This window comes from Dermacentor albipictus, chromosome 9 (genome assembly GCF_038994185.2).
Source record: "Dermacentor albipictus isolate Rhodes 1998 colony chromosome 9, USDA_Dalb.pri_finalv2, whole genome shotgun sequence".
NCBI lineage: Eukaryota > Metazoa > Arthropoda > Arachnida > Ixodida > Ixodidae > Dermacentor > Dermacentor albipictus.
The window spans coordinates 89,673,612-89,745,700 of record NC_091829.1 but is presented as its reverse complement, the minus strand read 5'-3'; the positions used below and the strand labels follow the sequence as shown (position 1 = coordinate 89,745,700).

Genomic DNA, 72,089 nt, shown 5'->3' with positions numbered 1-72,089 from the left:
TTATTTATTCAGTACTGCAAACATTCTCCAGGTTCAAGCAGGATGAGCGAAAAGATAAACAAAGCAAATGTAAGCATGGTTAAGTTTACAAGTATCAAGGTGTTACGAACGGCAATAAAGAATCATTCCAATCAGTTACAGTACGAGGAAAAAATGATAACTTGAATAAATCTGTTCCTACAAAATACGGTGTCAGCGCATTGGGATGATGGTGGCGAGTACGCCTTGATGTTGAAGATGATAGATAGGGTGATGGGTTAATTGCTAGGTCCCCATTCGAAAGCAAGCAAAGAAATTGACTCATATTGCTAAAGCAATTAAAAAAAAAGCTGAACACGAAACCCGTAAGTCTAACTAGGAACTATCTTGCACTAGAACCTAATTATTCGAAGTGTAAACTAAAAAGATGCGTAAGATACTTACTGTGCAGATCCTTCCCAACTTTAAGGAAAATGCTCCAAATAAATTTTAGAAATATCTGAATAAAAGAAAAATGACGAGCACACACATTTCTCTGAAGAAAAAAAAGCATTTGCAAACTCCTTTAACGATTACTTCCAATCAGTTTTTACCCTTGATGATGGAAACATACCCTCCATGGAACCTGCCGAACGCACACAAATAAAGCTACTAATAGTTACTGAGCAAGGAGTGCTTAAACTTTTAAGAACATTGACACAAGGAAGAACACGGGTCCTCAGAGCTTGCCAGACATCTTTCTTAAGGTTTAAGGCTATCTGAAGAGGTATGCGGAATAGGTGGCTAAATACTTACGCATAATATTTAATAAACCACTATGAAATGTGAATTACTATGAAACCATCGAAGATTTTTCCACTGTTCTCACAAAGTGGTAAACCGCGAAAATAATACCCATACATAAACCAGGCAACAAGAACGTGGTCTTAAATTACAGGTCAATATCACTAACTAGCCTTACGCGAAAAAAACTAGAGCACGTAATAATAAAACACATAGATATACGTCTGGAAGAACAACATATATTGTCTCCGGCATAGCATGGTTTCCGTAAGGGCCGCTCATCAGTTACGCAAGTGATGGCCACAAACAAGTTGATCTTATTTTTTAGACTTTCTGAACGGTTCGACCGCGTTTAACATAAATAAAGTAAAAAGGAGTTAGAGAAAACAGTTGGAGATGAAGTCGAGGCGCGTCACACTGTAAGCACCACTGCCATTGTGGTGTCTTGGTACCTAAGGCATAAGCAGAAGTCCGGTATCGGCGTCCAATAAGTCATAGCGTCCATCTAAGCTGTACTCTAAAAAATACAGCTCTGACTTTTGCACAACACTACCACGGATGGTACACGCACATTATACTATAACAGCTCTACGCGGACGGCAGAGTGGTTCGCCTATGTACTTGAGAAAAAATATTGTTCGCAAGTTTTGAAGGACTATGTAGCCGCATGCCTTTTGTAAAATCAGTTAATGGTGCGCAGTTAATTATGGTACCATGCATGTCCTATTACTAAGTTGTAACGGCTCCGAATCGCTGAAGTAAGGAGGAGTTCTGCACGATTTGAAATATTTTCGTGGGTACCCTACGCAGCGTTCTTACCAGACATACATAACATGGCACTAACCATTTTAATGCGAAGCCCATATTGTATTGCGATAATCTCCCGGCGGAGTCGGCGTGACTGAAATATGGTACAAGAAATCGCCGAGAGCGCAAATAGTGATAACACGTCAGAACATGCCCGCATTGGCGTCAGATTTTTTGGGAAGGTTCCTATAAAAAAGACAATAGTGCCCTTGAAAAGAAAATTTAGTAACTTTATGTTTTGGTGGGAACCGAACCTGGGCCTCTGGGGTGCGAGACGGCAACCCTTCCTCAAGTCAGGGCGGCTCCACAGTTGTCCTTGTCTAACGGCTTGTCTAGAGCACACGTTATTGCACACGTGATAGCAAGTCACTCCTTAGTAGGAGACGCCACGTCATGAGCGTAAAAATGAGTGTATAAAATAAAGAAAGTCAGTGCCATTCCCCTGTGTGAAAGTGCATGACCAATGAAGCTGTATATGTGATGACCCTTAATGCCGAACTCTCCATTGCCGTGCTAAAAATAATGATTCATATCGTTGTATATATGTATCGCCATAAAAAATACTAGTCAATGTCGGACCAGTGTGTTGTGATAAGAATGATGTAGGCTAGTCACTTTGTCCAAAGCACTTAGCCAATCAGTAGGATAACTCTGTGCACAGATAAATTCGCGTAGGATAATACAGTCCTTCGCGATCAACAAGATCATATACGCAACACGGTACCTTAAACTAAAAAGGACCGAGAAAAACAAAATAGAAATCCTCATTAGGAAAGCCATTAAACAATCCCTAAACCTGCCACCATGCACATCTACGCACAGGATACTAAACATGGGCATTTCAAACACCCTAGAAGAGCTGATCGAAGCCGCACTAGGCTCCCAGCAACAGAGACAACTGAGAAGCAGAGGTGGTCTGAGAATTCTAGAGGAACTAGTATACAAAACTAACAACAAAGTAAGAAACACGGGAGGCATTCCGTCACAAATCAGAGACAGGATACGCATACCACCACTCCCGAAGAATATACATCCCCCTCGCCCCCAGGATAGGAGGAAAAAATGGTTAAATCATTAGAAAAATCACTATATAAAAAGCAAGGGGATGCAGCAGAATATGAACGCGGATGCAGCACGGATGCAGCACGGATGCTATACAGATGCAGGAGAATGTGAAAGCAGACCAGGTTTTGTCTCAGTGACGACACAGGCTAACGGTGAGGACTCAATTAGCTGCAGTACCCCGCAAAACAGAGTGGAGGTAGCAGAGGAGGTGGCGATAGCCCTATCTTTGACTCAAAAAGGGGTCAAAATCATACTCTGAGACTCCAAAACAGCTATTAGGAATTATAGTGCAGGGAGAATCTCCAAAGAGGCGCTCAACATATTGGAGAAAGAACCAATTCCAGAAGAATTAGTAAACTTTATATGGACTCCTACCCACGAAAGCTTGCCCGGTAACGAGAAAGCGCCCGCATTGGCCCGTGAGCTTATTTATCGGTACACCAATGCAGCCTCTCCAGCCAGCCAGCCCCTACAAAAAGAAGAAGGCATAAGCACTTACAGCTAAATTCTTGCTGAATGTAGAATGGGAAGGAAAAGATGGTCAGAGGCGCATAAGAAACTAAGTAAGCAAGAAGAGATAACATGAAGGCAACTCCAAGCACGGGTGATCTGCAACCCCTACGTTGTGAAGAGATGGCACGATAACATTGAGAACATGAATTGAAAAAACTGAGGGGCAAAGACAGACATGCTCTAGATAACATATACAAGATAGGGATAGACCATCCTGGGAGACTTTAATGACCAGCTCTAAGGAAGATGATCAAAGAGAAGTCATCCGCACGGCCCTGGACACCGCTGAGCTCGAAGGAGCACCAGCCAGCTGAAAAGGGAGCAGCAAGATGAAGAGACAGGACGACTCTTGGCTCCTCAGGGCTCTTTTTGCGGGTGCAAATAAACATTATTTTTCTCTCTCTTCTCTCTCGCGCATCTATAGCACACTTTCAATGAAGTATTCATGTGCTGAGGCCTGAACAATGCGCTCATGTCTAATATCCCTACGCGTTCGCCACACGCTGTGCATGCACAGAAGCATTAGCAGATCGACAGGCTGGTTCCGCGCATGGCAGGAAGCGTATCCCGAAAGCACTTAACGTCAATTCCTTTTTAAAGCTGCGTTTCAGAATATCCCACAAAAACAGTGCATCATGACAGTCCAAAAATATATATGCTCGATTGTCTCCGTTATTTTTTCTTGCATATAAAGCAATTCACAAACCAAGGTAACAAAATGCCTTTGCTTTGCTACCATGGTTTCACTGGGAGAGTGTCTGTACGTAGTTGAAAAAAGAAAGGTTTTACAGAAGCTCTTAGCGGCATTCGTTTAACTCTCTGAAGAACATCTCGTTCGGAACCTAAAACAAATATTGTACGTTACAACGGTACAAGCAAGAAAACATTAAGATCTTTATACAGCTTCTTCCTAGTAACAGCGGCCAGATATTCACTAGAAAGTCTTGCTTTTAGTATTTGGAAAGACGCGACCACTTCACGCAAAAAAGCACCTAAATGCATTGGCCCCGTATAGATGGACGACAGTACATAATCAGGCAACGAGTCGCGTAATCGAGCTTGAATCATTGTTCTCAGAAACGCATCCTTTTGCTCACGCAAAAAATAAACCTGCTTACAATCTGTTTGAGGAACAAATGTGACAATCCAAGCCCACCATTCAACACTCTACGGAACGGATTACTACAACTTGTACGTTCCCATGTTGAAGCCCAAATAAACGTCGCAAATACTCTATGCAGCGTTTGCACAGACATCCTCGTCAGACATAACGCTTGCATCACGTAAAAGATTTTAGCGACTAAAAACAAATTACACATGGTGGCTCTTGCAAACATTGAAAATTTATGCCCTCCCCATTTGCCTGTCTGGGTTTTCACTCACACTACTTCATTGTCCCATCATTCTTTTCTATCACGATAATGATCAAGGCACACACCTAGGTAGGTGCCTGGTATTACCGCCCTTTGCATGTTACAAAACGTTTCAGGCTTGTATTGTCAATTCCCATGCCCAAAACCAAGTCACTTGTTCCAGTTAATAGCACTTCCACTTGCAGTACAAAATTTTACAGCATCTTGTACAACTGCTTTAACACTGTCATGGTCCGTACAAAACACTGCTACATCATCAGTATATGCTAAGATTCGAACTTCAGTTTTATGAAAAGTGTAACGCCGGATGTTTGGGCTCTTCAGCAGCCGCAAACAAAATGGCTCGAGGTAGAGAGCAAAAATCAGGGGAGATAAATGCCAGGCTTGTCTCACAGACGACTGCAGAGGAATACCATCACTTAACTGCCTATTAATCATCAGCTTCGCTATGCAACCATTGTACATCATTTTAACACCTTCTGTAATAACTATTCCAACAATGACGTGGTCTAGCGTCGAGAACAAAACTTCTTGTACGACTTTATCCAACGCATTGTGCAGATCTAATTGTAACATAGCCACGCGCCCATACATTCCATCACAGCATTCAAAGACAGTTCTAGCTGTGTGAACATTGGTAAAGATTGCCCTCCCTTCAATGCCGCAGGTCTGATGTTGCCTTACTAGTGACTTAATAACGCTTTGAAGGCGTCTCAGCTCAAACCTTCACGGATATCTTATAGTCCACGTTTATTAGACTGATGGGATGGTGTGATTCAACAGACTGTAACTTAATCGGATAATTCGTTTTAGGAATTTGTACTACATGCGACGCTCGAAAGGATGGAGGAGTTGCTTTCATTTCATAGAATTCGCTAATCAGCCTTTCAAGTGCGACTGCCATTTCTCTTCTAAAGGCTTAATATAGAGATTCACCGAGCCCGTCTGGCCCAGGAAACTTGTTTGAACTAAGCTACACAATCGCTGATTCAATTTCCTCAGCCCTAATACTGGCTTCTAGAGCCTGCACAAGGTCGTCCTCTAACCTTTCTTTTTATTGTTGTGTTTCACGGATTCTCTCCGTGTAGGTGGCAGAGGTAAAGGCAAAATGCCTGAGAGAGCCTCTGCGCCCCTACAGTTCTGAATTCTGTTCTGAAGTAGCCAGTATTCGGTGTATAAAGGCTGAATATATCTGTGTAATATTCGACGAACGCCCGCTTGATTATTTCTTTTCGATTCGTGATTTCATTTTGATAGCATATTTCAGTTACCGCTTTCGACAGAGCGTGCCTTTTTTCAGCACTGAGCGCACGTTTGGTGGGCGTCTCTCCGGACCACAGTTTTTCGTTACGCGCCCTTATCACTGCGCCACGGTAAATATTTTCGTCTATTGCCTCGAGCAAACTTTTAGTCCCTTTAATTTCTTTTGTCAACAATCCGGCTCGTAGCACCCCATACTTAGCATAAAATCTAGGGCACTGTGCAGCTCTTTAACTCGTTGTTTTTCTTTTCGCCGAAGCGCGCCTGATCTGTCAATAGCAGCTATTTTAATATCGCATTTAAACTGGTCCCATACTTGCATAAAACATCCGGAGTTCCTTCACAGCATGTTCGCTATATAATTGTTGACTTTAGTCACGTACTCTTTATCTTCCACTAATGTATCATTAAACTTCCACAAGTCTGAAATAAATTTCGCAGCTATTCTCTGCGTACCGATTGAAAACATTCGATGGTGCAAAGCGCGACAAAAGCACCTCTAATGAATGCGGTGTTGCCTTAGAAACGTGCCGTGTAAAGGTATACTGTGGTGTACAAAGTTAATTATGAGCATGTAAATTACAGAAGTCGCTGTTAAACAAGTAGCGAAGTACGTCTCCGCTACATTTCTTCTGCGCTTGGCGCACTCGCAAAGCCATCTTTCGGCAAACAAAGAAGACCGCCTCCTCGCAATGTGCAGCGCTGCCCCGAAAGTGGCGCGCCACTCACCCGCTTCTCCCTTTCGTCTTGTTTGAGCGCATTGGCATCCCGAGGGGACCGGTGCGAGGATGCCCCAAAGTGATGCTGCGGACTTAGAAGTGTTGTATATGAAAACTATGTCTTTGTGTGACTCAAGAGCATGCGCAAAAGCAATGAGTGGGTGGTGCGAACGGGGTGCGATAACGCTATCGCGTTCCACTCTTGAAGACGAAGCTTAAGCGTCCTCCAATTTTTTTTAAATAACAGAATTAAACCATTTGATTTTCTTCTGGGGCCAACATCGGAGTCGCACACGTGAATTGTAAATGGTTATCTCTAAATTACGATGCCGTATTCCACCATTCAATCTTTATTCAGACAGGTCTGGTCTGGTGCTGTCCCGGCTATGTCATATCTGCAAAGAACATGGAACAATTTATCAATTTATATTAGGCGATTGGTGAGTTTGAGTCCAGAGAAAAATGTGCCTAAATTACACTTCAAAATTTAGGCATTGCTGTAAGCACTAAAATATTCAAGCCTTCTGACATAGAGTTTCTCACTATAACACCTAGAGTGAAATCTGGCGCCACCGTCTATGGGAGTGTCCTGAGGGGCGCTGTGGTATATGCAGTGACGGTATATGTGTCTGCGAGGCTTGTGTTGGCTGGCGTTATTAGAGGCTTCGTCTAATACGTGGATATGGCTACACAAATAACGCGTTCTTAAAGTAATATTTAATTAACTGTTTTCATTCATGCATATTACATCTTCCAGTGAAGTTTACTAACCTGCAATGCATGACCAAGCGAAAAAGAGCAAGAACAGACGACAAAGTGATCCAAAGCGAGCGCTAATCTTGTCGCCTGTCCTCCAACTTTAGCGGCTCGCTGATACTTTTTACGTTTTTTATAATAGTACATGCATAAGCAAGTTCTCATAGTTAACTAAAACATGGTTTTGTGTAATAATAAGGCTGAAGCAGCATTTTACGTGCCCTTTTCGTTGAAAATCAATCATTGTAAGAGACAGAACGGTGATTCCCAGGCGCGTCTTGAAGGAGTCCTGGCTCTCCGAGGACGATGCCACTCCGAAGTCGCAACATACCTGCATTTCCATGCATACCAAAGCGCAGCAGCGTCAGATTTCCCTCTAGGTAATATAGTGAGAAACTTTATGCCGTTTGGGGGTCTACATTAGGTTTCAGCCACAAGAACGCATGCATGGCTTTCTGTGTGTTACTTTGTAGCACGATGAGAAGAGCTGAATAACTTACTGGCTCATTAAATATTGCTACGGCACAATATGTGCGATCACGAAAGGCCAGCAGTGTGAAGACGACGACGACGATTAGATGCTAGCGCGGGCTGTTGCCTCTTGGCCTAGCACAGCGTATTTTCCTTGTAAATATATTTGTACATAGCTTTTCGTCTGCGTCATCCTACGTAACATATCTGGTGGAGGTGGACGTTCCCTGTACCTCGTCACGGAGCTTCGCAGTGGACGCTACGTCGAGCCTTCCTTCATGGCTCCCGGCGACGACAACCCGACTCCGCCGGCTCCGACACCTGCTGCCCCTTCGACGACCTACATCACTCTCCCCGCTACCCGTGATCCTGGCGTATTCTCGGGCCACGATGGGGAAGACGTCGATGACTGGATCAGCCTCTATGAACACGTCAGCCGCAATAACCGGTGGGACCCTACTATTATGCTCGCCAACGTAGTCTTTTACCTCGGTGGCACACCTCGAGTTTGGTATCGCACGCACGAAGATGAGCTCACCAGTTGAAATTCACTTAAGACACAGCTTCGAGACTTGTTCGGCAACCCCTACGGTCAAAAACTTGCCGCGCAGAAGGCGCTTTCCGGCCGTGTGCAGACGTCAACAGAGCCCTATGTCACGTACATTCAGGACGTCTTGGCTCTGTGCCGCAAAGTTGACACCCACATGCCTGAGTCAGACAAGGTTTCCCACATCCTCAAAGGCATTGCCGATGACGCCTTCAACTTGCTCGTTTGCAACAACGTAGCCACGGTGGATGCTGTTATAAAAGAGTGCCGCCGCCTGGAACTCGCCAAAAGCCGACGTATTGACCAGCAGTTTGCCCGTCTGCCCAACACCCCCGCGACATCTTCCTGTGCCGACGCTCCTCGTCCCAACAACACTGCGGATGTTACCAGGATCGTCCGGCGTGAGATCGAGGCCGCCTATCCGGCTGCCTTCGACTCCAGTCCCACCAACACATCTGCCGTCACGGTCTCACTGATCCAGGCAGTTGTCCGCCAGGAGTTTGAAAACATGGGTCTTCACACCATCTGCTCGGCCCATCGCCCTGATACCCGCCCGGCTTCTTCGATTTCGCCCCGTCCCGCATCTTCTTACCCCCCACGTTTCCGCAACCCATCTGAGTGGCGCACTGCTGACGACAGGCCTATTTGTTTCCACTGCCATCGAATCGGGCACATTTCTCGGCACTGTCGTAGTCGCTGGAGTTCCCCGCTCCGGTCTACTTATACTGCCTACGCTCACCCCTCAGGTGGCCCTTCTCGTCCCTATGCCGCACGCTCCGATAATGCCGCCACTGATTCTCCTGCAACGTACCGCCCCTATTCTCGTTCGCCTTCGCCCCAACGACGACAATCTCGCTCTCCCCAGCCCCGTCGCTCCTATTCGCCGACTCCCTTCGGGCGCCGCTCCCAGCCGGAAAACTAGACGATGCAGCGCCTCGAGGTGACGCTGCATTGCTCCCTACGCCGCCAAATCCTCTACTGACTTTGCCCACTCATCTGAACCTTCTTGACGTGCACGTCGACGGTGTTTCCGTGTCTGCTCTCATCGGAACCCGCGCGGTTCGTCCACACCGTTATATCGTCGGCATAGAACGCGTGGTCCACGCCCTCGATCTGATTGAGTAGTTCGGGCAGGGGCAGGAGTGCTAGGTTGAAAAGCAGAGGCGACAGGACAGACCCCTGTGGGGTACCCCTGTCTCCGAGCTCCACAGGCTCTGAGCGTTCATTTCCTATCCGGATAGTTGTTGCTCTATTGGTTAGGAAATCTTTGATATAACCGTAGGTCTTGCGGCCACACCCCGTCTTGCGCAGGTTCTCGAGCACGCTGGCGTGGGACACGTTGTCAAAGGCCCCTTTGAGGTCCAAAGCCAGTATACCCCGGGGCGCGTGCCTCGTTGCTTTTTTAATCACCAATTCGTGTAATTGGATCAACACGTCTTGGGTGCTCAGGTGCTGGCGGAATCCATACATGGTCGCCGGCATCTGATTTGTCTCGTCCAGGTGTGCTTGAAGTCTTCTGAGAACCATGCGTTCCATGACCTTGCCCACACAGGACGTGAGCGAGATGGGGCGCATGTTCTCGATGGTCAGAGGTTTGCCGGGTTTAGGTATGAACCGTACCTCGGCCTCTTTCCATTCTGCGGGCAACTTCGAGCTTTCCCAGGTTCTGTTGATGTGACCCAGGAGCCCACGTGCCGCCGCATCACTCATGTTATTGAGCAGCTTGTATGTAATGGCGTCCATTCCTGGTGCGCTCGCCTTATTACTCTCGTCTATGGCTGTTAACAACTCCGTGATGGTGAACGGTTCATCCAATGCCGGATTTTCCGGTCCCCCGTACTCCTCCGGTATCGGAAATCGCCCTCTCTCCGTCTTGAGGTAGATCGCCTTGAGGTCTTCAATGAGCCTTTGGCCGTTGCCATCGTAAGCGTTCAGAACTTTGGTGAGGTTGCGGTTGGTTGCGGTCTTGCTGCTCAACGGGTCGATCAGGTGTCTGAGCAGGCACCAGGTCTTGCGCGCCGACAGCGTTCCCTGCAGCCCGTCGCACGTACTCATCCAGTTCTCTCGGCACAGCTTGGTTGCGTATTCAGCGATCTGTTTGTTGAGGAGCGCGATGCGTTTGACGAGCTTCTTGTTTCGTCGTTGACGCTTCCATCTTCGCGTGAGCGAGTGCCGCGCCTCCCACATGTGTGCTAGTTTGGCGTCGACGAAGGGCGTCTGCATCGTTGTCACAACTTCTTGAGTAAATCTGTCGAGCGCGATCTTTTGTTCTCGCGACCATTCTGCGTACGTTTGATGTCTGCCCTCCTCCGCGTTTTCTCCGGAGGTCTCGTTTTCTTCGTCCGTGTGCTTGCGCATTCGGTCCCAGTCGGTGATCCGGGCTTTGCCGAGGGCTGCCCGGTACCTTGGACCTTGGTACCTTGGAGGAAGCCCTGCAGAGAGCAGCAACGACCGTCCACGAGTATGCCAGGACCTGTGGCCTGAGCTGCGCTCCACAGAAATCGGAGCTGCTCATGGTACAGCCCGGAAGACCGAAGAAAGAGCCGCCGCCAAACATAATCATCACCATCGACGGCACAGAGATCAAACCAACGCAGCAGATCCGGATACTGGGCCTGCTGTTGTGCAGCGACGGCAAGGCGCACGCAGCCGTCAACAAAATCAAGACCACATCCGAGCAAGTCCTCAGCATGATCCGGAGAGTCACCAACCGGAACAGAGGAATCAAAGAAGAAGACGCACTGCGCCTGGTGCAGGCATTCGTCGTGTCACGCGTAACGTACTCCGCCCCGTACCTCCAGCTTGCGAAGGTGAACCGCGAAACGCTGAACACGACGATAAGGAAAGCAGTAAAACTCGCCATGGGCATCCCAGTCTACTCGTCAACGCAGAAGCTGCTGGAAATGGGTGCCCACAACACGGTGGAAGAGCTGGTGGAAGCACACCTATCCCACCAGAGGGTAAGGCTGAGCCGGACAGAGCACGGTCGGGCCGTCCTACGCAAGATAGGATGGCAAATTGAACAGCTACCGACAACGGAGCCGCTCCCCACAACGTGGAGAGACATTATTAAGACCAAGCCCCTCCCCCGGAACATGCAGCCGGGGAGGAACAACGAGAGACGCTCTGCGCGGGCCAAGGCACTGGCTCGACAGCTGGAAGAGGACTCCGAGGTCCTCTACGCGGACGCCTCACTTCCCAAGGACGGAACCAGAGCAACGGCGGTCGTCACCACCATAGATAAACTTGTCACAGGCGCGTCGATACGGACGACGAATACAGCCGAAGCAGAAGAAGTGGCCGTGGCCCTCGCACTCGCACAACCGGGAGTGAGGACCGTTGTCACAGACTCCCAGACCGCCTATGCAAGCTACCGCAAGGGGAACATCTCTTCCGTGGCACTAGCGATCCTCAACAAATGCAAATCACCGGGGCGGGCCGTTGAGCTCGTGTGGGTCCCGGCTCACTCGCAAGTGGAAGGCAACGCACTCGCCGACCACTATGCCCGAGAACTATCGATCCGGGCCGAGGACGAGCCAGGGCTACCGCACCCCGTGACAAGCTACAAAGACATCACGCAAATGTACAGAAGCGGCAGATGTAGGCTTCCCCGTCCGCATCCGCAACTCAACCGAATTCAGCAAACGATCGTGCGACGCATGCAAGCGGGGTCGCTAGCGCATCCAGTGCTCTTGCATAGGATGTTCCCAACAGAGCATGACACTTCATGCCCTTTTTGCAGACGGTCAAAAGGCACTCTAGCACACATCCTTGCAGAGTGCACTAAGCTCAAGAACCCCCCACCACCCCTACCCCCCACCCTCCCCAGCCCCAACCCCCCCGAGCGATGGGAGACCTTGTTGTCCAGCCCCGACCTACCGACCCAGCTCGCGCTGGCGGCTAGGGGCCAGGAACTGCTGGACACATATGGGACCTGAGAATAAGGTTCCACCCCATCTGGTGCAAGCGCGCACCACCCGTCACTAAGGGCTCTGCACAAAAGTTGATTCTCTCTCTCTCTCTCTCTGCTCTCATAGACACTGGGGCGCATTTGTCCGTAATGAGCGCTGACCTTCGTAACCGGCTCAAGAAAATCATCGCGCCCGCCACGACGCCTGTTGTCCGTGTCGCCGATGGCGGAACAGCCCCCGTAATTGGTATGTGTACCGCCCGCGTCTCCTTCGCAGATCGCTCAACAATCGTGCTATTCACAGTCATCGCCCACTGTCCCCACGACATCATCCTCGGCTTAGACTTCCTCTCCGCACATTCTGCTCTCATCGATTGTTCCGCCAGTACTCTCCGCCTTGACCTGCCTGTTCTGGATCCTACTGAACCACACCCCAGTCGCCTCAGTTCCGCCGACTTCGTCCGCTTGCCACCTTCGGCACTGACCTACGTTGACCTAGTGTCATCCCCACCAGTCCCCGATGGTCACTACATCGCGGCTCCTATGCAAGACGTCCTCCTTACACACGGGATCACAGTACCCCATACAGTTTTATCTATTACGGCGAATTGCGTCTGCCTGCCAGTGGTCAACTTTGGCTTGACGACACAAGTGCTGCCACGTGGGATGTCTTTGGCCCAGCTTTGTTCGTTCGAGGATCACTCAGTAGCATCCATTGCAGTAGACGACACTTCATCCGATACTTCTCTACCATCGCAGTCGACAAATTGTTCCATCGCTGACTTACGGAAAATGATTGCCCCCGACTTGCCCTCCGAGCACGCTCGTGAACTCTACCGCGTTCTGTTTTCCTACCACGATATTTTTGACTTTAACGATCGTCCTTTAGCCCAAACTACAGCTGTCAAACATCGCATTAATACCGGCGATGCCCCTCCTATTCATCGCCGCCCGTATCGAGTGTCACCAGCTGAGCGTCAGGTTATTCACGCAGAAGTTCGCAAAATGCTTGCCAAGAACATTATTGAACCGTCATGTAGTCCTTGGGCGTCACCGGTTGTGCTGGTAAAAAAAGAAGGATGGCTCATGGCGCTTTTGCGTGGATTATCGGCACCTTAACAGGGTTACCAAAAAGGACGTGTACCCCCTACCTCGGATTGATGACGCCCTTGACTGCCTCTACGGTGCTCGCTATTTCTCCTCTATTGACCTTCGCTTCGGCTATTGGCAGATTGCCGTGGACGATCTCGACCGCGAGAAGACTGCATTTGTAACACCCGACGGTCTTTATCAATTCAAGGTGATGCGGTTCGGCCTATGTAACGCTCCTGCCACTTTTGAACGCATGATGGACTCCCTTCTTCACGGTTTCAAATGGTCCACGTGCTTGTGCTACTTGGACGACGTTATCGTATCCTCCCCAACGTTCGCTACGCACCTCGAGCGCCTCTCAGCAGTCCTGGACGTTTTTCGGCGAGCCGGTCTGCAACTCAACGCATCGAAGTGCCAATTCGGCCGTCGCCAGATTACCGTCCTTGGACATCTCGTTGACGCGAACGGAGTGCAACCGGACCCAGGCAAGATCCATGCTGTTACGCACTTCCCTGTTCCGACGTGTGTCAAGGATGTGCGCAGCTTCATCGGCCTTTGTTCGTACTTCCGCCGTTTCGTGAGGAATTTCGCCGCCATAGCACGACCACTAACCGACCTTTTGAAAAAAGACTCTCCTTTCCAGTGGGGCGATAACGAGGCCTCTGCATTCTCTCATCTAATCGACATTCTCACAACGCCTCCCGTTCTGGCCCATTTCGATCCTTCTGCGCCTACCGAAGTCCGTACTGATGCCAGCGGTCACGGAATTGGAGCAGTACTAGCACAACGCCAGCGTGGCCACGACCGTGTTCTCGCTTACGCCAGCAGGCTCCTCTCACCCGCGGAGCGCAACTATTCCATCACTGAGCGTGAGTGTCTGGCCCTAGTTTGGGCGGTTGCGAAATTCCGCCCATACTTATATGGCCGATCCTTTTCCGTTGTCACAGAACATCACGCGCTTTGTTGGTTATGCTCATTGAAAGACCCTTCAGGAAGACTTGGTCGCTGGGCCTTACGCCTCCAAGAATATTCGTTCTCTGTCACCTACAAATCTGGCCGACTACACAAGGACGCTGACTGCCTGTCTCGCTACCCGGTAGACGAGCCTGACGACGCCGACAGTAGTACCGCCGACGGCATTTTCTCTGTGTCTGCCTTCGCTAACATCGCCGATGAGCAGTACCGAGACCTATCGCTGCGAGTACTCATCGAGCGTCTGCGCTCTACACCTACCGACGCATCCGTTCGCCGATATGTCCTCCAGGGCGGCATTCTGTACCGAAGGAGCTTCCTCCCTGATGGCCCTGATCTTCTTCTTGTCGTGCCAAAACATCTACGACAGGCTGTGCTCTTTGAGATGCATGACGTACCCACTGCAGGACATCTTGGGGTAACCCGCACGTACGACCGCGTCCGCCGCCGCTTCTATTGGCCTGGTCTCGCTCGCTCCGTTCGACGCTATGTTGCTGCCTGTGATCCCTGCCAGCGTCGGAAGACACCTCAGGTGCTACCTGCCGGTCATCTCCAGCCGATCACCGTCCCTGTGGAGCCGTTCTTTCGTGTTGGATTAGACCTGCTCGGTTCCTTTCCCACGTCATCCTCTGGGAACAAATGGGTAGCCGTCGCGACTGATTACGCCACCCGATACGCTATCACTCGGGCTCTCCCTACCAGCTGCGCCACTGACGTCGCGGACTTTCTCTTGCGTGACATTATCTTCCTTCATGGCGCCCCGCGACAGCTGCTTACTGACCGTGGTCGAAACTTCCTCTCGAAAGTTATCGCTGACATTGTGCGTTCCTGCTCCATTCAACACAAACTGACTACTTCATACCATCCTCAAACCAATGGCCTGACAGAGCGGTTAAACCGTACTCTTACCGATATGCTGGCCAAGTACGTTTCCAAGGACCACCACGACTGGGACATTGCCCTTCCTTACGTAACATTTGCGTACAATTCTTCCCGGCACGACACCGCCGGATTTTCTCCCTTTTATCTCCTGTACGGTCGCGAACCTACCTTGCCCCTAGACACGGCACTTCCTCCTGCTGCGGTCTCAACAAGCGAGTATGCGCGCGACGCCATCGCCCTCGCCGACCATGCACGCCAGCTTGCCCGTGCTCGACTTACGGCCTCACAGACCACTCAGCAGTGTCAGTACAACGCCCGCCATCGTGACGTACAGTTTTCACCTGGTGCGCTCGTGCTCCTGTGGTCGCCCTCTCGTCACGTCGGACTTTCAGAGAAACTTCTTTCGCGATACACAGGGCCCTACCGCGTGCTGCGCCAGGTGACGCCTGTGACTTACGAAATTGCTCCTGTGGGCTCAACCTCGTCCTCTCCTGTGGCATCTAGTGATGTCGTACACGTCAGTAGGCTCAAGGCCTACTACACTGCTTCCGAGTCCGATCTTTAGTCGCTCCGGGACGGCGCTTTTGCAGCCGGGGGTAGTGCTACGGCACAATATGTGCGATCACGAAAGGCCAGCAGTGTGAAGACGACGACGACGATTAGATGCTAGCGCGGGCTGTTGCCTCTTGGCCTAGCACAGCGTATTTTCCTTGTAAATATATTTGTACATAGCTTTTCGTCTGCGTCATCCTACGTAACAATATTATAGGACAAAATTCTATTTTGAACCTTAATAAACTCTATTATCTTCATTACCTTCATAAAGCACAAGATTTTCTTGAAGGAAAGAAAATGTCTCTAACATTGGTTTGTCTGCTTTAATTTCTTGTGCAATGTCAACATTACCCTGACAGGTAGACGTATATCCGCATTTGCTAAAGCTACACGCGCTACATTAAAAAATATTTTGTGTTTCACGTGCCAAAACCACTTTCTGATTATGACGCACACTGTAGATCGGAACTCTGGAAATTTAAACCACGTGGGGTTCTTTAACATGAACCTAAATCTATGTACACGGCTGTTTTTGCATTTTGCCCCAATCGCAATGCGGCCGTCATGGCCCGTATTCGATCCCGCGACCTCGTGCTTAGCAGCACCACACCAGAGCCAGTAAGCAACCACGGACGGTGACGCTCTACATCTGACGTTATACCCAAATTCCCATCCGTGGTTGCGTAGGTAGGCCCATAATCTACCACATTTCGTGGGGGTGCTAGAGCATACCCAGAAATACAGATATTTACCTAGGTAAACAATTGACCCTACTACGGACCAATGGGAGGTACAGCTCGCCAGCTTGGACCCAGAGGTGCCAATGGCACTTCTGAACAAAGACTAGCGGGACGCCGAGACCAGTGGAGCCCAGCAGGACCTGGAGCGACACCCGTAGGTTCTCAATGACCATCTTACTCCCTCAATAAACGTTTTCATCATCATCATCATCCGAAGCTCCCTCTTCCCCCACTCCCCCCGGAGTGTAGTCACCAGCTTCTTTGCCGATTTCCCGCAGTGGGTACACGCCATCGCATAGGAAGCACGCGAGAAATCGAACGAGCAAGCAAAGAGATGCGCTGGAGCCCAACGGTTCTTTGGCTCGCCGTGGTGTGCTGGCCGGCCGCGGTCGTGCGGACGCTGGAGACGCGCAACGTGTCACACCCGATTCGCGGCAGTCACGCGAGGGCGTCGCGGTTCCGGCCTGCACCGGTGCTACGACACGGGTGCGACGGGACGCAGTTCGAGTTCGCCTACACCTGCGACTACGACGGCAGTCGATGGAGCAGCAACGACGACGCCTTCCGAATTGTGCCCGCCGAGAGGTTAGTTGATTTCAGGTCGTAGTTCACTCGCACTGACAGCGGCAGGCTGCATGTTGGCACGTAAGGAGCTCTTTACTTAGAAGCTAAAAGCACGGCAGAATGGATATCTAAGTTGGACATCGCAAAGACGTTCTTATAGGCCATATGTTTACGGCGTCGTTTGCCATGGAACCCTCTTAGCTTTGTGCAAACGGTCGAGGTAACCTGCAAAAGTGGCATTGCCACGAAATCTCGACCGAGGTTTTTATGGTCTGATCTATTGTGTTCATGAATATCTTCATTATTGCCATACAATACACCAGTCAGCTCAGCAAACAAACCAAGATTGCTTATTTGTAGATTTACGTCTAAATTACCTTTGAAACGAGAAGGATGTTTACAGCGTGGGCAAAGCTTGAACTGATCAAAAGTGATCGAGCGAATGTCGCTGAGGATACAAATTGCAGCGTGATTCCTTTTTTAACCACACTAGATCACTCACGTTTATAGAGCTTCTCGAAATTAACTGTCCACGTGATTAAACGTAAGCGCAAACTAGGTTTATATGCAAATTAATATTGTGAGAGGTTACTGGTTGCCAGTTGTAGTCATCGCTATATTTTGGTCAACAAAGGGGCCCCTTTTAATTAATCACCTCAAAATTAAAATGAAACTCAGGCAGTTGTCTAGCTCCTTTGGCGCCTGAAATTGTGGGGAATTTGCATCCCAATGCTTCACAAACGAAGATTAGAGACATCGTAGCGTAGGACTCCAAATTATATTATCATATAACAACGTGGAGTTTTCAACGGACATAGCACCGAACACGAACTCTCGCGGGTCCTACCCCCACCAGAATGCATTCGCGCCGCTCATGATCGAATTCCTCACATCGCGCAATTCGGTATTGTCGAGCGGTGCTGACAGTTTGGATGCAGGGGGCGAACTGTGTCGTGAGTCCGGAAGAAGCCGAATAAGACGAAGTACGCGGCCCAAACGGGCATTGATAGAAATCGTACGCTCCGAGAGCACTTCTATATGAAGTGAAAGACGCAAAAGGCATCGGAAATGTATGTTCATGAATAAGAAAAAAGATGAAGAGAAAGAGAGAGAGAGAAAGGGAGGGCAAAAGATCGGCAGTACGTGACGGGGGATTTGTTCTAGAGCGGGTTAGACTCCAGCTGCGCTCAGGAGACAGAGACGAATGGCTTACAAGAGTTATCCCGGATATGGGACCCACAGACAGTACACCGGCCATGGTGCCCTCCTGATGCCGGTGTATCGTGACATTCTGCGGGGTTCTCGCTGCCAGTCATTGTCCACGAAAGCCAGTCAAGGGTCTAAACACGTTCGCACTCACCTCCCAACGGCATGTGCTACGGAGGCTATCTGCTTGTCTTTTACTGCTGCAGTAATATAAGTAGAAGACCCCTGGGCTACTCTAAGGCCGTACTGGCGTATGAGTGGTCAATAATGTCGACCCTAGTAGGACTGCATATATTGTTTAGGAGCTCGTCCCCGGCTGGCAGTACAGTCCTCCGGAGGCTGAGTCTGGAGGCAATCCCCGAGGTTGCAGAGTACACGACGATTCCGCGAAACCTCAGGGGGTATTTATGCCCCGCCTCTAAACCGCAACATTGGCGCATGTTCCATTAGGGCCATCGGCAGGCCGGTAGTGAAGCCATTTGGCGACGATACGGCTCGCAAGGTGGAGTGGTCTGCACGGACGCAGCGAGACACCCTCGCGGCAACCCCATGACCGCGGTGGTAGCGGATCTCAACGGAGGATTTATAGAACACACAACAATCATGGCTGGCCGAATGCTCATAGCGGAGGAGATGGCGATTGCCATGGTCATGCATGCGGAAGCGAATACCCTCATAAGCGATTGCGAGCAGGCCATCGGCAATTTCGTCCGCGGTAGAATTTCCAAACAGGCATACCATGTCCTCACGCGGCGCCCTCTAAGCGGCTTGAAAACCCTCGTGTGGACCCCCGCTCACACGGTTGTGCCCGGCAACGCGTCGGCTCGCAGTTTGGCTCGAGATCTCGCGCGCCGAGCCTCGTCCGCGGATGCGGACGACGTGAAGGAGGAGGAGAGACAGGAGGAACTCGGCGAGACCCAACATGAAATAGCCCATAGGTATCGCTTGAGGCGTCGGGCGCTGCCACCACTGGCGAAGCAACTCGATAAAACGCAAGCGGTCGCGTTTAGGCGACTCCAGAGAAACACATACTCTCACGCAAAGTACATTACCAAAGTCACAGGGGGCAAGGAAAGCGACCAATGTAGGCTCTGTTCACAAACAGGGACACTCACACACATAATGTGGGAATGCGTCTCACTCCCTGTTTCTCATCCCCCCATCAGCAGCGGGACTGACTGGACAGTCTGGCTCAGTTCCGGGGACGTCGACCGACAGCTTGAACTGGTGGACTGGGCGGAGAAGGCCAAGCAGGCCCAGGGCCTTACTTGAGCCCGATCTTTCAGCCACATCCCCCTTTTCATTTCCCCTTTCAATAAAGTTCAACACAAACAGGACAGACAGACAGACAGACAGACAGACAGACAGACAGACAGACAGACAATGAACTTTATTTGATCCTGAGGAGCTTCAGCGGAGGCCCCTATCGGGGACCCGCGGAAGCCATAGGCCGCGTCCAAGTCGGGGCAGGAATACCGTGATGTTCCGCCCATTCTCGGGCCCCCTGGATTGCCTGTAGTTGTGTCTGGAGCGATGGGCTCCGGAGTGCCTCTCCCCGGTCGGCTTCGCTGGAAAGAGGGCCGTTAGGTAACGCGGGGCATTGCCACAGCATGTGTGCTAAGGAAAAATAGGTCTCATTACAATCCGGACAGCTTGAATCGACGTCTGTGTAGATACGGCTGAGAAAGCCCAGCGAAGGGAATAAGCCCGTCTGGAGCATTCTAAGCAAAACTGACTGAGACCTATCTAACTTCGGGTGAGGAAGAGGATAGGCCCTTCTGCTAAGCCGATAGTGAGATGTGATCTCGTGAAAAGTAAGGAGCGGATCGTTGTGCTGGAGTTCATCCTGTCCCCATAAGGTCTCCATGCCACCGCGGCGCGTTAGATCTCGCGCACGGTCATGGGCAAGCTCGTTGAGGTTAGGTATGTTCTGATGAACGTCCGCACCCATATGGGCGGGAAACCAAGAGATGAAGTGAGTGCCAGGGTTTGTTCTCTTTTCCAGAATGCAGGCAGCCTCGTGGGCTAGGTTACCCGATTCGAAAGCTTTGACGGCCGCTCGTGAGTCGGTGAAAACGTTGGTGCGCGAGGGGTCGGTCATGGCCAGGGCTATGGCGACCTGTTCCGCGACTCCACATGAAGCAAACCTAACCGACGCCGAGGAGCGTAATTCCCCTTTGCCGTCAATGGTTGCCAACGCGAACGTGCTAGAGTTGCCGTACTGAGCCGCGTCGACAAAGACAGTCGAATCTTGATTCTCGCTGGCATTCTGTAAAATCGCCCGTGCTCGAGCTTTTCGCCTCCCTACATTGTATTGCGGGTGCATATTCCGAGGGAATGGGCTGACCACAAAGGTTGCCCGTGCCTCCCTGGATAAGGTGATTTGCCGTTCATTGAGTATTCTTGGAGCCATGCAGGCCTCATCTAGGATGCGTCTCCCCGCCCTGGTTGACGAGAGCCTGACTACCTGAGCAGACAGGAGCTTCTACTTTTTCAGTCTTTGTAACATGTGAGCAGTGTTCGTCTTGTAATGTTGTTCTGTATTTCTTTGTTACTGAATTATAAGTATCTATTGTGTACAGATGGCCCTGTCTCCTGTCCGTCGGTCGGTATTCGTACCAGTTAGCTATGTGTCATTGTTGTAACCAATAACAATTTTCTGGTGATGTACGTTTATATGAAGCCGGCTCCACTGCAGGTTCCAGCACGCGTCTATCAGAGCCCGCATCGACAGGTTCGAGGCAATCATGTTGGCGCAGCCCCAGCACATCGATATATCTTTCTACGATGTGTACTACACCTGGGGCGATGTCCTCTCTGTTCCTGGGCCATCTGCTTATGAAAAAGTTCCGGGCAAAGACTTCAACGTAAGCTCCCACTCCAGTCTCTTTGGTGTTAGAACTGAATTTAAGGTATTGAATACTTATAGCATAAATTGCGGGGTTCAACGCCCCAACACTGCACAATGGTTTATGAGAGCCGTCATAGTGGAGGGATCCGCATTAACATTAAACGCATAGAATTCTTTAACGTGCAAGAAAAGTGCGGTGCTAGATTATTGCTGCATTCCGCCCCGATTGAATGGTCGCCGTGTGTACCGTAAGGCGACTGCATGCATCTCGGAAGCAGTCCTATCTCGCTGTAAGAACCGATCGTCAAATATGCCGGTGAAACGCGTTGCGTGACCGGCATATATACGTGAGCCTCCCTCCCTCCCCCCCCCCCCCCGCCCCAGATACGAAGGTAGAGTTTACTGTTCTATCCCATAATCTGTTTCGTTCTAAGCACAATAACGCGGTTTCCGCTGTTTTCGATTGTCGCGTCAAAGCGCCCATGCCGAAACGCAAGCAGCGAGCATGATATGTGTGCGAGGAACCTAATATGGGACAGCATTCTGGCAAACATAAAGAAAAGGAAGCAAAGGAAAGAATTACGTTCAAGTCTCATTTAGCGCAAAAACGCATAATTGAGCCAATCCCCTAAGGCTAGAGATGCCAGAAATAGACACGTGGCAGAGGCTCTTGGCATTGCTCTTGCACGCAAAGCTAAAAAATCAAGCAGTTACATGACTCTTTCTTAGTTGAGAATTCTGCGCATGTGTTGGATGTCGTAGACCTCAATCCGGCAAGAGTCTTTGTGTCATTTCTGTAGTTATGAAAAACCTTTATTACTCTTTGATCCTTGATCCATTAATGATCATGCATCCTAGATCCGCCAAACCGTGTGTTAATGTCATTGTCATCATTCACAGGCATCACTTTAAGCCGTTTAAGCTTTCAAAACACAAAGTCATTGAATAAATGCTTATTGGTCAAGATAGCCCATGGCCTATTGGGGAATGAAGAAAAGAGGATTAAGTTCTGAGTTGAGACTAGTACATTCGACATGAAGTACGCGACTTGGAACTCACAAAACGAGGTTGAGTTTGGAGACACTACTTGAACTCTGAGATGCGGTCGAGATGAGTTCACTCGCAGCTGTTGAAAGTTGATGGGATGACTACTGAAAGCACTTCAACCTCGTGGTACAAGGTTTAGTCAGGTCATCAAATCGGAATGGAGGTCGAGGTGACGTCGCGTCTTGTCCGGTCGTTTGCGCACTTTCGCTCATCACAGCCCTTCTCTCGCGCTGTAGCAGAGATGGCGGGAAAGGAGGAAGGCAGTCGCACGTCGAAGCGGCGTTTCGCCATCGCTTGTGCCACCACTCAGTGCTCTAGAAGCTTCGCCGTTACCTTGCCGTTCACTTCACCAGCCCTTTATCGCTTTGACACATTACATAAACAGGTCGTGCAAAGCTTCGGAATTTCTTTTCAGAGCTATAACAAGGGCCCCCTTCCATCCCCAAATACGTGCACACCCGAGAAGATTGTGGAAAAAGCGACGCATGTTTTGCGCGAAAAGAAAGAACTGTTCCGGCGTTCAGCGAAACGCGGCCCTGGACGCAAATATTGGCATTCGGTGATTCGTTGACTTCGACAATAAGCTTGATGGTTTGTGCACATATTCTGAGGGTTTTGTCTTGACGACATACTATTGACTTCTCCTGGCACAGGCCGACATTCTTATAATATTGGTGCGCTCTTATACATTAGTATGTTCCACCGATAATAGTGACCCAGAAATATCAATAGAGGGGGACTGCCTCTTATTGCTGCGTAATTCGACCTGTAAAGCTACTGAAACTCTAGCTCAACAGTAGTTACAGACAAGTCAAGATTGCAGCGGCATGTCAAAGGGAACGTGTATGGACATTCACCAGTGAATCTCCTCATCCGATTTTTTCTCATCCAAGCACATTTGCATTGCTTAGGTACCGTTATGTGTCGGGAAGCCAGGGTGATGATGGAACTCTTGAGATTCCAAAGACGCAACCGTATATGAGAGGATTTGTTACTTCTTTCGTAAGGTGCGTTTTTTTCTGTCGAGAGAACTCAGATTATGCTATAGGAAATACATGGCCGCGAACCGTAGCACGGACACCTACGACAGGACGACTGCCAATTCTATAACTGACTTTATCAATTTTCGTGCACAGCAAAGTCTCGTGATCTTAGCTTATGTGCGAATCAAAACCACCAACTAGCTTAACACCAACTGCCTAAACAAAAATTATGCTTGTTAGTTTGCTGAGCGATATGCGTGAAGTTGACAGCCCCCTAATCCATTTTTCACTATTCCCTGCAAAATGTAAATGCATGCTTATGCAAGGGTTATTAATCCCTATAATCTATGCGCTGTTCCTGAGTGACCGTGGGGGGGGGGGGGGGGGCACATTGCTTCTGGGTCTCTCAGAGCGTGTATCCTAGTGCCCATGCTGCGACCTGTGGGGGATACGTTTTCCGTGGGTTCGAAGGCACGCACAGAAGGCACAGCACACATCCAGGGGCCGTACTGCAAACCTCTGAAGCCAGTTTCTCCCCAGATCGGATTGAGGAATACTTTATATTTCCCTAATCAAGACAATGGGCTGACAGATTGAATAGCACACTGTGGTATAAAGGTTGTAAACAAGGATAAGGTGCCTCAGAAAGGCTGGCCAACATTTCGATAGGACTAATCTCCGTCAAAGGCAACCTAGAGGAGGTCGCCTCTGATTTGTTCATTATGCAGATAGACTGGGAAAGCGTGGTTCAAATTTATTGCCAAGCTCGTTTTTATTGAACTTGACTAATCAAGTCGCTATGCTCAAGCTTAAATAGCCTGTTTTTCTTTTCGTAATAAATTTTCACTATATCTATAGACATAAAAACGTTTTTCCTGTAGAGTTAACATCCCTACGTTTAGACAACTCTCCCGTATAGGACTGGCAGCGCACTTCCGTGGGACAGGCTTCTTGTGCGTTCTCGGGCTGTCACTGGCTGCTGCCAGAGTCCGAAAATTGGCTGCATCGCATCCGTTGTTGTCTCACAAGGTGACAGGTATGGCCTGATCTTCTTGAAGCCAGGAGAAGTGCTGCTTGCGAGGCTTGAGCTTTTATCCTTGTGCCAAATGTGCGTCAACTTTAAGGTTCTCAAATGACTTTCTGTTCTCTAATAACATGGTGCATTCCCTTGCCTACATCATATCAGCTCATGCTCCTGCACATATATTGCTCGTTTATTTATTTATTTTGTTCTTATTGATAATTTTTTTAAAAATGGGAGGGTGCTTTATAAGATCGGAGCATACTATGAAGACTGATTATTAGTTGTCGAGAAATATTCACCTCAATCGGTGCCTACTATTACGGGGTGCTTAAATTTGCAGCAACCTTCATTCTTTGCACTAATGATATTTCGTCTCGGTGAAGACTTACATCCTTAACCGACCTGTGTTCAAATAGAGAAGCCAGCTACTTTGTCGGTTAGCTTATGAGTAATTCTAGTCGAATAAGCCTGCGCGAGATAGAAAAGACGCAGGCACATCGAGGCCTCTACTTTCAATCGCATGCTGGTGCAGGTACGACTATCGAAGGTCATCAACGACACGGAAAGGAACTACCTCAGCCGGACACTGAACCACACGTACGCGTTTTCGGGCGACTACTACCTCACGGCGGCCCTGCAGAATCGGACAAGCCGCGGCATCGAACGAGTCAGCGTTACCAAGATCACCGTTGTCGACGAGGCGCACCGGTGCAGGCCTCGGCTTCAAGTGAGCAATTAGGGGCGCTATGACGTAAGCGTATTACGATTTGCTTGTATTCCGTTTTTTTCATTACCCCTCCACGAGTGGGGAAGAAATTGAGTGCAGACCCACTTCGCCTTGTCTGTGACGTGACGTCGCGAAAACTGCCAAGAACGCTACTTCGTCTTTCTCACCGCTACTTCTTGGAACCAACAGCAGATACCCCTGCCACTTCACTCGCTAGCACAAATGAACTGGCTGCTATCTTAAGGCTCCTATCAGATATATTATGATCGCTTTCTATTGCTATGCATAAAGGAATTTTGGTGGCATCATGGTATTATATACGGTAATACCATCTCATTTCAGTAAGCATTGCCACGAGCAAACTGCGGAAAGCGAGCACAGATACGTCCTCGCTTGACTTGAAATTTTCCTATTCTATTGACATTCTCTATACTTGTACAAATGTTTCTACAAGCGACGTAGTGGATGAGCAATTTCCGTCAAGTGGTGTTTTGCCCCCCGAGAGGGTAGTCGCCCAGCTATCGTGCAAACGACTTTTCGGCCTCGCCTTCGCGACATATGTGAGCGGACCTTTGCCTTACGCCGGAGGTCACGTGATAAAGCACGCAATAAAGGAGGCGAGTGCGCGTCTGCTCCTGCAGGCCGGGCGTGGCTGCGCGTTGGCTGTTCGCACGACGGAGCACATAGGTGCCCCTCCACCCCCCACCCCCCGCCGCGTCCTGTAGATTATCTACGGCAGGAGGAAAGCGTGGGGGCAAGCCGAGATGGCGGCTGGCTTTATACGCACTGCCTTCACGCGCGTCTAGTATTCGAGGCTGCATTGCCGCATGTTCCGGAAACACCGCGAAGCAAGCGGCAAGCAGAAACCAGCACTTCTCTCTGCAACCGGTCTCCATCATCCCAGCGTTGTGACAACCACTGCTCGCGCAGTCAACGATTTAGATTTCATGAAGTTTGACTTTACGCCAGGCACGTACCCAGGGGGGGGGGGGGGCACGCCCCCCCCCCTCGAATTTAAGACGCATAACACGCCCCCCCCCCCCCCCGCCCACCCCACCTCTTCTCACACACATTCCTAAAGCGCCGCCAAATCAATGCTGACATTTGAGAACTATTCGGCGGTCAATATTTTGCTGTCTTTTTCACTCCTTTCGGATGGCGGTAGTTATCGGCGTCTCATGGGATGTGAACGCCAGTTTCCCCATCAATTCGGTGCCCGCGCGATTAACTCGAGATGCATTCAGTTGTCACCGTCTATTTAACGGTCACGCGCATCGTTGTTGCTTCGTTAGTTCAACCTCCTTCGTCTAGACTGATCCAGGGACCAGGAAAGAGATTCAGTTCGGGGTCAGCTGGTCTGTATACACGTGGAACGAGTTGCGGCGAGAGAAAATGCCGATTGCGTTTAACTATTCTGTTTGTTTCATTATTTCCTCGAGTGAGGGCTCACCGCTACGCTGACAGATCCCCGGAATCATACACCTGGAATATGGGTTCCTTAAGGTGGAAAATAAAATAATGCGAGACAGTGTCCATCATCAAACCCTGCAGTAACCCTTAATCTCATAGGCAATATGACTGTCACCCCTTAACTCGTCTGGTTTTTCCCTAATTGTACAGCTCTTTTCGTGCAATATTGTCTACTGGAAGCAAGATTCGCGAGGATTTGAGAAATGAGCGATCAACTAAGGGAGAGAGTCAAGGCAACAGCCAAACAGGAAGGAAAAGCAAAAATTAACAAATTTAACCGTTGTTTATGAACATATTTATGCATCAATATCTTTTTTTTTAAAAGGTAAGCCGAGGAAACGCCGCCGGAAGGGGAGGACAATTCCGTGTGTTCTGAATGACGCTTCTACAGTTATCATTCTAGCCCCCTAACGCAGCCACTTCTCTGCTGTGCGTATGTAGGTGTTTTTCTAACCTTTCACGGTGGGAGCAGTACGTGTAGACATCCTGGGTACGTGCCTGCTGTACGTGCATGACAAAATGCTTGGTAATTTCATTAGTTAACGAATGCTTACTGCACATTACGGGACCGATAAATTTGGTAACATTATTTTAATATAGTTGTCTAAGGATTTCACTATCGATAACAAAGCTTCGCCTTTCGGGCGAGATTGTGAAATTTTTTTTAACACTTCAACTTGATTTACCACAGACTACGCAACAGCTTATGCTCCTACTGCGACTTCTAGAGGGTGGAGGCGAGTGAGCTACACGTACACAAAGCTGCTAAGGAAATCAAATAGAAAAAAATAAACTGCGGTAAACACGAAAAGAAAAAGACCCAGGACTGGCTTAGACCCTCAACTAAAGCTGATACTGATGTCGTACTGGACATATTACGGCACTTATAAATAACAAATTCCTAACGTTGTTGGTACAAAAAGATACTAGATAACACCAAGAACGCACTAAAATTATATCATCACACACTTTGATCGCAATATCGGATTTTACAAAGCCGTTTGAGCTAAGCACAAACGCTTTCCAACATTGTACTGGCGCAGCACTATATGATAAACACAAAAGTGGGCATCTGAAAAGAAGACTCAACGTGACAATCTATGATTAGTACTACACATTCACCGAGGCAGAAGTCAACCACTCAACGATTCCAAATAAAGGAAATAGGCAGTTTTATTGACCCTTTGGTATTTCAAACAAATCCTTGAACTAAGCACATGAGTCTTCGGACCGATAACCAAGCTATGATTTTCAATGTTGCTCAAAGGTCAAGTTAGAAATACTAGAGGCAGACGCGCTGCCAATGCTGCGAATTAGGAACAAGATCAGGGACAGGTATGTGACCCGTTTGTCGTGACACGGCATGGATGACGTACTTTTGAAGCAAGTGTGACAGTTTCGTCGAGTTGGTACATCTTGGCTTTAGATATGTGGCGCAGACAGACAAGTAAAAATACGAGGGCGAAGAGAGCGATTGATACTCGCGCATACTTACCTCCGTCTTTATTCAGAATGCAGCTCTTGGGCGCCCGTTCCTACGGCGAGCGCCGGCGTAACCGAGTGAACGAGCACGGCAAAAGATGACAAAATCGAACGCGGAGCGTAGCGGGGGATGAAAGACGCGAGGAGGAAAGCGGAGGAGGAGGGCGCAGCGAAACGGTGAGGAGGGAGGGAAGTAGAGGAGGAGGTTAAGGTGAAAGGGTGAGAAGAAAAACGTAGTGGGACGACGATGCCAACGAGATGGCGCCAGGATAGCGCGTCTTGCCTCGGAGGTCTGTCGGCAGCGGCTGCTGCGAATCGCGCCCACGCGTGATCTTCGCGCTGCCTCTCGCGATCGGCCGGTTAGCGAGGCAGTCGCCCGACACTCTGCTCCGTTTGAAACGCGTCACACGAAACAGATTTTTCACGCCAGTGAATCTATCGCAAAATGAAAACACGTATAGAGTTGCGCTCAAATTTCGTATTAGGGAGTATCTTAATCGTCGGTGAATTTTCGTCGTCGTTTTTCACGTGCGCGACGTGTATGAAGTCAAGATACACCATCTACAAGACGGATGCAGCAGAATGTTTTAAAGCTGTGTCTCGATTCTCCGGAATCCGGTGATCCTGGCGGATTCTGGATCACCTATTGGAAGATAAAGCAGAAATTTCATTGGAGTACGATGAAGGAAAGATATTTCACAATATACGAAAATCTTTTGCCAATGCGAAATCTGCAAGGGGAAGCTCAGAGCGTGTGGCAGCGTAATGGTTATCGCAAAACACCCTGACAGAGCCTTAAGACCGTCCAAGCTGATTTCGCTGAGCGCACAAAAATCGGACAAGGGGTGTTACTACGCCACTTTCCAACTGACCATTCATGAACACGCATGTAGGGCGACATACAGGTCTCAGTAAAAAAGATTTCAATAGTGTCATGACAATGCTTATCCGATAAACTAATCAAAGGATGTCAAAGGAATTGTTGCCGAGAATAGTTTTTAGAGGCGGTCGCATGAAGCGTTGGGCAAGTCAGAGGAATGTAGAGCTTTGTCTTGCGGCACCATGCCACGAGTTGCCAAGCGGTGCACTGCATGTACTCAACTCAGAATTCATAGAAGGCTGAATATGGGCCGTCGAAGCCGCTGTTAAACACCGCCATCGCTCATGCACAGCTGGCTTGGAGAGCCCACCTTAATTTTCTTAGCATGGCAGGTCAGAATGGCTTCCCGCCGGTCACCCGTAGGGAATTGCAGCGGTGTTGCAAAATGTGTTATTAGTGTGTTGGAAGGCCGAAAGAAGCCAAGAAATCAAAGCTTAAGACATGCAAGACCTCCACAAAGAGAAATCACGACCACCGCCATTCAGTGAAACTTTCACCGATTACAAACGTGCCGTAATATGTGCTTGTTCAGAGAAGTAGCGAATGATCAAACACTTGCTCCTATTAAAGGACTCTACACGGTAGTGAAGAAATGCCCAACAGCGAAGTATTTTGAAGACGCACTGATGTAAAGGACAGTGATGTAAGGTGTTAATAATGCTACGTCTGCGAACAACGTGGTGCTGCTGTATCAGGCCACGTGGGTTTACGAGAGAGGAAAAGGCCCGTGTAACGTACGTGTAAGAAAACTAAGAAAGGCTAACGTCAAACATTACTTGATAGTTGATGAAATTGGGTCCACGTCGGCGCGCGGTGGCAGGTGGATGGCCTGGGCCCGTGTGGACGTCCGCTCCCGGTGAGCGCACAGCGGCCCGCGGTCGTCTGGGTGCGCTCGGGAGTATCCGGGCACTGCAGCCGACCCCTGGTGGCGCGCACCGACGTGCAGTTCGTGGTGCTCTACAAGGGCGGGCCGCATCAAGCGCCGGTGGTCCAATGCAGCGGCAGCACGGGTCCACCCGAATCGTGCGCGCAGGGGAATTCGCCGCCCGACTGCACCTACAAGGTCACCGTCAAAAAGAGGTAGGCCCGAATAGGTGCACTTTGCGAAGACTCTGCCTCCCGTGCAAGCCCAGCCTTGCCAGTGCCAAGGTGATTCAACCGCTATGGTTTGAAGTCGACAAAGACAACGTCTTCTTAAGCTAGCTGGGATGAAAATGAGGCGTATTCTCAGTGCGCACGTCACTCTATTCGCGTCATCCCTCGCGCGAGGGAAGTCAGAGGAGTGTCGGAGCGCTTAAATATTTTGACTGCACTTTCTTGGGGATCAGCCAACGCCTTCTGGATAGCGGGTCTGTGCCCTCTACTTTGTGCCGGTATGCTACTTGGACCGAAATGTCCATTGCGAAGCACCGAGCGTGACGAAAGCGGTGACGTGGAAGTCATCGCGGCTTACTTGGGAGCGTCCCCACTATATTGTAAGGCAGTCGGGCAAGATAGCATGACGTCATGTATCGAAGTGCACAGGAGTCGTGCTATCTATGAGGCGTTGGATCAGCCCCCTTTATAACACTGTAATAAGTTTATGATCGGCTCACGAAACACAATAGAAAAAAAGGTATAGCCCGTATGAAAAAGTGGGGTCAACTCGGTAAGAAAGACATTGTGTATAGGAAAAGATCGCCGCCCGAGGACTCCGTGCAGATGGTTGAAGCTCAAATGTACGGCCTCGGTGTTTACCTCTGGGTTAATCCCCACGGTTCATTAAACGACGGCTTGGTAGGTTGCCGGATCCTCGGTACGCAGTTGCTGCTTGCGTTTGGCTGCACGAGCCTGTTCTTGTGCACGGGCTGCAGCATCGGCACGGCATAGACGAGCTAGTTCCCGATTTTTGCTCGCGCACTTGCCGATCGAAAGCTGCCTGCTCCTCAGGAGTACGTATGGCGCGTGGTCTACCCTGTTCGAAGCCGGCAGCGCACGCGCTCGGCTGCGACGGGGAGCAGCGATTACACTACGGGCGCAGCCAATCGCGCGCCTTGCTCTCTCTTTGTCCGCGCATGCGCATGAAGATACGCCGGAAAAGATTTCGGCGTACAGGTGACAGATGGATGGCCGAATCGCCTATGCATATACAGTTTTGACGTAAAAACGTAGCCTACGCGTTCGTGCACATCACCATAACGTTGTTTCGGTTCATTGAAACTGCAGCCTGTCTTAGAGAGTCCCAATGGTGGTTCAACTCTTTTAACGGCTTCTGTATACGGGAGTTTTCGGGCAGACGGCAGCGGAGTTGCGCGGAATTCCACCACATCACTAGTTCGCTTAGAAGACAGCCGCTGTACACTGGACGGTGCGTAGGCTGCGTGGTTTTTCCGCATTAATGTTTGGAGTAAACATACACTGTTTACTGGAATGGCACTCGACGGGGTAACTGTAAGGTTGAACACTTCGTACGTGCAATTAGTCCAGAGTCATATGCCCTGTCGCTAATAATATGGTCCCTAAGGTGACGTGGACTCCGATCCAAGTGAACGAGCCAAAATTGCGCCGATCTCGCACAAACTGCAAACGGTGCAAAACAAAACTATGCGTATTGGTTAGCCTTGAATTGAGGCGTTTCACTCTGCGAGAATGCACGTCCACACCAGCGGGGAACACGCGCTGGAGTGCAGCAACATTTTCGTGCCGTGGAGCGAGTGGGTCTCAGATCATTTTGTTCTGTTTTCGGAATACCTCTCGCCGCCGATTGGCCAGACAAATGAGGAGCCGTCGATTCAGTCGATTCAACCATGCTGATCACAGCTGTAGTGATAACTGCTGAAGGGCGAGCATGTCACGTGCTTGTCAAAGACGACCAGCCATGCAAATGCTGGCGTGGTTTGCAGCGAGCGTGTTTTTTTTTTTTCGCAAAGTTTTCAGCTATGGTAGCCGTGCCTTAGAATAGTGTTGAGCGCAGTTTTGGGAAGCCTGAGGTGCTTGGGGATAGGTATAGGGAAACGCTTCACCCAAAATTTGTGACAATGTCACATTTTGCGCGGCACACAAACGTAGAGCATCCTAGCGAGCGCGAAGAGGGTCGAATGGTTCAGTCCTGTCGACCTTGTATTGCCTCCTTTTCCCGCACAGCTGCATGCACACGCCTCTAGGCCTTGAGGCGACATTCTTGGTGCGTGTGGGTATTGTTTTTTTTTTTTTTCATCGGGACCAAACTTTGCGCTTCTGCTGTTCAGATGGCACCCGTATACGATACGCAGGCGGGGCCACCTCCTACGTGCATTAGCGGCTTAGTGCACATGACGCCGGTGTGAATGCAATGGCACTTGATCTCTACAAAACGAAATACAGTACTACGGAGGGAACATGGGGAACAAGTGCTGCTCGTAGCAACTTTACTTACCCCAACCTGCCTTAAAACAAAAGCAGCAGTAGAGTGGAAACACAGCTTTCCAAATTGCTTACAATTCAAAAACAAGCATCGCAGATGAAGAAACGAAATAAGCTGTATAAAAAAAGAAAGATAAGAAAAAAAGCACATCTGAATGCACTTCCCAGTCTTGGATGATAGCATGCAACTCGCATACGAGAGAAAGAAAATTAGAAAAGTGAGGAGGACAACAAAACACAATATCAATTTTATTAGCCAAAAGATTATTTCGTAATCGAGGTAGCCTAGATCACAATATTTGGGATCCACAATTAGTGCGCAATTCGGGTACGAGCTGATACTCTGGATTTCTTGTATTATAGGCAGCTTTGTGTTGCTTCAAGTTAGCCACACGAGTGGTGTAGTTTATACTCCTTTTCGGCAGATTTTTCGTACGCACGTACTAAACGATACTTTAAATGGGCGTTTACTTTCGGTGTCATCAGCTATGAAAAAAAGCGTCTGATGGAAAATCCCATGCTTTGTTGCAAATGGCGCGAAGAGCATTCTTTTGCAGAATGTGCAATTTGTTTATATTAGTTTCAGAAGTCGCACCCCAGACGAAGGAACAAGAATTTACAAGGCTCAGAAAAACGTGAATTCTGTATTAAGTATTTATTAAAACGAAGAAGGCAGTTTAGGAAATAAGGGTTTCCAATGGTTTCTGAAAGCTTACTAGCAAGAAAATGTGGCAATGCCAAGTTATGGAGAGATCAAAAAATGCCTCTAAATATTTTGCCGAATTTGCAAATTCAATTTTAGCGTGGTTCATTACTGAAGCTTCCTCGAAAGTAATTTCCATGTTCTTAGAGCGAAACAAAACCACTAAACCTTTTTCCGAATTTATTGTAAAACGGTTATCAAGTGACCATGTGTGAACTTCATTCGAAACTGCATTAGCTCTTGTAATCAATTAGGCAGATCCGCTAGATGAAAACAATAAGGTAGTGTCATCGGTATGGAATATAAATAGCGCGTACCACCATCAATGTTCACTCTATCGTTACCAAAAAATCTAAAAGAACGGGCCCTAGAATATTACCCTACAGTACACCTACATTGGCCGACCGAACTTGGGACTTAACATTATTTATTCGTGCGAACTATCTATGACAATTGCAATGCTGTGTATACCGTAGTGCTTTAGCTCACTAAGCAACAGATCATCATATATAGAATCAAACCAATCAATCGATCAACCAGTCAATCAATCTGTTTATTTCCGTCTTTCGTGTACACGATGCAACGAAAATAGGGGGCGAGATAAAAAGTTTATTCGTCCTTGCTTGACTAAGCTCTGGCCACCTGTACATGGAATCAAATTTCTTTGATATGTAGACAAATACTAGCAGTATTACCAAACGTTGCTCAAAATTGTTTATAATAATTTCTTTTTCTTCATGCAAAGCAAGTGTATTGTCAACTTGGCTCTGTCAAATGTGTCTGTCAATCCTGGCCAGTCGCGGCGTGTCGTACAGCCGTAGTGAAAACTGCCACAGTCGCAGAAACGTTGTGATGACGTAGCTCTGCTTCGGTTGTCTATGTCTGAAACCTACGCTGCGGAATGAAACCTTCTCATCGGGACCAGCCCACTTTCTATGGACAACCTCAGGTTACCCACGCGCGTTATTTTGAAAGGGAGCAGCGCAATTAATGACTTACAGGCGCTTGTCCTCCATGTCGTCTGTTCTCATCGAGGGTAAATTTTCAGGCGCAAGAAAAGCAATCTTGCCAAGCAGTTGCGACGCTGCTTTTGCCAACACTTGGGTTAGATGACGAGTTGCATGACTTGACGAAGTCTATGACTTTTCCCACAAGTACGATATGAACCGGTGCATATATGTTATTGATGTCAGTGTCCTCATTTGTTCAGATTGCGAGGCCTACTCCATTTTACAGGCAGCACCACCGCACGATATACCTATATTATTGCTGGTCTCGACCATTAGGCAACAGCAAAACTGTCACATGCGCGAAAAGTGGTGGCTGAGAACTCGCACGAAGCGTGCTCCCTTATTTGTCGCGTCTCTTTTTTCTCCTCGCACTATTACCCAATGACCGCGAATCCAGTACAACGCGCCAACATTTTCCGTTCACAAACAACGCCGCTCTCGACTGCGCTGCCGTTTCGTTCGCTTCAGAAGGAGCTGTCATGCGTGGCATGCTAAAAACACTGAGAAATTTGTACCGATAACTGATACTCATCGTGTCCTCGTCGGCCTTGTAGGACGCTTACAACGAAACGTCTGAAGCTCGGTTCAATGCGCGAAACACGCAGCTCAGCACGACAACCGTACGAAGGTTGTCTCGATGTCGTATACCGTAGACACGCGCGTTCGGCGACCCCGAAGCACCGCCTCATTGGTTGAAGACGTTTCTCTTCTGCGTCGCAGCTGCCTGCGCCAGGGCGAGACAGCCAAGGTGGTGCTGCGCCAGATGTGGCGCGGCAAGACAGACGTGCTGATCGAGGCTCTGGCCGTCGGCTACCTGACAGCGAGCAGCAGCGCCCTGCACGCCTCCATCGACGGCGCGCCGCTGGTCGCCCTGTCCGACGTCGAGACGCTGGTCCTCAGTGAGTGACTCGATACGAGGCGTATGTAATCAGTGCACGCGATGAAATATACGCGATACAAAATGCGGCGCCATGCGGATAACGTCTGCTTGTGGCTCCTCTTATAAACGCGTCACCGCTGTACACTCCAAAAAGTGAAGCGATTGAAAGTCGAGCCGCAAGCGAATGGGGCCAGAAATCGGTTTGAATGCAGCAACGGCTTCTTATTGGCTGCTTCCGGCGTGCGAATCGAATGTCACGGTAAACGAAGTGTTCGCCGTAGTTTTATGTAATCCCAAGCCGCAATGTTGCGATATCGGCAGTGTAAATATTGGGGCGAATTCAAAATTTTCAGGAAACTCCAAAAATATCAGGATGACATGGACAGTGATTTCTTGTGCAAATACCATGGCCACATGTCGTGTACTACCAAGAAATTGCTGCTTCAGTTTTTTTTTAAATCCAGGGATTACTACGCTGGCGCTCGCCTCCACAACGGCCAGCGTAGTTACCAGTGACTCCAAAACAACGCTTCATAACATCGCTAAGGCAGGGGTCTCGAAAGAGGCGTTAAGCATCCTAACTTTCGCGGGGACCGTGACGTTCATATCATATGGACGCCCGCCATCTCCCTCCCGGGCAACGAAACTGCACACACCAAACGCGGGTCCCCAGTGCGGAGAGAGACCGCATGGCCAAATATAATCGAATCACCAAACATTACAGTTCAGGAAGTCAGTATTACCCGCCCTCCCACCACGCTCCTCATTGACTAAGCAGCAGGCGACAACATGGCGCCTACTACAAACAGCTTCCCAAATCCCATCGGTTATCATCAGTGTTACCCAGAACTCTATTCAGATAAATGTAAAAAGTGTAATCAGCGGACGGACCCAACACATAATCTTGGCTTTCGCCAACATACTGCTGGGGCCAAACGACACATATACGAACGCGGAGCAGGGCAATACAGCGGTGCTAAGCTCAGACAGTGAGGGGCACCTACAAGTCATCAGACAAGCTGAAGATGCCTCTATATATCGGACCCAAGGGCTCCTAGCCGGAATTTAAAGGAGGGGAGATAAACTACTCTTTCGCTTGCCGTGTTGAACTATAAGTTGTTTCATCATCATCCAGGGGTGCTCTTAATACAGCTAGGATAACTTTGGAATCGCAATTTACTCTTGGAAAACTTTGGAGGGTGTCTTTTAGAATATGTTTTCTCAAACGAATTCGCAGTTTTTTGATGCACTTGCATTTAACGTATGGTTATGTGCCCGCAAATGGGAATTTCTCAGATATTATTTATTTCTGAGAATATTTAGGCAAGCTTAGGAAAATTGCAGGCGCAAGTAGGAATCAGCTAGCTCAAAACATTGGTAATTGGAAATTACCGAATTCACAGTCATACATGCGCACGCACGCATGCATGCACAAACCCACCCACACACACAAACAGAGAGATGCCCTATATGCGTTATGATGCGGCACCATAAATATATATGATACGGTAAGTTCATGCTTTTCTTTCCACTACTTTCATTTTGCGATTTAAAAGAAACAAAGGCAAAATGGCTATTAAGAAGCCTTCATTCGAGTTTTGTAACAAGTACGAATGAAGCGTAAATTAAAATTTGATTTACTTTGTTTTATGTCTCATCGACATGAGGGTGTGAGAAAAAAAAAGAAACCCGCCATATGGGCAGGTCGACGTGCTCTCACACTCGCACGCAAGCAAGTGAGCATACGTATGTAAAAGCCGCGCGGGAACGAGAGTACGACGAATCGTGCCTGGACAACAGTGGTCAGTGCGTGTGCTAATTGTTTGTCAACCCTTCTGTGCTGCATAGAAATTTGCTGCTTGGTTGTAAACCAATATTTCATCGGTTCCGTTTTGTTTCTTCCAGACGGCAGTGGTTCTCGTCACCTAGAGAAGCCAGGTCAAGCACTGGCATTTAGTTGGAGCTGCGACAAATGCGACAAGAACGAATCCCTATACCAAGCATTCATCAAGAAGCAACTGGACCAGGAGGTAGCTGCTGTCATGAAGTGGGCGGTCATGCTGTTGAAAGGGACACTCAAGGATAATATTAGGTCGGGCTAGATTTAAACGTCGAATTTAGTTCTGTAATAACGAATTCGTGTTTCGTAATGAAAAGAGAGCGCGAAAATTATCAAAACGAAACAACATCGGAGTGGCGCCACTTGTTGTGAACTCTATTCCCTCTCATACGTGACGTCAGCACTGACTAATTCGAATATAGCGGTAGACTAGCAGGTTACGTGGAGGTTGCGTCAACTGATTCGTTTTGCGCGGGTGGTTCAAATTGAAGAACAGCAATGGAGCCATCGGCGGCAATTTTATATTGAATTATACAGAAAACGATGACGACTCCTAAGGCAAGACGAGCAAACTATCCATCTGGCCCGAATTCATTTCTTTAGCGTCCCTTTCACTGAGACGATGCTCATAGGGCCCCAAGATGTTCACGTCGAGTGTGATGGATGCGCACCATGCAGTTACTCCTAATTGTAGCTGCTTTTACAAAGGGAATGGCCACAAATTTACAGTAAATATGCACAGTCTATTGCTAAGCACATGGACAAGAAAACGATCTTTGCCGGGTGTTTGTATCGCATGTTTTATTTCTATGGCGAAAAAAATGATATCGTTCTCTAGAAATTTGTGGCCGGCATGAGCAGCGAGAACAACGAAATTGATTCAGTCCAGCACCGTACAGTATTCTCATATATTTCGTGCTTTAACGTTATTGGTGAGAACACCCGAACGTAGAATATGAACAAAGTAAATTCTTGCGTCTTTCGAGACTTGAAGTACTGGTTAACAGATTGGGGGCAATGTTCTTGCAATCTAAAAGCAGTAGCATGTGAACAGCGTATAAATGGCAGCACGTATATGTCATTCCAAAGCCTGTACTTTTGACCACCATTAACTATATCAATTGGTACAAGAAGACAGAAGTTAACTGTTGTTTGTACTGCTTGTATAGCAGTCCACTCATCTACTGCATTTCGACCATTGGCTTACGATTGGGCGACCTGGCTACAGCAATGACATATTTTAATTTTTTGTTTTTAACAGACAAACTGTAGGCAATGATATGATAGTCACGATGTGCTATGCAGCTAAAGAAACTTACAAAAACGCGTTTTTAAGTTATAAGAATGTTCACATTAAGAACGAATGCCTAAAAAAGGTACTATAGACGTACCTTTTGTGGTCGAGATTGCGAACTCTGTTTTTTTGAACGTGCTTTCTTTGTTCTATGCTTCAACCTGCCCATTATTGTGACTTGAGCAAGAAAGTAGGAAATGTTGAGAGCGCTCACTCTGTGACTCCATGCGAGTACAACTGTCACAGTGCACATGCCATAAATTCGTAGGCACATGTTTTGTGGAATAAACAAGTATAAGCAAACTTTCTGTATCTCCGCAGGTTATCGAGATCACGGACGAGCTGCAGTATGGCTCGACTCAAATACTCAACATCACGCTTCGCGTGAGCAGTGATAGCGACAACGACAGCGCCACAATCCGCGTGCGCGTTCCCGGAGATCAGGACGACATGGTGCGAACACATCCTCAGTGTTTTGCGCTGGCGGCCGGCGCTTAGTCCTCATACCGCCTGGCACTGGCGACGCTGTTAAGGGGCAGCCAGTTTTTTTACGGCACTATAAGTAGTTGTGAGCTGACAACTGGGCTATTGCTGTAACATGAAGCTCGAATAAAATACGAAAAAAAACAGAAATGTCGCCATTACGAAACTTATTGTGGGCAACACACAGGGACGAAGAATAGAAGAAACACAAGGACGAGCGCTTTCTAACAACTGATTTTATTTTTGAAGAACGACCTGCTTATATACCCACAGATCTGCGCGATCTAGTCAAACAGAGCATGCCTATAGCGCATATAATACACACAGATCTGCGCGATCAAGTCAAGAGAGCACATCTACGGTGCATATACCACTTGTGATAAAAAACAAAGACGTGGACAAAGCCACCCGGTCAACATAAGAACAGCAAGGTGCATGAAACATCCACTTACGATAAAATGCATTAAAGATGTGATGATAGAAGTGAATTTTCTTTATCCAACAATGAAACCGATGGATGGCTGATGCATCTTTCTTTTTGTTTTTCAATCCAGTGTGCTTCTACAATTTCTCTCGTGGTTCGATTCCTGTTCCTATACAAAAATTGGAGGACGCTTAAGCTTCGCCTTCAAGAGTGGGACGCGACAGCGTTCCCGTCGACCCGCCAAGGGGTATAAGACAGTGCGCTACGGCACAGCGATCACTTACGATGCACCCCGCATCGGACTTAGCGCCCACCTATCACGCGGTGAGCGTCGAGCAACGCAGCGTTCGGCGCGGCAACGAAACGTGCGCCTGAGCGAACGGAACGAACCAAAGAACTCGGTGTCTCGGAGGGGAAACGATCTACGCCAGCCAAACGTCGTGATCGGCACGGGCAGAGAGATAGATAGTAATCTAAACCGGGAGCACGGCGAAGCGTCGTCAGGGGAGAGGGAGTCCCGCGACGCGCCTGGCAGCGGTCCCAATGCGCGCGCGGCGCGCCTCCTGTCGGGGCAGCGCCGTACATTGAGAGGAGGGGGTCTTCTGTGTTTGCCGCAAGATGGCTCTGCGTGTGCGGAAAGCGCAGAAGAAAGGCAGCGGAAACGCACTTCGCAACTCGTGTAATTGTGACTTCTGTACGTTACATGTTCATAATTACCGATATACACCGCAGTATAACTTTCCACGGCTCGTTTCGAAGGCAACACCGCATTCACTAGAGGCGCGTTTGCACCGCTTGGAAGCATCGAACTCGTGGCTGAGTGGTAGCGTCTCCGTCTCACACTCCGGAGACCCTGGTTCGATTCCCACCGGGCCAATCTTGGAAGTTGCTTTTTATTTATGAAGCGCCTGCCGTGATTTATCGCTCACGGTCAACGCCGCAAACGCCGATGCCGACACCGACGCCGACGACACCGGCTTTTCTGCGACACGAGCTCCTTAACGCTATCGCGTTAAAATGTTGGTGCTACTCAGACAGGGGGAGCAATCATGTTCTTGGCAATGCATTGCCAAATGCGTGCTAGGGCGACCTTTCAGACTGGACAAGTGTTCCCTTAACCTGGTGTTAATGCATCTCGCAGTCTGCCCTGCGTACGCATGAACACACGTCATAGGGATCTGATATACAACGTTCATCGCGCAATCAACAAACTGGTTCTTGCGCGGATGTTTGACACTACATTCTTTCTTTGCATCATCCTTTCTTTCGAACTTATTTTTAACCTTAGAGCACACACTACCTATTTTGTTTTTCGCTGAAAATACCACCTTTACTGCGTAACTACCAGCCACCTTCTTAAGTCTGTGTGAAAGGCCATGCACATACGGAATCACTGAAATCTTGGAAATCACTGAAACATATATACAGGCAAAAGGTGTGTGCATCGGGTCAAAGGTAGCTCCCTACCTAAGTAGCATTTTTTTTGGGAAGCATAGACAGAGAGTTGGCCAAAAATTTAGAAGGTGTAGTAAATAAGGTATACAGATATGTCGATGAATACTTGATTTTAGGCTGTCATGTAGACAAGGGTGCCTTCAGGAATAGGGTTGTAGAAGCCTTCAATTGTCAGGACAAGGGTTTAACGTTTACTTCTAAAGTACCGGTAGATAACAAGCTACAATTTCTTGATGCCAAGTTAGAATTCCTGCCGGAACATGTATGTTGGTCATTTTCACCCCGACCTGGAAAACCGCTAATGAATTATGCCTCAAACCATTCCAGGCTTGTGAAGAATGGCGTAGTCATTTCGTGTTTCCGGTAAGCGTTGTTGAATTCATGTCACCACACTGTAAATAGTGCATTTTTTTAGCAAGTTGATAGGTTGAGAAAGGCTGGGTTCCCGCTCGCTGTGATGTTGGCGTCGTGCGAAAGGCTAATGAAAAAACTTAAACAGGATAAAGGACAAGGCAAATAGAATCAAAGGCAAAAGGATGCAGCTTCCAAGATTTTGGTGATTCCGTATGTACACGGCCTTTCACACAGACTTAAGAAGGTGGCTGGTAGTTACGCAGTCAAGGTGGTATTTTCAGCGAAAAACAAAAAAGGTAGTGTGTTCTCTAAGGTTAAAAATAAGTTCGAAAGAAAGGATGATGCAAAGAAAGAATGTAGTGTCAAACATCCGCGCAAGAACCAGTTTGTTGATTGCGCGATGAACGTTGTATATCAGATCCCTATGACGTGTGGTCATGTGTATGCAGGGCAGACTGCGAGATGCATTAACACCAGGTTAAGGGAACACTTGTCCAGTCTGAAAGGTCGCCCTAGCACGCATTTGGCAATGCATTGCCAAGAACATGATTGCTCCCCCTGTCTGAGTAGCACCAACATTTTGTATAGGAACAGTAATCGAACCACGAGAGAAATTGTAGAAGCACACTGGATTGAAAAACAAAAAGAAAGATGCATCAGCCATCCATCGGTTTCATTGTTGGATAAAGAAAATTCACTTCTATCATCACATCTGTAACGCATTTTATCGTAAGTGGATGTTTCATGCACCTTGCTGTTCTTATGTTGACCGGGTGGCTTTGTCCACGTCTTTGTTTTTTATCACAAGTGACATATGTACTGTAGATGTGCTCTCTTGACTTGATCGCGCAGATCTGTGTGTATTATATGCGCTATAGGCATGCTCTGTTTGACTAGATTGCGCAGATCTGTGGGTATATAAGAACGTGGTTCTTCAAAAATAAAACCAGTTGTTAGAAAGCGCTCGTCCTTGTGTTTCTTCTATTCTTCGTCCCTGTTTGTTGCGCACAATAAGTTTCAAGATGGATTTGTTGCAACTAGGCCTACTCGCAGTCTTGCTTCTGTTGCCATTAGTTGCATTTCAACGCCATAGGCAAAGGACAGGACGGCTCAACCGCTACTCTGCAAAAGCACTGAATTATTCGCAAGCAATGGCAGCACTGTAAGCTCACGCTCCTAGTTATGCAAACTAGTTTTCGTGCGTCACATAGAAGGCAAGCGCGTTAGGGTGCGAATGCCTATTTGGCTAGAGAACAGCCACGATGCAACATCCACGGTCACGGAATCCCGACGACGTTTACAAAAACAGCTTCACTTTTTTTTTAATGACTGCGAACGGGAATTTATTTACCTGTTGACGACGTGCTTCATAGATGGCGCTGTCCTGCCCTTGCTGCGAGTTCGGCGTTCTGAGCAGCGAGGACCTGGTGGTGGAGGCCCGGCCACAGCGCACCAAGTTGTGGAACACCAGCTACCCTCTGGTCACGTGGCAAATACGCGGACCCACGGCTCAGGACGCAGGCGTTCACCGCGTGCCACCCGGCTGCCTCGCCGAGCAGCGCGGGGCAGTGCTGCTGATGCCAGCCGGGTACATCACCAGGTCGGGACCGCACAAGTGAGCCCCCTTAACAAGGCATTATTGTTGCTGATGAGATTTGTATTGAAATTCACCTTCCTTTGAGCGCTGCGCTAAACTCAATCATGGGCTGTACTTTCTGCGGCAATGAATAAAGGAACTCGTGCGCGCGCAGGCATAGCAAGCGCAAGTAAGAGTGCTCCCCAAAAATGAAGTCCCGCGTTCTCATCCGGGTGAGCTTACGGCGGAGAAGAGGAAGAGAAGACAAACCACTTGTTTGCAATGACAAAATAAGGTGAAAAGATCGCTGAATGTTAGATTTGACTTATCCCTCTGCCTGTCTGTTTCGTTTCTGGGCAAAGTCGAAATCACCACACGTTCAAGCTACGCGGATTACGCGGAAGATGCACTGTTCCGATGAAGCTAAAGCGTTGTCCAACGTTGCCAGAATGCTTGTCGCAGATATGCAATTTCGGTAGCTCATCTGCACTGGTAGTTCTAAGGTTAATAAATAGATGTCACAAAGTTGTCGGCGAGTCTAGCACACGTCTATCTACACGTCAAGCATTTAAGGTTGCTAGCGCCTTTAGTACGCCTTAGCAGTTTCGTCCAGTTTTGTCACCTTCGATTCATTGACGCCTGCTTGTTGGCTGTATACCTATACTGAGAACGGTCATACAACGCCACAAAACAGCTTATTACACCATGCACAGCACACAATCAAGGTTCCACCTAAATTGAAAATTTGATGGTGTTTCCAACAGAAAAAAAAATGTATTGAATCGAAGAACATTAGATTCCAGCACCTAGTGGCAGCGTAACACCAACATACTGTACTGTACAAAATATTTTACTCAAGCTGCTTCTGCCTCTCACGCTCACTGCCACGCTCGCAGTTATTTTACATTTAGGGAAATATCGCTCTTGTCGAATAATGGAAATACACCTGCTGTTGCTTGAGGTGTAAATGTGTACGGTGCTTGCAGCATAATAGAGCGCGTGATATGGATTGCTACGAATAGATGGTGCATGTATCGTGAGGAAGTAGCTTAGGAATGGTGGGACTGGCTGGAATCACCTCCAGCCATATAACCTCGGTGACGGATCCGGTACATGACAGTATTAGAACATGTGAGCGTTTCAATTTTCTTACAGGTTGTCATATGCAAGACAACCTACATCAAAAAAGACAAAATGGTGACATCCACAGATTTCTTTTCAAGTAAACATGCCTTGCTGTCTTACCGACTACAACTTGAAAATTTCAATGTGTTCCGTAATTTAATAAGATAAAAATATTATTGGACAGTTTCGTTAATTAGGTGGTTACATATTTTGATTTATCGCGCAAGTAATGTCCACCTCTTCGAATGTACCAGCTCTAGCACGTCAATTGTGCTATCTACCACAGGCGATTATTAAAATTCTTTACCTTCCTCACAGAAACATCTGGCACTGTAACAAGTGATTGAAGAGTCAGTATCAATAGGTCATGCACACGGATGCACAGACAATTGGAAAATGCTCAAACTAAGTACAAAAACATGTACAACAGCTGCTCAGGTCCTTTCCGAGCAAACAAACTCAACAAGAACGACCTGGCACCCTGTCAACTGAGCGCGCATGCATAGGATGCGCATGCCATGCGGGAGGTAAGGGCCTCAGTTACACGGGGTGAGCATGTGAAACAAGAGCGAAAGATTGAGGTTAATTGCAGAAGTTATGCGATACTTTGCAAGCTATACGAGTCAATATTCAATTTAGTTTTAACGTGTCACTGCAGCATCACGGCGAGCGCTTGGAACCAGAGGCCCCAGGCGGAGGTCCATTTCGTTCTCACGCACGAGCTTTTCGAGGGCCAGGGTTTGAGAGAGCAGAGTGACCTCCCACCGACGAAAGGTCACTGCCAGGTGACTCCGAAGAAAGGCGTAGCCGTGAAGACCACCTTCCACGTCAGTTGCACAGGCTTCGCAGATCCCGACGGAGCCTCCCTCAGCTACGGCTTCTACTTCTGCAGTCACGCACCCAACAGGCTCAAGGACTTGGAGGGCGGACGCCCAAAGCCGTGGCATTCTTGCACGCACATAAAGTCTAGCCTCGACGACGGCACCTTTGCGGGTGTCCTGCCGGCTGGGAACTCGACGGTGGCCACCACCGACTGCTCTGTGGTCGTGGTCGTCAACGACAACGTCGGGCAGTACGTCTACGACCTGCTAGCAGTGACCATGGAAATCGGCTCTTGCAGCGACATCACGCTGGAGACCGTCGATGACTACGCCAGGCAAAGCCAGCAGAACAGCCCCGACGCCATACTCTCGTACATCAAGAGTTCCGCCATGTTGTTCAACTCGGAGTTTTACAAACGATGCAGCCGTCCCGGCAGAACCGCTGGGACCAAAAATTTGAGCCGCGACGCTGACGTCTTCGACGACTACATCGGCTATCTGAAGAACAGCCCCGTGACCACTGAGAACGAACTTCACAATGCGATCAGCGTCCTCCAGGTGCTCATCCCAGACAACGACTCCACCACGACAAAAAAACTTCACAGATGCGGTGATTGAGCTCATGGATGACTATGCCAGTGCCTTCTCCAAGCTGACTTCAATTGAGAGCAACTGGAGGATCGCGGACCTAACTGCCACCATTGGGGCAGAACTTATTGATGGACTGACCGCACTGCTTGACCTCAAGGCCCCTACCCCTCAGGAACTACCAGTAGAAGTACCAGGCGATTTTCATGTAAGTGGTGTGGCTTGCCTTAGACGGCAGACATTAAATAGCAATGGTCAGTTTGAAGGCAGGCAAAAGCAATTGAGGAATCGCTTTAGCGCACTCTTTCAACAAAGCACATATATATGGGTCGCGTAATGTCCTGTTGCATGGGCGCTTGCCGTCTTTGAACACGTGACCGCGCAACCATTGAGTGTGTTCTGGCTTCCCTTTCACATACGGTAAACTATTTTTCCTTATGATTTAGTACTTAGAACAAAGTCTGCAGTGAATCAAAACATTTTTTTTTTATTTCCTGACCTCGAGTCAACATGGGAAAATGTGTCTACAAAGAAGACGCATTGTCGGGTCATTATCACAAATACAAGCGCAGTCCACTGCGACAACGCGTACGTACAAGCTTCGTTCGGTTGTCTCTTCCTGTTTCTTTCTTGATTTTGGATTTGCCTCACAGAAACTCATTTATTTTAGAAGGGGCACTGCCTACAGAAATCAGGAATTCTAGCTCTCGCTTATTCGTTCTGCAGGGTAATTGAACATCGCATAGTTTCCAGAAGATACTTCTTTCACGTGAAGCATGCCACAGTTTGCGTCATATGTGCAACATGTTATTCTATACAGTCAAAAAAGGTGGCACAGGCCAGTCACGATTTCGCTGCAATTATATCATTCAACTTCACTGGCACCTCCTGAGTGAACTAAGTTGCCCTAAGGGTGCGTCGTATGGCGTCGGAGCCGGCAGCGCCATCTCTTGGCTCTCCGAAATGTAACCGCCGTAAACAGTCCGCCGCCGGGCGGTAGAAAACTCGCGCAATAATAGCGCAATGCCATAGCACATAAGCTAGCGCGCGGCAGGTAAGGATAACCCATTTTAAGTTGCGCTAGTAAACGTCATGCATTATATATGTCACAGTGACTTCACCCCTACACGGAATTCTCTCTGTCGAGCACAACTGTACTGAAGAAAGACGGCAAGTGTATAGATATTATTAGTAGCGACAGCACCTCAGTTTCAGCACAGAAGCTTTGCTTGCAGTGAAGTTGTCAATTAAAAAACAAAAAAAGAAAAAAATCCTTCTTAACGACGCATGACGTAGTGGGTGATGAGTGTACTCCTTCTCGGCTCGGAGCGGCGACCCAGTATGCCGCCGCGTAATCCACTGCTCATGGATAGGTTCATTTCACTGTCATTCCAACTATTCGTACGATAGCTGCGCATAACAAGCATCATTAAGCATGAGGGCGCTTAACGATCCACTTTACAGCCCTGAAGTGGTTGTTGCCCCTTCTTGTAGGCAAAGCCATCTTTGGAGCTATCAGATTAATTTGGCGTGCGTCGGATTTGGGTACCTTGCCAGTCCTGGCTATTTGGCTCTCGTCAAATCAGACATTTTGAGGCCTTCTAAGTGCACGTAGGACCAGACGCACGTACATACAAACAAAGGCGTCACATTGAAGCTTAGAACAAAAAAAAAACCGCACCAAGTTATGGTTGAGCTTTGTACAGAAAAGTATTGTTTCGTAACTGGCGGAAGTACGGAATGACGCACAGATGCGCTCGTTAATTCAAACTACGCGCATAATGCCGTAACCGCATACGTGGCTTTACTCAACTAAAAAAAATGGCCCGAACCCAGAGGCTGTGCAGTCTCAAAAATTGGAGGACGCTTAAGCTTCGCCTTCAAGAGTGGAACGCGACAGCGTTCCCGTCGACCCGCCAAGGGGTGTAAGACAGTGGGCGACGGCGCAGCGACTACGCGTCCCGCATTCGACGCGGTGAGCGTCGAGCAGCGCCGCGTTCGGCGCGGCAACGAAATGTGCGCCTGAGCAAGCGACGCACGCCTGAGCCTTGGAGCTCGTTTCTAAGCCAACACCGCATTCACTAGAGACGCTTTTGTACCGCTTCGAAGCATCGAACTCGTGGCTGAGTGGGGTCAGCCGTACCAACTTGTTTCGTCCTGTTCGACATGGTGGTCTTGGATTGTCGCATTTGTTCTTACGACAGATTGTTTCTCGTTTTGTCTTCTTACGAGATCAAAGTGATACATTCTTGCGTACGATGATCCAGATCCGTTTGAAAAGCGTTTTGCCTGAATTTATTGTGTCTAGTGCACAGCCTGTACACTACCGGCTTAAAGGCTACTTGCGAGAGGTAGTCGACTCCCTTCGAATATTAAAAGCTCGGTTTTCCCTTCAGTACCTGAGCACAGTAACAAGAAAGAAACTTTACAAGGATTTAGTTGACGTTATGATGCCAGTGCCATTGTACCGAATGAAATACTATGGAGGCCCAGGACACGATGTTTTAAAAAGAGTTAAAAAGATGCCAGTGAGAGCAAGCGTAAAGTCGTTCTTCTTTAAATTGCATACATCTACCCTTCCGGTCAAAACATGGATAGCCGACAAAGGAATATCTGTGCCACGGACGACCAACTGTGCGCTATGTAACAAGCCGGAGACCATTGAGCACGCTTTCATTGAGTGCTGGGATGCAATTTTTTATTGGGATATCTTGCAAAGAACTCTTAAAAAGGAACTGCCGATAACAGCACAGGGTATACGTTTCCTGCCGGTAGACAGCCATCAGGGCTTTCCGTATGACATGATAATGCTCCTGGGCCTCCATAGTCTTTGGAAGACACGGATGGCGGTAACGCACGCCGATGTGAATGCGCGCCCAGCGCGAGAAAATTTTGTTGAAAGCATTATTTTCATACGTGAGATATATCGTGTACAGGCAGATCCGCCTGACTGGTTGGGTAATCTTGATGAATTAGTGAATTTCAAGAAATTTTAGCTTGTCACGTTGGTCCAAGTAGTCCAACGTGTTTTTATGTATGTCATTTTGTGAATAAAGAAAAGAAAACTCGTGGCTGAGTGGTAGAGTCTCCGTCTCACACTCCGGAGACCCTGGTTCGATTCCCACCCAGCCCATGTTGCAAGTTGTTTTTTATTCATGAAGTGCCTGCTGGGATTTATCGCTCACGGCCGACGCCGACGACACCGGCTTTTCTGCGACACGAGCTCCTTAACGCTGTCGCGTTAAAATTTCCCCGGAAAGTATATAGTGCAGTTTAACCACCAAACCACATGGTACACTAGTCGGCCAAAAAAAGACCTTTCCTTTCTTGGATGTCAACCGCTGTTGACTCGCCGTTTTATTTTCAACCTACAGGGCGTCGTCCTCTTTCACAACGTCATGGGCCCCTCAATGAGCGAGGTCGCAGATTCACTGACAAGTGCTTGCCAAACAGCATCATAGGTGCACAAAACACACATAGTTCTGTCATCACTACGCTTTTCACATGCCTACAGACGAAATGGTCATTAAAGGGCGCGTTCATACATCCGACGTGTCAGCATCGTGTACCAAGATACCATGCATTGTGAATGTGCCGCGAAAGTCAATTTATACTCATTTCAACTGATTCCTTGCCCAGTGCCCAAACATTAAGCAGGTCGCTTCTGCTCCTCCATTTGAAATGGCTGTGGTAAACTCGAAACTTGCTGTTTATTCAAACGTCAAAGCTACAAGTTTTCTAAGGAGCGATACCAATCATTAAGAACGGTTAAGAACGGTTAGTACGGCGTTGTGTATCTCACAACGTGCAGGTTTAGGCTTGTGTGGGGGATTTAAAATGAAATTGGAAAATTCCTGTAAAGAGAAAACCGACAAAACATTGAAAATTCGACACCCGCATAAGTATGTCACGTGTACGCAAATTTTCTACCTGCTGCCCATAAAATTTTATTAGCAATGCTGTTGAGGTAAAAGGCAACCGTTAAATAGAAATGCTTTTCACAAGAACGGGAAACAGCGTTGTGCGGAACTTATAGCTCATGTTTATTATTTCTTTTTCAGCCCGATTCCGAGTGCGGAACTGTGGCGAAGCTGGTTCACAGTGTGGCCCGAGTAGCCGCGGGTGTGTCACGCGTGGTGGACACCGAGCAGAACGACGCGAAAATCAACGCCAGGGACTACGAAGTGTGGATTCGAGAGTCTCAAAGGCGAGGCTTCCTCGGCACATCCGGCGGCAGCAGGGTTCGCGTCGAAGGCAGCGTCGACGCGCAAACGGCCATAGTGTTCCCGTCTAATCCATTTCGATGTCACGAGACGGCAAAGCTGATAAACACCCAGGTTGTAGGCGTCGAGGCGGCACGAGGCCCCGCAGAAACTCCCTTCAGCGTCCGTGTTCCTACGGAGAGCTACTTGAAAAGGCCAACACCACTCGACTGGGACGGACACGCGGGCACCTACGAAACATCGTTCTCAAACGTTTCCATGCACGTGATTAACGTGACCGAAGCAGGCGTGTTCTTGAAGATCGACGTGTTCACCTTCGACGCCCAAACAAGATTTATAACCGCCGTCGTCTCTGGTCGACGTCCATCCAGGTTGGACTTCCTCGAGCAGAACAGGTTTCATCTTGCAAGCAACGTGCCGCACGAGAACCGAATCGAATTTGTCCAGAAGCCTGCCCTGGTCACGGTGGCTGTTATACCGCTTACTAACAGTGCGAAAGCCAGGTTACTTGACCCGTATCGCAGGAGGGGCGACGAGAACGGCAGCGCGACTTACACGATGAAGTCGCACTTCTACAGCTGCCTTTTCTGGAACAACACGGAACAAGCGTACTCGAGTTCAGGATGCCGCGTTCTCGCGGATTCTGACGAACAGTTTGTTCACTGCGCTTGCGAGCACAACTCCATTTTCGCGGGCGGATTGTTCATCGCTCCGCACCCGATCGACTTCACCGATTTGGGCTTCCTTCTGTTGACCATGTCGAGCAACGTCGTGATGACCGTAATTATATCAGCGGTGTGGCTCGTCTATTTGCTGGTCATGGTGTGGGCCGCGAAGCAAGACGCGCTAGACGAAGGCGCCGCGGGCATAGAGTACCTCGCAGAGAACGAGCAGGACGATGCGTTTGGCTATCTGGTATCTGTCTACACGTGGTTCCTCAAGGGCTCTGGGACCACGAGCCGAGTGCTTCTCGTTGTCCACGGGTCTGACGATGAATCCCGTGAAGTGGTCCTTCGCGACGGCGCGCGAAACCCATTGGCGCTTCAGGCCGGTGGCCGAGACTGGTACTTTCTAAGCCATCCGTCAAGCCTTGGAGATGTTGAGGTCATTTCTTTGACCCTGGAGCTGAAGGGCTACGAGAGCTCCTGGCACTTGAGTACAGTTGTCGTGAGGGACCTTCAAACGGCCTCACAGGTGGTTTTCATCGTCGACGACGTGCTGACTCCGGACGCATACAAAGGAGCTTCGACCTTTACCCTCCACGTTGCCGACGAGGGGAGTCTTCGCAACCCGTGGCGAATCTTCACCGCCAGAATCATCCGCTACTTTCGTGAGGAGCACCTCATCTTCAGCATTTTCAGCCGCTTGCCGACCAGCAATTTCACTCGCAAGCAGCGTGCCTCGCTGGCCCTGCTGCTCGTCACCACGGGCATGATGGTGAGCCTCATGTTCTACGGCCTGGACGCCGACGAAGAGGAATACTTCAACTGGCGTATCTTCTACACACTACTCGAGTTACCAACGCGGCGGGAGCTCGTCATTGCCCTGCAGTCAACAATCCTCGTCACGCCATTCGCATTCCTGGTCGTCTTTCTCTTAGAGAAGTCCCGGCCACTGGCATTTCGACGAAAGCCTACAGTGCCCAAGGTGTACGTCGAAGACGTAGTGGAAGACTGGGTTCACGACACGGACACGTCTACCAATTCAGCCAAAACGGGAAAGGTGCCCAGGGAGCGTCTGACGAGCAATGTGCAGCTGCCGCTGTTCCCAACCTGGGTCTCCGTATTCGCCTGGCTCCTCTGTTTGTCAGCTTCCCTGGTCGCCTCGGTGCTCGTCATACTCTACGGCTTGACGTACGGTTACCGTCGAAGTCTGTCGTGGGTGCGCTGCAACTTCATCAACATGCTCCTGGGTGAATTTGTGGTGAGCCCGCTGAAGATCCTGTGCCTTTCGGCAGTCATGGCTTGCGTGCTGAAGGCGCCTGTAGAGATGGAGAATATACCGGTGCGCTTTATCGAATAGTCGCTACAATCGATTTTTGGGAGTGATTTGGACTCAAGATTTCAGAATACCGCCTGTTGCGAATCATGTGACCCTGCTGGAATCACGGATCGTTCTTTCCCTCGATTCGCCTTTTACTGTGCGCTAGGCAAACCCTCAATGGAGTAGCATGCATTGTCTTCGCTTGAACACACACTTTACGAACGTTTCGATATTTGAATGTGCTGCACTATTGCCGAAGTAGGCATGGCTAAGCTCAATCTGTGGACACGCAACATATTCGTTTGGACTTGAGACAGTCGCACAACTCATGCGCTACACCGCATTACGGACAGCAATATTGGTGACAAAATTATGCATATCTTGGCTGGCAATAATAAAGTATACTGATTTAAATGTTCCTAGGGGCTGCGCTAGAAGGAGACTGCGAGACCTTTGCCTCCAACTAAATGACCATTTATTGCGAGAGTGACATCATGTTAGGACAAAGTAAATTGATAAATAAAAGGCAGGGAGGTTAACCAGGACTCAGCCCCATTGGCTACCCTTTATTGGGAAGGAAAGAGGGCAGGAAACGATTAGGAGAAGTAGCGAAAGTCCACTGCGGATATCGACGACGTGGTAGCAGTTTTCTGCTATATATTACTGATGGTCACTCATACGGGATCACAGGCGGCCACTCAATCCGGTACCTTTCCAAGTTCGCAGCAGCGCTTTTGTGGCCTTTGGTAGCTGCGCCATGCGAGGTGATGGTCCCAAGAACTTGTCCAAGGTGAACGGTTTCCTATCTAACTGATTTATAGCTGTGCAGAGGTCGTCTTCCATTTTTAAAAGATGGGCAGTAGCGCAGTAGATGTTCTACTGTGTCCTCGACACCACAGGCATTGCACTCGACGCTATCAGCCACATCAATCATACAATTTTACGCATTGGTGAATGCAACACCCAAGCGTAAGCGGTACAACATTGTTTCCTCACTTCGCAGGAGTCAGCCAATGTGCGACTTGCTATAGTGCAGACGAAAGAGAACGCATATTAATCACGTTCGACAGAACGAACAGACGACAGCGAACCATAACCGTCTGGGGAGTTGTAAATGCTGCACTTTTTTCGATATGCTTACGTTATAAAAAAACAGTGCGATCGCACAATTATGTAAAACGTGTGGTAACTGAATTTATCTTTCTAGGTTTCCAGTTGAGCGCCCAAGAACGCAAACTCATTAACCTATGGTGCTAGCACCACTTCTGTTTTATTCGTCCTCAAATCTTGTCAGAAACAACAAAGGTGTTCCACTTTCACCTGCATTATTTGACGCAAGCTTCTTGGAGCTCTCTTAAGTGCAACTCACATTAGTTGTTAGCAATGTTTGGTGAGGAGTACCGAGTAAGTAGGGCTATCTGCCACTTCGCGACTCACAAGAAAGTGCCCATTTTATGAAGAAGGTAAATGACATGTGTTGCTAATAAATTATCCTGTCTTCACAACGCATTTATTGTAAATTGAAATATGAGGCGCCAGCATCTCCTTACATGCATTTGACAGAAAAACATGACTTGTGCTGCTTTCATTTTCCCATAAAAAACTGTGTGCCTGCTATATATTAGGCTAGCGGACTCAAGGCATTAACAATGAAAAATAAAAGAAGATATCAGGTTACTAAGGTGTATATGTCGTATGGATGCTACCATCCCTGAATAGTAATCTTCATTGATTAGCCGGTGCTCAACCTTTTAGCTTTGAATATCTAGCGTGGCGAATTCTATCATTCAAAAAATGTCGGTGACATCGGTTGGAGGCGTTCCTCTGCACCTGCACGTCGTGCGTACCCTAAATACCGTTGGGTTGAGAGTTGCGCAGATTTTTTTTTACAAATGAATTTCTTTATTTGTGTGAAACCACATATGAGGGGAACCACAAAGTATTTGCCCCTATTTTTTATTAGCCATATTAAGGTGCACAATGCTAACTACAAATATGAGTGCTATTCTACGTACCCTGCACTACTTTTGCACATAGCCCCAACATCGGTTCAGACATTTGTCCCATCGCAGAATCGGATTTGAAAAATGTTTTTGTACGTAATCCATGCTCGCAGCCTCCCCGAACATTCTTTGTGATGCAAGTCTCCGCGGCCTATGTGAAATCACAACACCACCACCTCACACTTTTAAAAGCGTAACACTTATCGCCAAGCGTGGGTTGTATTTCCTTGTTGATTTCGATGGGCGTTTTTCCCTTGTTCCGCAGAAAACGAATCACACTTCGTTGCTATCACCATGCCGCGTACGTGTGAGACACAACCGCCATCTTCCGCTCATCTTGGGTACTAGGCGCGAACACACACAAGACACAAGGAAGGAGATGGGACAGAGCGCTGTGTCCCGTCTATTTCCTTGTGTCTTGTGTGTGTTCGCGCCTAGTACCCAAGAATTGTGACAAACTCGCCCAACCAGACGTCCTGTTAAGCCATCTTCAACAACTGACGGCAGTGCCGTGCCGCGGTGCTACCAGCATATAAGGCCGGGCCGGTCCACGGAAGGTCCAACGCTGGGAATTGATATCTTGACTTCACATTTACAGCCATAATTTGGCAAACAAAGATAGGGACGAGGACTTTATTATTCGCCCTGGAACCGTGTCGTCTCCACATTTATTAGCCACATTTTCTTTTGATGTAAATAACGGAGTACGCCGAGCGTGCCGGTAATTAGTGGTATACGACACCGCCGAGAAGTCGAGCATCGTAAGACAGGTTTCGGCGCGAGATGTTGCCGTCGCGAAAAGTTACGCTCCCTGTGAACACGTTATGTGATGGTTGGTACCTCGTTATGTATTGTTCGATGCACAAGCTTCAGTCCTAACGAGCCGTAAACACAGCTTGTTCAAATGTCACTCGTATTCATCCGATAAGGCTAGGCCTAGCACCGTCTTCGATTTGGTGGGTGTGCCTGCTAATGGCTGATCTGACATGAAGCATCAGCCTTTACGATTAAAAAAAGGCAGGTGACTGTAATCTTATACCTAGGTGTCTCTTAGTGGCAGTCCCACCTCGACATTGGTGCTCATTAGGTTAAGCATGCGAACGCCTTTACCCTGGTATGATGTTCTGGCGAAAAATGAGGAAGGCCGAGAAGGAAGCCCAGCGTGCGCCACCTGGTGGGCAAGTGGCGCACACGGCATACCTTTCGCGCCCTCTCTGGTGCTGACGTCAGAAGATGCAACGAGCGTACGCGCACAGCCGTTGCGAGCAAGCGAGCGGGCGATTGAGCAGTTGCGCGCCCGGAAAAGGGAAGCGAGACAGCTGAGAGTGACGTCACATCCGCTCTGCTAGGCAGATGTTGAGTCTATGCCAGGCAACTGTTTTCCATTATTTAGCCGGTTAAATACCATGCCACCTTCTTGTGTGAGACGTCATTAGTGACGTCCTTATTTCTGCTTTCTTATACCGGGCTTCCAGGAATTTTGTTAAAGTGGTGCTCAAGTGGCGTGTCTCCAATCTCTACGATTCTGTGCTTCGGTGTACGGAGATCACTGATTTCTGAATAATTTTTCTATTGCCAAGCCCTTCAGTAACTCAACTTGTGGCTAAACTTATGCTCTCATATCATCACTATAATAAAACCCATAAATGTTGTACTGTTATATTGGCTATTTCTTTTTGTCTGGTCTACCTTTAATTGCTTCCCAGGTGATCTCAAGAGGTGAACTAGAAGTATTGCGCAAGAAACAGGAGGGTCATTCGATGCATGTGCTACTAAAAAGATTCCTTTTATATAGTTGAACTTTGACCGTACGGATTTGAAATGAACCATTGTTTATTGTGTAGAGCTCATAGCCAATAAGGTAAAAGCGGAGGTAGGGCAATCAATTATCATGGGTACATTGCCGTCTACGAAGGCTGCCGCTCGTGTTCCCCAGTGATTGCATTAATAAATGTGGCTGCGTACATGGGTGCAATGAATGTATTGTTAAGGTGATTCATTATTTCACTCGCGAGATGCACAGTTTGCCTCTAATCACATATGAGCAACAAGCGGGGGCCTTTCGATTACAGCAGCGTTCAACAACCGCTTCGTTCAGCTGCGAACGGATTCAGTATTGACACTGACGCGTGTTCATACGTGGAAACTATGCGCTCCCTATATGGACAGTTGTACGCTAAATGTCCTTATCTATGTGTACTCTATCCATGTAGTGAACTGTGAGCAATAAAATTGCACGAACAATGAATGATACATATGCATTTGTCTGTATGATCTTCTCCTCACTGTTTCGGAAGGTATATGATACCGAAACTTGTTTAAAAACCATTATTGATGTTGTTTAACAAAACCTGCTCTAAAAATACTTGAGCGATCGCTAAAAAGTTCTCGACTACCTTAAGGTTACTTTCTGCCCTTTTTTGCCTCGCTCTTTGCAAAAATAGAGTAAACAGACGGAGTTCGCTTTGCGTTTTCATTGCAGTATCTGTGACCTTGGACACGTTGTTTTTCCTAAGAATTTCTTTCTATATTCTTACACAACCTTGCCTGGTATTTTTTTTTTCAAGAAAACATCTACAGCGACACTCTGGGTGGCCAGATGGACAGAACGGTTTTATAGCAGGAACACGCTGTTTACAAAAGTGTGGTTACTCAAAGCCTCGTTACCCAGCTAAACCTGTCGCTCCCGTGACCCCGTATATCTGCACAATAAATGCCTAATTGGTCATGTTAACATTCGTAATCATTCGTTACGTTGAGTAGATGATTCTTAGCTTTAGAAGAGACTGGTGACATCTTCTCTTCGCGTCAATGTCATAACAATACTGAAACTAAAGAAATGAAATTAAATGTGTTTGGTGTCGCGAAAAAAAAAAACCATTGTGAGAGGATTTCAGCTCACTTGATACAATTTATTTGGAAAATAAATACATAATTGGTGAATTTACCTAATCTGTACCTTTTATTTTGTAATATGTGTATGACTGGTGGCTATGGGTGGACACGCTTAGGCTAGCAAAGTAAGTAAGCAAAAGAGAAGTACCAGCTGTGCTAAAGAATCCTCATGCCTTCGCAGACAGGATTCCTATGAATTTATTAAGCTTTTTTAACCATTTGTTTGTACTCCTTCTCGGGCGTGGTACTACATTTATGGCCCGATGCATTGCACATAGCTTGCTATCTAAATAAAATTTACGCGGCCGTAGCAGTACATTAAGAAAGCCGACATCTACTCGAGCGAGTGGAGCGAGGTTTCAAAACGTCACCAAGCGTTTGAGTAGCGTACAATATTGTGCCTTCTGCAAAAAAAAAAAATAACATATCGTGGATGTTCTGGCCGTAAATGCACATTACCTCAAGTTTGCTGTTCTTCATTCACGAATTGGACAAACGGATAGGTCCTCTATGTCGACTGTGGCTTTCTATCTCCAGGTTAGAGAGAAATAACCGACGCTGCACTTAGTAGGTATAAAAACGTTGCTTAAAGGGACACTAAAGTGAAAAATGATTTCTTCTGCATCAGTGAATTATCGTTCTACAACACCAAAAACACCACTCTTACAACGATAAGACGTTTGGTAAGCCAGAAAAAGCGCAAGAACGAAATACAGGTGGCGACACCTACTTAAGTTCCCGCACCTGGGGGCTGTGATGTCTTGGAATTTGATGGCATCTTCTAGGGCCTACTAAATATATATAGCGGTACAGCTTGACTACGATGTGTTCTAAAGGAGCCAACTGTTAAACATGGCAAGTTTCGAAAACCTTTATTCAGCCAACGCGGCCCAAATGCGAAAAGATACTTTGGAATCCCTGACGTCACGCTGACGTACCGGCACTGGAGTTTTGGCGCGAAATTCAAATACTGATAATTGGACCTTCATTTTCTCATCTAATAATCAAACAATTTTTTTGAAATGACTGTCTGCAGGGTTCTCAAACAATACTTCATTAATCTAAACTGATCTAAGAAGGAGGGCACTAAGATGGCTGTATGCATTCATTGGCTCCATCACCAGCTAGACAGATTCACTGGTGTTCATGCATAGGTAAAGAAACGCGAAGAATGTTGATATACTGTCATTCTTATTCACTACAGTCTGACATATTTCAGAATTTCACCTGGAAATTCCCTAAATATTCCACATGCGGCAAATCGCACAACAGCAGCTCAGCAAGAATGCAACGGTCATGCTAAAGCACGAAAAATCAGGGCGCTAGCCTTGGTTCACCTCCATGGCGTGACCGAAGGGTTGATGGAGAGTCTACTTCACTTGGTGGTGTTAATAGCCACCCGCTGTGGTGACGTAGTGGACGTAGTGCTGCACTGTTAAGCATGAGGGTGCAGGAGCAAATCCAGCCACGGCATTTCGATGGAGACGAAATTCAGAAACGGCCGTGTACAGTGCAATAGATGCACGGCGAAGAACCCCAGGTCGTCAAAGGTAATCCCGAGTTCTCCACTATGGCTTGCCTCACAATCATATCGTCGTTTAGCAGGCAACACAAACGAGCCAAAACCAACATAAATTGGCACAATATGTATGGTATGAAGTTGAACACAACAGTTGCATTATCAGCCAAATCAAATATAGAAACATTCGTGAATCGGAGAGCCAACGCATGTTCACGTGAGTCAAAACGCACCACTTAAGATTCTGCCTGTTTTCGGAAAAAAACAATGCAGGGTGAGGCTCCGATGTGAATCAAGAGGCTGACGCCTAGCATAAGGCTTAAATAATCATGACGGGATTTTCACCGCCGTCCGAAAAACAAACGACCAACCGCATGTACTGGAAATTACTTCTTTTATAAGCGTCTAGAAAAACTAAATTTGAGTGGATAGGCTCATCTAGGAGGCTTATTTATTGGGGGTGGTGGTTGGGTCAGGAATTCGTAGTAACTGCGTTTTTTTTTTCTTCAATCCTTCTGAATTTGTGAGCTGACAATTTGCAGGTAAATTCCAAATTTCACCTTGCGGCGTTCACTGCTAGGCAGACACATCAGTAAATTAAAACTCCTGCACAGTTTTCAAATTTATATACAGTTTATTCCTCACCTGCCCATACCCCAGACAAACACAAATTTCTTCTGTAGCTGATTTGCGCCGAACTAAGTTATGTAATTTCACTCGACAGAGTTACCGATAAGTGAGTGGAAATTCTGCAACTTCTTTCGTCTTAGTTTCGCAAAACATGGTGACATGAAATACCGTGACACGATATTCTGAAAAGCCAGACCAAAATATTAACCATATGCAAATGGTGCACCGAAACACTTGCCATACGCATCATTATTAAAGCAATGCCTATTTCCAGGAATAGGGTCGACACATATTTTAGTGAAACATCAGAGAGAGAAAAGAGAAGGATTGCTGAACCCTCGCTGAGCCTCTTTCAGCATAAGCTATTTGGGTTGCCGTGCAGCAGCGCGGGGAAATAAACCACAAATTTACAAATTAAAGGTATATTTTATAACTTTACACAATACATCAATTTGGTCTCGTTTAGACGTATTTCCATTCGCACTATACGAAAATATATTCTCATTTATGTAGCTGCATAACAGAGGAACAAATTAGGTCAGGGTTTCTTCCCTTTTAGCGGTCTTCTAAAATGTTGCCGCAAAAGAAATGTCACAACCTAAATGCAACGTCTCCTTTGAGAGTAACCACATATTAACATTTTCTAAGGTAACAAACCTTATGAATATCTGCACAGGGATTAGACAGAAAAATAATTTTTCTCTGTACAAGTATTTAGCTATTGTCACTCAGCAACTATTCTTCCATTCTAAATATGCATTCTTTCATCGACATTGTGCCTTTGCAAGAACTGTTCTTTGAATTTGTTCATATCTTGTTAACGTTGTCGTTCATAAACACAACCAATGTACAAAATTAAAGTTGTGAACTGTGCGGAGAATAAATATAAACATATAATGAAGTTATATTTCTTCAGATTAAAACAAAAGAATTGTAGGCACTGAGTTCAGTTTCATAACATTTCTTTATTCTTGCAACCAAAACTATCCTTTTATCCCACTTGCATGCTGTACCTCCACGATTTGCATTTGAAACCAGACACGAGGCATACATTGCATGGAACACCTGATATGAAGCCATGAATATTTTGAACTAATCTTCAAGAAGCATTATAAAACATGGTACCATTTTGCTTTACATTTCCAATCACCCATGTTACCTTAGAAAACGCACGGGTAAACACGTTGTTTACAACATTGGCGGCACCCGTAATTTGAACATTTTCGCATCACCGATTCACAGCCATTATGAGCCCGGTATAGCGATACTGTCAATCTACGATGGAATGAATACTTACCTTCAAATCGCTATGTGTAACTTCGTGATTTTGCTCTTGAGATCACTTCTAGTAGTTCTGTCTTCAATGTTAATTAATCTTTAACCGTGGACTTCAATGCTACTCATCGAGCCCGAAATCCAAGAAGTCTTTAATACAACTCCCTCACCGCTAGTCGCTTAACAATGATTTAATATACGAATGAACTTCAAAAATTATGAAAAAAGTTTATGTTTGAATGTAGTCACAAATCCCACGCTGCCGACAGATTGTCCTGGTGGTTATTTAGACGTTCTGCGAAAATTATATATACATAGAAATAGAGAATAGAAATAGTAAATATGGCGAATTTACATAGGTTTTCCAATGCTATATAACTTGCCGCATCGCAACTCGACCATGTGAACACAACAAAGAAAAAATACACGATGCAATAATATTTTCGAAAGCGAGTATATTCGAATCCTAAGCTGTTCACATACTCCAACAAAAAAAACGTAACATAATCCTTGGGTTATACAACTGCGAACAAAGTTGGAACAAAATCCAACTAAATCAAGGTAGCCTCCGTTGTGCGTAGGAAGTGTGAGAGTGCCAGCCTGTTCATGTTGATATTTCTAACTTTACATGACCTAATATGTTATACAGAGAAAGTTCGCTACGCCATAAGCGATGATCACTCATTTTTTATAATTCCATGTTTTGATTCATAGTAGCGGTTTAAATACTAAGCATCGTTAAATAACTTTTCAAATTCTTAATTAATTTATGTCATTGTGTCACGCCTCCCGGGAATCAACCACGCTATAACCGCTGTCTCCAAGTTGAGTTCCTCGTAGGGGGCAGAGTACAGTCGCAAAATATAGCCGGCAAAGGAAAAAGAAATGGCATGGCGAGAATGGTGTTGTCGCAAATAATAAGTTGAATGCCGAAGGAATTATGAAATCAATCTTTTTTTTTTCATCTGCAAGCGTCTGCCAACATCCCAGGTTACCCTACTACAGCACATATTTTGAACTTAGTCTGCACATCGCTCTTGCCCTTATTTTTCCATATATCCCAAAAATATAAACAAGGCGACTCATTCACGGAGGACATCACGTGGACACCTCGAATGACCCATAAATGTACAGAAGATTCTGGCTTGCTGTAATGATTTGCAATCATAATATTTAGCCGCAAACGAATATCTATCCCAACAGATTACTCAAAACAATGCTGCAATTTTTCCGTAACGCGAAATTTGTGTCGCACGTAGTTATTTTATATCATGAGAAGCCAACAAACAAAGACACGAAGGAAAACCATAGGGAAATTACTTGTACCCACCATGTGAATTTTAAAAAATGGTAAATTAATGGCAATGAAAGTGTATGAAAAAGAACTTGCGCAGCTGGGCAACGATCCCCCCTCTTCAAATTACGCATGCGATGCTCTAATCAATTGAGGTACCGGAGGCGCGGCTACCCCATCCACTTTCTTGGTGATTTACGCATTGCTACTGGAACTAACCTCGGGAGTGTTAGCCAGCGCCACCAATCACAAACCGTCGCGGCGGACGTGGAACGTCCTCTCTGCAGTAGGCGTCAGGATTACCTGATCTTTCTGGGTGAAGGCAACTGGTCAATAAGCCCGCACATGCTGCCTGAAGGCATCAATGTTGCCAGATTCGAGACCCTCGTAATGTAAGAACGAGCAGAAAGGGGGTTAACCAAGAGACCCTATTTTTATTAAACATTTATCATGAGAAGCGAACAAAGAAATCTTCGTAACTACAAGTAACTTCCCTTATGCTTTCCTTGTTGTGTTTCTTCGTTGGCTTCACATGATGTGATATGTTTCCTTTTATCATATTATTTAGGGGTCTTAAAACCACTTCAGGCACGCCGTCGTGTTGGAATCCGGAAATTCAGACTACCTTGGGTTCTTTAATGGGCACCTTAGTCTAAGTAAGTTGATGTTTACGCACTTCGCCCCTATCGAAATGCGGCTGCAGTGGCCGGGATTCAATCCCGCTAACTCTAAGTGTGGCGTCGTGGGACGACTGGGTCGTACCGTAAGGAGGCGCCACTAGAATAATCAACGCTTTGCTGTCCTTCGCTAAGGAAGCGGCCGTCCTTCCTTTTACCTGATCGTTTACCCATATCCTAGGCCACTGGCAATCCTTCATAATAAAGGTTTCAAAGAATTAGTGAACCAACGAATCAATTGTAAATATTACGTGAGAATTTTATTAATGACCCTTCGATCTTTCCGAGATTCAGACTGTGCTGTTTACACGTTTTCGGGCACTTCAGTGATGCTTACAAACGATTGCGGTTGAATAATATTTCTTTAGTATTTTTAGCATTACACAATTTAGTCGTACCAACTTGGTGGTGTGTTTCCTGTGGCGACGTTTCTTGGGAAAGCTTTTGCTCTAATACGTTTAGCGGTAAAACATTAGAACGTCATACATTGGCGCTGTATGTAGCTACGTAGTGGACAACGAAATATATTTTGCAAAAAAAAAGCGATAATGAACTTTGCAATACAAAATAAAAGAAAATTTCAATATAAAGACATGATCTGCGGCAATGATACCTCGGTACTGTTTCGTCGCGATTTGCGTATGCCCCGCAGCCTTTGAAAAATAAAGCGAAGTTTATTTAGAAAACCCAGCGCATTAACGGTGGTCTTTTGACGTAGCAAGAATGCAGTTTTCGTGACGACTCTGGCTCCATTGGCAATAACCTCCCGTACTTTTCGGCTAAGGCAGGTGTAGACATTCAGGGAAAAATGCAGCGCTTACGAAACTCAACCACTGCAATAGATAAAGCAAAAGTTTTCATAGGGTGGTCTTTTGACGTGGCAAGAGTGCAGTTTTCATTGTAACTCTGGCTCCATTGGCAATGGGCTTCAGAACCTTTCGGCTAAGGCAGGTGTAGACGTTTAGGGAAAAATGCACCGCTTACGAAAGTCAACCACTGCAATAGATAAAGCACAAGTTTTCATAGTAACTGTGGCTGTTGAGTGCAGTTTTCATTGTAACTCTGGCTCCGTTGGCAATGAGGCCTTCGAGTTCACCGCTAATACCCTCTTTGCTTCACCTGAGGACAGGTCTACGGATTTACGAAAAAAATTCACCGCTTACAAAAGCAAACTATACCATACAATTACAAATAGGTGTCTCAACGATAAGGGACCAGTTTTCAATATAACTATGGCTCCATGGGCAATAACGTACTTTCGCCTTCAGCTAACGCCCTCTTTGCTTGACGTGAAGAAATGCATATTAATTTAGCGAAAGATGCCCTGTTTACAAAAGCAAACCATTCCATTACAGATGGGTGCCACAAAGATGAAGGACCTCAAGTATCTATGCTATGACTGTCTCCTAGCGCCGAATCCGTCCTTATTTGTTGGTTTTTCGAATGAAGGAAAAGCCTTAATGCCCACACCACAATACTTTTTCCGATACTACGTGGATGAAAGGAATGTTTTTGCACCCGCTAAAATTCATTTGGAGGAGGAAATAGAAAAGCAGAAAGCAGGGAGGTTAACAAGAAAACATGCGGTTCGCTACCCTACACCAGAGGCATGGGAAAGGGTAAAACAAAGATGACAGAAAGACAGAGGAGAGAAGGAAAGAAGGAAATCAGCGGTAAGTTCGCTGACGCGTGTGGTTTAATAGAAATTGCATTAGTATTCACAGGCACTCACACAAGTCTGTCGTCCTCAAGAAGCGCAAAAGCGCCTTCACCACTTGATGACTTTATTAATTATTTATTTTTATTTATTTCTTATTTATTTATTTAGGCACGCATTAACAAGCCGAGCTCACCTTAAAGCTAAAAGCGCACTTTTGTAATGGTAAGGAGAGCATAAGGTTGAGGAAAAGGCAAGGCGCGATACAGAAACGTACCTTCTTGCTTGAAAAGGCACCCTAAGGAAACGAGGCCTTATCACAAGAAATGGGCATGGGAGCGAGGGTACGAACGTTTTATAGCTTTGAATCGGTGATGTTTTAGAAGAATAACATTTTGTTGCAGGAAACTCTCAATGTAAAAAAAGCAATGCAATCACTACGCGCCGTGTAGAATGCAGTTTACAAAATGCGAGTTGTGGCTGTCGTGCGTCTCTCATTTGGCAACACGTGCCGCCCGGTTTCCTTTAAAGCGAAAGCTTTCCTCACCGCGACGAGTCAAGTTTCACCGTCGCCAGCAATGTGACCTTCATTTGACCGCAGCTGCACCGAAGCCTTGGCAACGGCTGTGACTTCGGGGCGTAGGACCAGAGACGGACTCTTTTCGGAGACGAAGAAGAAACGAAAGACGTTGCACAACATTTTCAGGTAGTTGACGATAGCGTTCACGTAGCTGCAAGAGCGCAACAGACCGACTGGGTGGCTGGAGGCGACTCTCCCTCTCTCCCTCAAGTCCCCTTCGGCGATTCCTCATCGATCACGTCACACGCGTCGATTCTTCATTCGTCGCGGAGAAGTGGGAGCTCCCGTCGCCTCTAAGATATGCACGTGGTGCACGTAGTGTGACAGCTTCCGTCACCTCGATGATAGACACGTGGTAAGGCACAACACAACGCATCACGTGACTCGGCGCGCGCCTGGCTAAGAGAAGTGGCGCGCTCGCCAATTCAGCTGTAGTGTTCCTGTATATGCTCGTGCAGGGAGCAGAGTTGTGCATAACCTTTCCGGCACCATTTGCACCGCTATTCGCCGAGAGCTACCACGTGATGCAAAAATGATATCAAATGTTCATCTGCTCCGCTACGAAGCCAACTTTACGGGCGCGGCGCCGACTCGTTTCTGTGAGTGCCATCGAAATTGCAATCAGCGGACCGTCAAGCGTGCGTTGCACTTATTGGCTCCAGGTTGTAGGTACGCTTTTCGACGATAGCAGGTTAATAACTTTGGGGAAGTGGTACGAAACACATAATTTGACAGTTGTAGTCCAATATGATGGAGTGCAGCGCACCAAACTGTAGAAATCGCACGGATGGTCGGAAAGCTTTTTACGCGGTTGCGTGCGGGCGGACGATACCAGGCAGCTCCGAAAGGGACCCGGATATGCGAGAGCGTTCGCCTTGTTTACATACGTTGGTTCACCTTGTTTACACTAAAACAGCAGTTATATCGAGTAACACTCCTGTACACGCTGAAATGCGTACGCCTGGTATGAGAGGTTCTTCACTTGTGCAATTTTTAGAATATATGTGGAGCGCGGCACAGACGCGGGACAAAATATGGACGATACATCTGTGTTGTGTTGCGCATATACGCAAGAATGTTAACTTACCAACTCCCCCAATTCAATGTGTAGCTTGTACGATTGTTCTGTCTATGCGGCTCTATAACAGTGTGTTCGAAACAGAGTATATACTAGCAGATACAATTTTCACGCTGCGTCTCGGCTTTTCTCGACTGTGTTTTTTTTTGTTGTTGGCGTTCTGACTTTTCATGTGAGGTCGATTAATGTACTCATGCTCATTGTTTTGTAGCATGCGAAAACATAGTGCGCTCCCGTTGTTGAGACAGGTATAATAGCTTCAGCAGTTACCGCCCACAGTAGGTAATTTTTTTGCAAAATATATTCTTTACGTTTTGTAATCGCTGCGTCATAGTAAATAATCTGGGCAGTGCGAGGAGATAAACAAGAATGCGTTGTCATATTACAGTATGCAACGTGTAAAATATTACTTTGCAAGTTTGCTATCTTATGTGATTAGTGCAATAAAAATAACCTGTTGTTATTCTTAATAACTTCAGTGACTTTGAATTCTGACCCAAGGCTCCACGAACCAGCACTCATCCCCTGCTGCCACCAGCCATTCCTCATCCACTCCCTCGTACGAAATAAATTTGATCTTGAAGCTTGTGCATCTTGAATTTTTTTCCACTTGTAGATTTGCTGCTACGAAGCAGCTGTTAAGTTTGCGGTATAAATAGTATAAATAAGCTTTTCATGAAATGGGCGAGTGTGAACATTTGAAATGCGTTTAAATCAACGTGCCTGTGCCGCATATATCGAAAACGAGCAGCAACTGTGAATGACGGGTAATGATGAATTATGGTCACGGGTTACGGTCACTGACATAGCTGGAGGAACGGTAGTTTTTTTGGCCACGATAATTATTCGTCTGGTTTTGACATCAAAAATGCCCTCACATAGTTGTCCACCACACGTGCCCGAAGTTTTCCTTAAAGATCCTTTAAAACATTTTTCGCATTCCGGCCTCCGCTAGGAAACTTCATATGCACGCTGAAAAACATTGCACCGCTTTTTGTTGCAAGGTAATGCGCGTTTGCAGGCGAATTTTTGAGCTGTTTGAGCCACGGGCGTAGGCATGATTTTATTTCGAGCGATCGAGGGAGGTACTACTCTATATCTACGTTCGTGCGTGTGTTTGTATATGGGCGTGTATTTACGCACATGCAAACTAAACATTTCGGGGGGTTCGCACCCCTCCGGCTGCGCCAATCCTTCGAGCGAAGCCTGCATAAAAAGTCTCATCTTGCTCGCCGCTTGCGAACAATTGCCGCATGTAGATCACGACCAGCAGAAATGAAAGCAAATGGAACACCACTCGGCACTTGTCTTCTGCGCGCTCGAGGAATAGCTTCACTGCACACCTGGAACACAACGGCGGACCTACGCGCAATTCTGCTCCCTGCGGGAGCATATACAGGGATTCTAGTCAGCTCCAGGAGAGCCATGGGCGAGAGCGAGGCCGAGACTTACCCTAGCGTTGAGTGGAAGCGGGAGGCTTTGAGCCGTCGTCGCCAAGCGGCGTCTGACCACCTCGGGGGTATCGTCGGGCGAACTGCTTCACTGGAGAGGGTCCGGAATGCAGCAGGCGTCGCACCGTCGAGATCAACGTAGCGACCGCGTTCGCGCCCTCTACGTTTGCGTATCGACGCTGCGCATGTTGGCGTCGTCTCTTTGCTTGTCTAGCACTCACTCTTCCCTGTGGCCCAACATGCGTCGCACCGTCGAACTATGCGTGTCTACCCGAGCCTAATGACAGTCACGTCTAGCCACTGACCTTGGCACAGCCGTCATACCTGGCTGAACGATGGATTGTATACATAAGCCTAATAATTACAGCTAAACCAAAGGTTGACCAAGTGGAACCAAGCATTAACCAGGCTAAAACAAGCTTTCTCTTAGCATGTCTAGAATTATCTACACTAGAGTGCAGCCAATTTTTTTCGTTTTCTTCTTTCGGTGATGCGGCGAGATTTGTTTGCGTTTTCTCTTGCATGATTCCCCGAATTTTGTATCTTGTGGAGGTGCAAACTTCGCGTGTATTTTTTACTTGTGTATTTGTTTATTTGCGCATCATTATTATTTTAATTTTTTTAAGCGTTCGCTTGCTTATTCGAGGATTTCTCGTGTGCATGTTTTAGAGAACAATAATCAACTTCACCGAGGACGAGTGCTCGATTCGGGTGTCTTCGTTACGAGACGCTGCAACGTGCTAGAAAACAAGCGAGCTGATGCAGGGCCTCTAATTGAGGAGGAAAAGAAAGGGAAGCAGACAGAGGGAAAGTTCAAATGTAAAAAAGGACTCCACCCGAGCGCCGACCAGCAGCTATGCAAGTGTTGGGACAACTTGAAAACAGAAATGGCGCAGGGCGATAGCCGCGGACACAAAGGAGATGGTCCAAACCCGTGAGTTATATTGCTTCACATCTCTCGATTCTCGGAAAACTAGTAAAAAAAAGAAACGTTAGAGAGCAACGACACCGCCAGGCGTTGTCGAAAAATTCGTTAGCGCCACAGCGTGCATTCAACCCGAATGGTTGAATGCCCATCGTTGCGGTGTCCCCCGTCTTAGGCTGCCACGGCCGAGCACGAACAAGTTTGCGGAGCACTGATCAGGAAAGAGAAACATAAGTCAATGTGTCACCGGCTTTTGTCACTCCTTTTATTCGGGAAGTGATATATTCTATGAAACTGCTTCATTCGAGCTTAGCCCAAGCTGCTACCACGACGATTTTGCTGCGCAGCTGGTGATGATATATACAGTCAAAAAAGATCTACAATAAATGATGATATCGAGAGATGACATCGAGAGATGACATATCGTGAGATGAGAGATGAGAGAGATGAAGTTAAATGTCAGGCATGGGTTGCGCTAACAATAATTCCCTCTCGGTGGAGCAGTGACCGCCTGGCCGCGCGGAAGTATTATGCAATGCGTCGAGTATATATATTTAAACGAGAGACAAGCACTATCTTTCTTCCGCGGCAGCGGTGGACGGACGGCGTTCTAAGTGGCGAGATGCGGTAATTGAAAGGCGATGTCCGCGCAATGACCGCGTAAGGTCCAATAATACGCGTGAGAAATTTTTCGCATAAGCGAGGAACGCGCGCAAGAGTGCAAAGAAGAACTTCGTCGCCAGGAGAAAAAGTCACAGCACTGTGAGTCAAGTCGTAACGAGACTTGCGAGCGTCCTGGGAGATGCCGGGTGTTGAGGCGGGCGACGTCACGACCGTCCGCGACACGTGACCGAACTGTTCCGAGAAAGTAGCTACTGGGGATACAGGAGTTGAAAGGAACGGTACATCGAGAACGAAACTCGATGAGCTGCCTTAGGTGAGGGAAAAAGGGTGAAAAGCCGGTGGTGTGTTCCGTAGCCGTTTTATAGGCGAATGTCACAAACGGCAGGACTGCATCTCGGTTCGTGTGGTCGGGGCGGATATAGATCGCAATCACGTCGGAGTAGATATGATGATAACGCTTCGTCAAGCCGTTGGTATGCGGGTGGTAGCTGGAAGTCGTCTTGTGAATTGTGTTTGAAGCGCGCAGAACTTCGCTAAGGACAGAAGAGAGGAAGAGTTTGCCGCGGTTGCTGAGGTGAATGTGGGGGCGCCATTGCGTAAGAATATGTTGCGCAGAAAGAAATCGGCGGCTTCAGCAGCACTCCCCAATAGTAGCTAACTTGTCCCCACGTAGCGCGTTAGATAGTCAACAGTCGTCACAATCCAACGATTACCATGTCAGGTCGCGAGCAGAGGACCATGCAAATCTCTTCCGGCTACTTCTAAAGGCGAAGCGGGACAAGGCAGATGTTGTAAAGGGCCAGAAGGAGCTGCTGTCGGTCGTTTGCGGCTTTGACGATTAACGCAGGATGCAACATAATTCGGAACGGCTGAAGACAGGCAATGTCAGGAGCAGCGACTTAGTATTCTGTCCTAAGTCTTGTGGTAGCCTAGATGACCGGCCGTTGGATGATCGCGAAAGGCTTCGAGTATCTCACGTTGCAGAGAACGTGGTATGAGCGCGACCCATTTATTGCCGTTGACGCCATAAACGTACCGATGTAAATGCCTCATTACGCAGCTTGAATTAATTAAGTCGTCAAAGAAGTCGGGCGTTTGGAGGTTACGAACCTTCCATACGTTCGGGAATAGTCAGCAGTACGGGTCGACATGTTGTTGAGACACAATAACGGATGCGCTGTCGGGTCTTAGCCAATCGAGCGTTACTATTGGCAAAGCCGATAAAGAGGACTCGGGGCGTACGCCAATACGCAACGGTCATGCTAGCACATGAAATCGAGGTGCTGCCCTTGGTTCACTTCCAAGGCGTTTCCGCAGGGTTGATGGTGAGTCCGTTTAGCTTGGTGGTGTTAGAAGCCACCCGCCGTGGTGGCGTTGTGGCTATGGCCTTCCATCGGTAAGGCCGAGGGCATGGTAGAAAATCCAGGAACAGCGGCCGCATTTCAATGGGTACGAAATTCAGAAGCGGCCGTGCCCAATGCATTGGGAGCAGGATAAACAACACCAGGTGGTCAATGTTTATTAGGAGTTCTCCGCTACGGCGTGCCTCATAATCATGTGGTTTTGGCATGCAACACAAAAGAGGGAAATCCAATAAAGCTTGGTACAATATGTATGCTAAGAATCTGAACGTAACGGTTGCATCATCAGCGACCACAAAGGTAGAAACATGCATATAAAGGAGACCCGGAAGCACGTTCAGGCGAATCTCAACGCACTGCTAGCGATTCTTCCCGTTTTCGGAAAACCCCACACACGGCGATGTTTTCACATAAACCAAGGGTCCGACACCTTGTATTTGGCCTGTATAAAAATGACGGAATGGTCACCGCCGTGTTAGAAATAAACAACCAACCTCATGTGCAAGAAATGTCTTTTTTTCACAAGCGTCTAGAAAAATGTCCATTTGAAAGGATAATCTGATCGAGGTGCCTAAATTTTTTGGGTAATAAAATCCTGCTACCCACGTTCTTTAAATCGTTCTAAATTTTTGAGCTTACAATTTGAACATAAACTTGAAATTTCAGCTTGCCTCATTCATTGACACGTAGATATAAAAGCAAATGAAAACCTCTATACACATTACAATTTAATATACCGCTGATGGCTCACCTGGCCATACCCCAAGCAAACACCCGTCGCCTATGTAGTGGACTTGCACCGCATTATATTGCTACGGAACAATATGTGTGATCACGAAAAGGCGAGCAGTGTAAAGACGACGACGACGATTAGAAGCTAGCGTGGGCTGTTGCCTCTTGGTAAAGCGCAGCGTATTTTCTTGTAAATATACTTGTACATAGCTTTTCGTCTGCGTCTTCCTACGTAACATATCTGGTGGAGGTGCCGGGTAAGAAGATGCGGCACGGGGCGCAATCGAAGAAGCCGGGCGAGTATGAAGACGATGGGCAGAGCAGATGGTGTGAAGACATATGTTTTTGACCTCTTGGCGGACAACTGCCTGGATCAGTGAGACCGTGACTGCAGATGTGTTGGTGGGACTGGAGTCGAAGGCAGCCGGATAGACGGCCTCGATCTCACGCCGGACGATCCTGGTAACATCGGCAGTGTTGTTGGGAAGAGGAGTGTCGGCACAGGAAGATGTCGCTGGGGTGTTGGGCAGACGGGGAAACTGCTGGTCAATACATCGGCTTCTAGCGAGTTCCAGGCGGCGGCACTCATTTATAACAGCTTCCACCGTCGCTACGTTGTTGAAAACGAGCAAATTGAAGGCGTCATCGGCAATGCCTTTGAGGATGTGGTCAACCTTGTCTGACTCAGTCATGTGGGTGGCAACTTTGCGGCACAGAGCCAAGACGTCCTGAATGTATGGGACCTAGGGCTCTGTTGACGTCTGCACATGGCCGGAAAGCGCCTTCTGCGCGGCAAGTTGGTGACCGTAGGGGTCGCCGAACAAGTCTCGAAGCTGTGTCTTAAGTGAATCCCAACTGGTCAGCTCATCTACGTGCGCGCGATACCAAACTTTAGGTGTGCCACCGAGGTAAGACTACGTTAGCGAGCATAATAGTAGGGTTCCACGGGTATTGCGGGTGACGTATTCATACAGGCTGATCCAGTCACCGACGTCTTCCCCATCTTTGCCCGAGAATACGCCAGGATCACGGGGAGCGGGGAGAGTGATGTTGGTCGTCGAAGTAGCAGCAGGTGTCGGAGCCGGCGGAGTTGGGTTGTCGTCGCCGGGAGACATGAAGGAAGGCTCGACGTACCGTCCACTGCGAAGCTCCGTGACGAGGTACAGGGAACGTCCACCTCCACCAGATATGTTACGTAGTACAATATTATGAAATTTCACTCTACTGTGATAGTGACTACTAATTAGAAGTTCGGGAACACTTTTGTCGCAGTTTAGCGAAACGTTGCGACATTGATTGAAAAGAACCTTGCAGGCCCTATGGCAGGGCATAAAGTAATGGGGGCATATTAAACAGGAAAAGTATAAAAAGGACAAATTTCCAACAGGAACTGTGTCATGAACTGAAACGTCTAGAATAGTACTAACGAATTCAAGTGACGAACCTATATCCGATACTGCCTGTGCAAATGTACTGAACGATGCTTTTTCGAGCTTTTTTTTTCAAATGGTGGAACTACGGATTTGCCTCAACTGGATCATAGCAACTTCCTCCCAATGTACCCTGTAGTCATCTATCCTGATGGTATAGCTAATATAATTGACAATCTTAAGATATATCTTCTAGTGCTGGTGTCGACTGCATTACTACAAAGTTCCTGAAAAGTACTAAAATGTATTCATCACTTGCCTTAACTAAAATATTTCAGCAATCATTGGAAAACGGTGAACTACCGGCCGATTGGAAGATAAGTAAGGTGGTTCCTGTACATAAATCTGGTAATAAACACTCGCCTTTTAACTACCGGCCCATATCTGTTACCAGCATCCCATGCAAAATCATGGAGCACATACTCTTTTCACATATTGTCACTTTCCTTGAATCAAACTCGATTTTTCATCCTTCTCAGCACGGTTTTAGGAAGTCCTATTCATGCGAAACACAGCTACTCTTATTCACGCACAAACTTCACGCAATTTTAGACTGCCGCTCTATCGCCAACTGCATCTTTCTAGATTTCGCGAAGGCATTTGATAAGGTTTCCCATCATCTTTTGTTACTAAAGCTGCGCATGGTTGGATTAGACACTAACATTCTAAAATGGCTTGAAGTGTTCCTTAACCATCGTCAGCAGTTTGTTTCCGTCAACAATGTTAACTCCACCGTTCACCCTGTTCTTTCCGGTGTGCCGCAAGGCACTGTCTTGGGGCCCCTGCTTTTTCATATATTTATGAACGACTTACCCAGTAACCTTTCTTCTTCTGTACATCTTTTCGCCGATGACTGCGTCCTTTTTCGGCAAATAACAAATTATAGTGATAAGCACATGATTCAGTCTGACCTTAACGCTATCTCAACATGGTGCAAAACTTGGAATATGACTTTAAATGCGGAAAAGTGCAAACTTATGCGCATCTCTCGTGGTAATAGTGAATTGCCAGTATATACTCTTAATGGTGTGATGCTTGACCCTGTTACAAGATACAAGTACCTCGGAATTCATATTACGTCTAACCTTTGCTGGCATGCGCACATTGAGCACATCACTAACAAGGCTAATCGCATGCTCGGATATCTGAAACGTAACTTT

General features: G+C 47.5%; 2 protein-coding genes across 3 annotated transcripts; both read left to right on the top strand.

The window, feature by feature from the left end:
- Window positions 1–16,714: 16,714 nt before the first annotated feature.
- On the top strand, window positions 16,715–44,622 carry LOC135908919 (uncharacterized). 2 transcript variants are annotated; one of them, XM_065440769.1, is made up of 9 exons: window positions 16,715–17,009; window positions 20,893–21,061; window positions 24,632–24,826; window positions 29,479–29,738; window positions 34,473–34,651; window positions 36,538–36,662; window positions 38,088–38,219; window positions 41,856–42,097; window positions 43,842–44,622. In XM_065440769.1, the coding sequence occupies exons 1-9, from the start codon at window positions 16,759–16,761 to the stop codon at window positions 44,620–44,622; spliced, it is 2,334 nt and encodes a 777-aa protein (XP_065296841.1). In that variant the 5' UTR covers window positions 16,715–16,758. The 2 variants fall into 2 exon arrangements, with proteins under 2 accessions (XP_065296841.1, XP_065296842.1); XM_065440770.1 differs by lacking the exon at window positions 38,088–38,219.
- On the top strand, window positions 44,619–52,303 carry LOC135908918 (polycystin family receptor for egg jelly-like). Its single transcript, XM_065440768.2, has 2 exons — window positions 44,619–44,800; window positions 48,654–52,303. The coding sequence occupies exons 1-2, from the start codon at window positions 44,627–44,629 to the stop codon at window positions 50,835–50,837; spliced, it is 2,358 nt and encodes a 785-aa protein (XP_065296840.1). The 5' UTR covers window positions 44,619–44,626; the 3' UTR covers window positions 50,838–52,303.
- Window positions 52,304–72,089: the final 19,786 nt, after the last annotated feature.

What these genes read in the sequence shown, in the direction of transcription:
- LOC135908918 (XM_065440768.2), top strand. Translation starts at nt 44,627, where the DNA reads ATGGATGACTATGCCAGTGCCTTCTCCAAGCTGACTTCAATTGAGAGC. An exon ending in AAGTACCAGGCGATTTTCAT is followed by an intron (nt 44,801 to 48,653) that starts GTAAGTGGTGTG and finishes TTTCTTTTTCAG; the next exon opens with CCCGATTCCGAGTGCGGAAC.
- LOC135908919 (XM_065440769.1), top strand. Translation starts at nt 16,759, where the DNA reads ATGCGCTGGAGCCCAACGGTTCTTTGGCTCGCCGTGGTGTGCTGGCCG. An exon ending in GGTGCAGGCCTCGGCTTCAA is followed by an intron (nt 24,827 to 29,478) that starts GTGAGCAATTAG and finishes GCGCGGTGGCAG; the next exon opens with GTGGATGGCCTGGGCCCGTG. An exon ending in AGAAGCAACTGGACCAGGAG is followed by an intron (nt 36,663 to 38,087) that starts GTAGCTGCTGTC and finishes GTATCTCCGCAG; the next exon opens with GTTATCGAGATCACGGACGA.